This window comes from Triticum aestivum, chromosome 3A (genome assembly GCF_018294505.1).
Source record: "Triticum aestivum cultivar Chinese Spring chromosome 3A, IWGSC CS RefSeq v2.1, whole genome shotgun sequence".
Taxonomy (NCBI): Eukaryota; Viridiplantae; Streptophyta; class Magnoliopsida; order Poales; family Poaceae; genus Triticum; species Triticum aestivum.
This window is the reverse complement of record NC_057800.1, coordinates 601292137-601364225: the sequence shown is the minus strand read 5'-3', so window position 1 is coordinate 601364225 and position 72089 is coordinate 601292137. Positions and strand designations below refer to the sequence as shown.

At 44.6% G+C, this 72089-nt stretch overlaps 3 protein-coding genes across 3 annotated transcripts; 2 read left to right on the top strand and 1 right to left on the bottom strand.

Moving 5' to 3' along the window:
* Positions 1-27698: 27698 nt before the first annotated feature.
* LOC123062506 (40S ribosomal protein S23) lies at positions 27699-29264 on the top strand. The gene is made up of 4 exons (XM_044486050.1): positions 27699-27887; positions 28504-28659; positions 28745-28871; positions 28956-29264. The coding sequence occupies exons 1-4, from the start codon at positions 27883-27885 to the stop codon at positions 29094-29096; spliced, it is 429 nt and encodes a 142-aa protein (XP_044341985.1). The 5' UTR covers positions 27699-27882; the 3' UTR covers positions 29097-29264.
* A 1683-nt stretch (positions 29265-30947) lies between these two features.
* Positions 30948-34105, top strand: LOC123062505 (nuclear transcription factor Y subunit B-2). The gene is made up of 8 exons (XM_044486049.1): positions 30948-31173; positions 31259-31462; positions 31608-31737; positions 31864-31869; positions 32392-32487; positions 32558-32608; positions 32741-32806; positions 33705-34105. Exons 2-7 carry the CDS (start codon positions 31275-31277, stop codon positions 32759-32761), a joined length of 492 nt encoding a protein of 163 aa, XP_044341984.1. The 5' UTR covers positions 30948-31173; positions 31259-31274; the 3' UTR covers positions 32762-32806; positions 33705-34105.
* Positions 34106-35234: 1129 nt separating this feature from the next.
* LOC123062504 (V-type proton ATPase subunit a1) lies at positions 35235-45876 on the bottom strand. The gene is made up of 18 exons (XM_044486048.1): positions 45562-45876; positions 44237-44281; positions 43510-43632; positions 43234-43341; positions 42725-42838; positions 42478-42648; positions 42136-42273; positions 41815-41922; positions 41584-41691; positions 41361-41509; positions 40572-40725; positions 39492-39652; positions 37872-38078; positions 37598-37781; positions 37431-37514; positions 36649-36842; positions 36508-36567; positions 35235-35852 (listed from the first exon to the last, which is right to left on the bottom strand). The coding sequence occupies exons 1-18, from the start codon at positions 45700-45702 to the stop codon at positions 35648-35650; spliced, it is 2454 nt and encodes an 817-aa protein (XP_044341983.1). The 5' UTR covers positions 45703-45876; the 3' UTR covers positions 35235-35647.
* Between the last annotated feature and the right edge of the window lie 26213 nt (positions 45877-72089).

Genomic DNA, 72089 nt, shown 5'->3' with positions numbered 1-72089 from the left:
AAGGTATTGGGTCTAGGTAGAGTTGCAATCTCGAGGGATCAACACATGGATAAAGTAATGCTTGTTGAATCCCTTGGTTTCAACTTAATGTCTGTCTCAATGCTTTGCGATTTAAACATGATTGTGATATTTGGAAAATATCGTTGCCTTGTTCTAATGGAATCTGACAAGTCTCTAGTCTTTGAAGGGTCTCGAAAAGATGATTTGTACGCGGTAGATTTCTCAGCAGGACCACAGCATGCCGTATGTCTTCTAGCAGAATGCTGGCTCTGGCATCGGAGGCTAGGGCATGCTGGCATGAGGAACTTGCATACTCTTGCAAAGAAGAAGCATGTCATAGGCATCGAGGCGTCAAGTTCAAGAAGGATCACTTATGCGGTGCCTGTGAAGCAGGAAAGATGACGAGGGCCAAGCATCCCTCGAAGACAATCATGACAACGACTCAACCCTTTGAACTGATCCACATGGACCTCTTCGGTCCCACTCACTACTCAACTCTTACTACTACTGCTTGTCTCTATGGCTTTGTCATTGTTGATGATTATTCAAGATATACTTTGCTGCATATAATCCTCTACAAGACTGAAGTGCGGGATGTCTTCAGACGCTTCGCCAATCAAGCCATGAACAACTATGGCGTCAAGATCAAGCACATCAGAAGTGACAACGGCACTGAATTCAAGAACACTGGCGTAGACACTTATCTTGATACTTTGGGCATCACTCATGAATTCTCAGCTCCGTACATGCCGCAGCAGAATGGCTCGTGGAACACAAGAATAGAACACTTATTGAGATGGCCCGGACGATGCTCGATGAATACAAGACTCCAAGAAAGTTCTAGCCTGAAGCCATTGATACTGCATGCCATATCATCAACCATGTTTATCTTCACAAGCTTCTGAACAAGACATCATATGAGCTCCTTACTGGCAAGAAGCCAAATGTGAGTTACTTCAGAGTATTTGGTGCCAGGTGCTGGATCAAGGATCCACATCACACTTCAAAATTTGCACCGAAAGCACATGAAGGTTTTATGCTTGGATATGGAAAGGATTCGCACTCCTACATAGTCTTCAAACTCTTTCACTATAAAGTGGTTGAAACTGTGGATGTGCGGTTCGATGATACTAACGGCTCGCAAAGAGAGCACCTGCCAAATGTGCTAGATGAAGCTCCATCCAGTGAAACCATCAAACTCATGGGAACTGGAGAAATCATACCGTATGAAGCTCAGCCTGAAGAGGAACTCATCATCTCTGCACCAGATCAACCTGAAGACAATGCTCAGCCTGACGACAATCCTTCTAACAATGACAATGATCAGCAAGAGCAAAATCTTCGTCTTGTTCATCCTCGTGTTGCAAATGAAGTACAGATTGAGAGAATAATTGATAGTATCAATGCACCAGGTCCATTCACTCGTTCAAGGGCAACACAGCTAGCAAATTTTTGTGGGCACTTCGCATTCGTCTCAATATATGAACCCAAGAAAGTTGATGAAGCATTCATGGAACCTGAATGGATTCAAGCTATGCAAGAAGAGCTTCAACAGTTTGAGTTGAATAATGTATGGGAACTGGTTAAGCGTCCTGATCCTCGTAAACACAATATAATAGGCACTAAATGGATATATCACAACAAGCAAGATGAGCATGGTCAAGTTGTCAGAAACAAAGCCCGTCTCGTTGTTCAAGGATACACTCAAGTTGAAGGAATTGACTTCGATGAAACATTTGCTCCTGTGGCTAGGCTTGAAGCTATAAACATACTGCTGGCCTATGCAAATCATCATAACATTCTTCTGTATCAAATGGATGTGAAGAGCGCTTTTCTCAATGGCAAGATTGAAAAAGAAGTGTATGTTGCACAACCGCCTGGCTTTGAAGATCCAAAACATCGTGACATGGTCTACAAACTCAACAAGGCACTCTATGGCCTTAAACAAGCCCCTCGAGCTTGGTATGACACACTCAAAGACTTCCTGAAGAGCAAAGGCTTCAAACCTGGTTCCCTGGATCACACTCTCTTCACGAAGACATATGATGGTGAACTGTTTGTGTGCCAAATATATGTGGATGACATTATCTTTGGCTGCACTAACCAGAAATACAGTGAAGAGTTTGGATATATGATGCAAGAGCAATATCAGATGTCCATGATGGGTGAGCTGAAGTTATTCCTTGGTCTTCAAATGCGTCAGCAATGCAACGGCATCTTCATATCTCAAGAGAAATACCTCAAAGATTGCATGAAGAAATTTGGAATGCAAGACTGCAAAGGCTACACGACGCCAATGCCAGCCAAACATTATCTGGGTCCCGACGACAATGGTAAAGAGTTCGATCAAAAGGTATACCGCTCCATGATTGGTTCCTTGCTTTATTTATGTGCATCTAGGCCAGATATCATGCTTAGTGTTTGCATGTGTGCCCGGTTCCAAGCAGCACCAAAGGAATCGCATCACTTAGCTGTGAAGCGAATTCTTAGATATTTGGCTCACACCCCAACACTAGGATTATGGTATCCAAAGGGCTCAGAGTTTGATCTAGTTGGATTCTCGGATGCTGATTATGCTGGTGACAAGGTGGATCGCAAGTCTACATCAGGCACATGTCATTTTTTGGGATGATCACTTGTATGTTGGTCTTCAAAGAAGCAGAACGGTGTATCTCTCTCCACTACTGAATCTGAATACATTCCTGCTGGATCTTGCTGCGCTCAGCTTCTATGGATGAAGCAACACTCAAAGACTATGGCATTCATCTGAAGCAAGTGCCACTCTACTGTGACAACGAGAGCGCCATCAAGATTGCCAACAACCCAGTTCAGCACTCGAAGACAAAGCACATTGAAATTCGTCATCACTTTCTCGGAGATCACGTTATGAAGGAAGATATTGATATCATACACGTCAACACTGAAGAGCAATTGGCAGATATCTTCACAAAGCCCTTGGATGAGAAGAGGTTTTGCAAGTTACGGTGTGAGCTAAATATCTTGGAATCCTCAAATGTCTTGTGATCACGCACACTTCCTAACACTTGTGCATGTTGATGACTTAGATGTGCAACACACGAAGTAACATATGTCTTCAATCAATGAAGACTTGCATTCTGAGTGTGAATACATTAACGTGGAATTTGACTTCAAAGCGCCACGAAAGTTGTGCGCCGTGTCTGGGTCTAATACTTCCTATACGGTGGGTAACACCACCACAAAATTCTTCCCTAAGAAGTGTTTCTCACATGGCGTTACATTCGCAAAGTCTTCGCTTTCTGTTTGTCTTCAATGTTAACATGACCTCATGTTTAGCTTCAACGTACTGATTTGGTTTCTGTCCTCTACAGCATTCACTTATAGCTATGGCTTCTTGCTGAATCTTTTGAACTAAGTGAATGTGATCGGACCCTAACCCCTCTATGCTTCTTTCCTAAGTCTATCTATCCAAATCATATGCATTCTATTGACACTGTCAAAATGTCTTCTCTGCATCCTTGTCAGCAAAAGACACAGAGACAAACATTAATCCGTTTTTAATGCTAAATCCTTTCACCTGAAACCCGGAGAAGTGGGAACGACCACCCGACAATTCAGGCGTGCATGGGAACGTGGAACAACCTCTGATATGTTGCATGATAGCCACGTGTCCTTCAGATGTGAACCGCCAGGGGCACCTATGTAATAACATTGTGCCGTCCCTGTCCCTATATATACACGCCTCACCCCAGTCATTATCCTTTCTTCCACTCTTGCACAAACCCTAGTGCCACTGCTAGCCCTCGACGACACCGGCGACGAAGCGCTTAGCTGCCGCGACCTCACCGACGTCGTCTTCACACCGATCGCGGACATCGTCTTCTCCACCGTCGCCGTAGGTGTTCTCCGTCGCCAAGTTAGGGCATGGAAGATCGAACTGCTCGGCCTCCTCTCCCACTCCATCTAGCAGTTCCTCGTGTGGTAAATAAAACCTCCTTTTTACGGTCCCTTTGATCCGATAGATTCATCCTTTTCTACCACAAGCAGTTTCTATTCACACAAGTTGGATCTATTTCATACTACATCTCATAATATGCCTAGTATGTTCACTTATACTTCACAAAGTAGTTAGATTCCTCACTTGTACTTATTCGTGGATTCGTACAAATCTGGAACTAACTCTCTATCTATGAGAGAATGTCTTCGCACTATGAGGTCAATGTCTTCTAAACTGATTTATCTTCAAAATCTTCTGAGAATGCATATGACCTCTTCCCCTTCCCTCCCACCTTAATGCTGTCACAGGTACATGTCCATGGGAGAATCCCTTGGTTCTCATAGTCTGCATTCATTTGCAGAATTCTTACAGCATCATATAAATTCCCGTGAAGCCAGTTCTTGTCTGGCCAGTAGACGAAAGACTTTGACAGTTTTGAAGTCTTTCAGTATAAACTTCATGGCACCAGAAAAATCTGCAAGGAAGGATGGCAGGCAGCGGCGTGGCAACACCTCAAGAGATTTGCCTCCAGACTTCTATGACTTGTACAAGACAGATCCGGAGGAGGCCTACAATCAGCGGAAAACTCGAATCCAATGGATTCGAAGATATTGGGCAGAACAGTGGTTCAAGTACAGGTTCGTGACCCAGGAGTATGCTGAGAAGAATGCCATCAACCGACCGTGGGGAGACATCCTATACAAAAATCTTCAACCCAGGTCCAGAGCTAAAGCCATTGAACAAGGCTTCTATCCTTGCATGGTCCGTGGACCACAGCCTGCAGATGCAGACCCATCGTCATTGCTATTGTGTCGTGACGACAATCTGTTCAAGCGCAACCTTCAGTTTGCCAGGAACTCGGCCAAAGAAAACAAGAAGTCGTGGGGATTAGACTTCAACCCAGGTCCCTCTGCTCCTCGTGTCGATGGCTCACGCGAAGCTGAACCCAATCTTGTTGGGCCCTTCTACAACCTGGAAGGTCTCATCACTCATATTATGGTTCAAGGGGCAGTCGTGGATCAACCTGCAGACGATGCTGAATCTGACGAAGCGTCTGCACCACCGAAGCCAAAGAAACTGAAGAAACCTGAAGCTTCAAAGCCTGCCCCTGCACCAAAGGTCTCACGGGTGAAGCCTCTGGCCACTGCACCTCCTGAACACAGTGTGCATTCTGAAGATCTGTCACGCATCTCCAAGCCCTCCAAAGTGAAGATGCCCATGCTGTTGGGAACGTTGCAGAAAACAAAAAAAATCCTACGGTTTCACCAAGATCCATCTATGAGTTCATCTAGCAACGAGTGATCGGATTGCATCTACATACCTTTGTAGATCACGCGCGGAAGCGTTCAAAGAACGGGGATGAGGAAGTCGTACTCGACGTGATCCAAATCACCGGAGATCCTAGCGCCGAACGGACGGCACCTCCGTGTTCAACACACGTACGGTCAGCGTGACGTCTCCTCCTTCTTGATCCAGCAAGGGGGAAGGAGAGGTTGATGAAGATCCAGCAGCACGACGGCGTGGTGGTGGATGCAGCAGTCACCGCAGCAGGGCTTCACCGTTCTTCTGCGAGAGGGAGAGGTGTAGCAAGGGAGAGGGAGGCACCAAGAGTCAAGGGTGCGGCTGCCCCTCCCCCCCTTTTATATAGGCTCCCCAAGGAGGGGGTGCCGGCCCTAAGAGATGGGATCTCCTAGGGGGGGCGGCGGCCAAGGGTGGAGTGGCCCCCAAGGCAAGTGGGGCGCCCCCCCCCCCACCCTAGGGTTTCCAACCCTAGGCGCAGGGGGTGGGCCAAGGGGGGTGCACCAGCCCACTATGGGCTCGTTCCCCTCCCCACTTCAGCCCATGGGGCCCTCTGGGATGGGTGGTCCCACCCGGTGGACCCCCGGGACCCATCCGGTGGTCCCGGTACAATACCGGTGACCCCCGAAACTCTCCCGATAGCCGAAACTGCACTTCCTATATATAATTCTTCACCTCCGGACCATTCCGGAACTCCTCGTGACGTTCGGGATCTCATCCGGGACTCCGAACAACTTTCGGGTTACTGCATATTCATATCTCTACAACCCTAGCGTCACCGAACCTTAAGTGTGTAGACCCTACGGGTTCGGGAGACATGTAGACATGACCGAGATGGCTCTCCGGTCAATAACCAACAGCGGTATCTGGATACCCATGTTGGCTCCCACATGCTCCTCGATGATCTCATCGAATGAACCACGATGTCGAGGATTCAAGCAACCCCGTATACAATTCCCTTTGTCAATCGGTATGTTACTTGCCCGAGATTCGATCGTCGGTATCCCAATACCTCGTTCAATCTCGTTACCGGCAAGTCACTTTACTCGTACCGTAATGCATGATCCCGTGACCAGATACTTGGTCACTTTGAGCTCATTATGATGATGCATTACCGAGTGGGCCCAGAGATACCTCTCTGTCATACGGAGTGACAAATCCCAGTCTTGATCCGTGTCAACCCAACAGACACGTTCGGAGATACCCGTAGTACCTTTATAGTCACCCAGTTATGTTGTGACATTTGGTACACCCAAAGCACTCCTATGGTATCCGGGAGTTACACGATCTCATGGTCTAAGGAAAAGATACTTGACATTGGAAAAACTCTAGCAAACAAACTATACGATCTTGTACTATGTTTAGGATTGGGTCTTGTCCATCACATCATTCTCCTAATGATGTGATCTCGTTATCAATGACATCCAATGTCCATAGTCAGGAAACCATGACTATCTGTTGATCAACGAGCTAGTCAACTAGAGGCTTACTAGGGACATGTTGGTGTCTATGTATTCACACATGTATTACGATTTCCGGATAACACAATTATAGCATGAATAAAAGACAATTATCATGAACAAGGAAATATAATAACAATCCTTTTATTATTTCCTCTAGGGCATATTTCCAACAGTCTCCCACTTGCACTAGAGTCAATAATCTAGTTACATTGTGATGAATCGAACACCCATGGAATTCTGGTGTTGATCATGTTTTGCTCTAGGGAGAGGTTTAGTCAATGGATCTGCTACATTCAGGTCCGTATGTACTTTACAAATATCTATGTCTCCATCTTGAACATTTTCACGAATGGAGTTGAAGCGATGCTTGATGTGCCTGGTCTTCTTGTGAAACCTGGGCTCCTTGGCAAGTGCAATAGCTCCAGTGTTGTCACAGAAGAGTTTGATCGGCCCCGACGCATTGGGTATGACTCCTAGGTCGGTGATGAACTCCTTCACCCAAATTGCTTCATGCGCTGCCTCCGAGGCTGCCATGTACTCCGCTTCACATGTAGATCCCGCCTCGACGCTCTGCTTGCAACTGCACCAGCTTACTGCCCCACCATTCAAAATATACACGTATCCGGTTTGTGACTTAGAGTCATCCAGATCTATGTCAAAGCTAGTGTCGACGTAACCCTTTACGACGAGCTCTTCGTCACCTCCATAAACGAGAAACATTTCCTTAGTCCTTTTCAGGTACTTCAGGATATTCTTGACCGATGTCTAGTGTTCCTTCCCGGGATTACTTTGGTACCTACCTACCAAACTTTCGGCAAGGTTTACATCAGGTCTGGTACACAGCATGGCATACATAATAGAACCTATGGCTGAGGCATAGGGGATGACACTCATCTCTTCTATATCTTCTGTCGTGGTCAGACATTGAGCTGAGCTCAATTTCACACCTTGCAACACAGGCAAGAACCCCTTCTTAGACTGATCCATATTGAACTTCTTCAATATCTTATCAAGGTATATGCTTTGTGAAAGACCTATGAGGCGTCTTGATCCATCTCTATAGATCTTGATGCCTAATATATAAGCAGATTCTCCAAGGTCCTTCATTGAAAAACTCTTATTCAAGTAGGCCTTAATGCTGTCCAAAAGCTCTATATCATTTCCCATCAAAAGTATGTCATCTACATATAATATGAGAAATGCTACAGAGCTCCCACTCACTTTCTTGTAAACGCAGGCTTCTCCATAAGTCTGCATAAACCCAAACGCTTTGATCATCTCATCAAAGTGAATGTTCCAACTCCGAGATGCTTGCACCAGCCCATAAATCGAGCGTTGGAGCTTGCACACCTTGTCAACATTCTTAGGATCGACAAAACCTTCCGGTTGTATCATATACAATTCTTCCTTAAGGAAACCATTAAGGAATGCTGTTTTGACGTCCATTTGCCATATCTCATAATCATAGAATGCGGCAATTGCTAACATGATTCGGACGGACTTCAGCTTCGCTACCGGTGAGAAAGTCTCATCGTAGTCAACCCCTTGAACTTGTCGATAACCCTTAGTGACAAGCCGAGCTTTATAGATGGTCACATTACCATCCGCGTCTGTCTTCTTCTTAAAGATCCATTTATTTTCTATGGCTCGCCGCTCAACGGGCAAGTCAGTCAAAGTCCATACTTTGTTTTCATACATGGATCCTATCTCGGATTTCATGGCTTCCAGCCATTTGTCGGAATCCGGGCCTGCCATCGCTTCTTCATAGTTCGAAGGTTCACCATTGTCTAACAACATGATTTCCAAGACAGGGTTGACGTACCACTCTGGTGCAGAACGTGTCCTTGTGGACCTACGAAGTTCAGTAGCAACTTGATCTGAAGTTTCATGATCATCATCATTAACTTCCTCTCTAGTCGGTGCAGGCACCTCAGGAACATTTTCTTGAGTTGCGCCATTTTCCGGTTCAAGAGGTAATACTTCATCAAGTTCTACTTTCCTCCCACTTACTTCTTTCGAGAGAAACTCCTTCTCTAGAAAGGATCCATTCTTGGCAACAAAGATCTTGCCTTCGGATCTGAGGTAGAAGGTATACCCAATAGTTTCTTTAGGGTATCCTATGAAGACGCATTTTTCCGACTTGGGTTCGAGCTTTTCAGGTTGAAGTTTCTTGACATAAGCATCGCATCCCCAAACTTTTAGAAACGACAGCTTAGGTTTCTTCCCAAACCATAGTTCATACGGTGTCGTCTCAACGGATTTCGACGGAGCCCTATTTAAAGTGAATGCGGCAGTCTCTAAAGCATAGCCCCAAAATGATAGTGGTAAATCGGTAAGAGACATCATAGATTGCACCATATCTAATAGAGTGTGATTATGACGTTCGGACAAACCATTACGCCGAGGTGTTCCAGGCGGCGTGAGTTGTGAAAGTATTCCACTTTTTCTTAAGTGTGTGCCAAATTCGTGACTCAAGTATTCTCCTCCACGATCTGATTGCAAGAACTTGATTTTCCTGTCACGTTGATTCTCAACCTCACTCTGAAATTCCTTGAACCTTTCAAAGGTCTCAGACTTGTGTTTCATTAAGTAGACATACCCATATCTACTCAAGTCATCAGTGAGGGTGAGAACATAACGATAACCACCGCAAGCCTCAACACTCATTGGACCGCACACATCAGTATGTATGATTTCCAATAAGTTGGTTGCTCACTCCATTGTTCCTGAGAACGGAGTCTTGGTCATTTTACCCATGAGGCATGGTTCACACGTGTCAAATGATTCGTAATCAAGAGACTCTAAAAGTCCATCTGCATGGAGCTTCTTCATGCGTTTGACACCTATGTGACCAAGGTGGCAGTGCCACAAGTATGTGGGACTATCATTATCAACCTTACATCTTTTGGTACTCACACCATGAATATGTGTAGCATTACGCTCGAGATTCATTGAGAATAAACCATTCACCATCGGAGCATGACCATAAAACATATCTCTCATATAAATAGAACAACCATTATTCTCAGATTTAAATGAGTAGCCATCTCGTATTAAACGAGATCCTGATACAATGTTCATGCTCAAACTTGGCACTAAATAACAATTATTGAGGTTCAAAACTAATCCCGTAGGTAAATGTAGAGGTAGCGTGCCGACGGCGATCACATCGACCTTGGAACCATTCCCGACGCGCATCGTCACCTCGTCCTTCGCCAGTCTCCGCTTATTCCGCAGCTCCTGCTTTGAGTTACAAATGTGAGCAACTGCACTGGTATCAAATACCCAGGAGCTACTATGAGTACTGGTAAGGTACACATCAATTACATGTATATCACATATACCTTTCGTTTTGCCGGCCTTCTTGTCCGCTAAGTATTTGGGGCAGTTCCGCTTCCAGTGACCACTTTCCTTGCAATAAAAGCACTCAGTCTTGGGCTTGGGTCCATTCTTTGGCTTCTTCCTGGCAGCTTGCTTGCCGGGCGTGGCAACTCCCTTGCCGTCCTTCTTGAAGTTCTTCTTACCCTTGCCTTTCTTGAACTTAGTGGTTTTATTCACCATCAACACTTGATGTTCCTTTTTGACTTCTACCTCTGCTGATTTCAGCATTGCAAATACTTCAGGAATGGTCTTTTCCATCCCCTGCATATTGAAGTTCATCACAAAGCTCTTGTAGCTCGGTGGAAGCGACTGAAGGATTCTGTCAATGACCGCGTCATCCGGGAGATTAACTCCCAGCTGAGTCAAGCGGTTATGTAACCCTGACATAGTAAGTATGTGCTCACTGACAGAACTATTTTCCTCCATCTTACAGCTGAAGAACTTGTCGGAGACTTCATATCTCTCGACCCGGGCATGAGCTTGAAAAACCATTTTCAGCTCTTCGAACATCTCATATGCTCCGTGTCTCTCAAAACGCTTTTGGAGCCCCGGTTCTAAGCTGTAAAGCATGCCGCACTAAACGAGGGAGTAATCATCAGCACGTGTCTGCCAAGCGTTCATAACGTCTTGTTCCGCAGGGAGAACAGGTGCGTCACCTAGCGGTGCTTCTAGGACATAATCTTTCTTTGCAGCTATGAGGATGATCCTCAGGTTCCGGACCCAGTCCGTATAATTGCTGCCATCGTCTTTCAGCTTGGTTTTCTCTAGGAACGCGTTGAAGTTGAGGACAACGTTGGCCATTTGATCTACAAGACATATTGTAAATATTTTAGACTAAGTTCATAATAATGAAGTTCATCTATTTAATGAACTCCCACTCAGATAGACATCCCTCCAGTCATCTAAGTATAACATGATCCGAGTTAACTAGGCCGTGTCCGATCATCACGTGAGACGGACTAGTCAACATCGGTGAACATCTTCATGTTGATCGTATCTTCTATACGACTCATGCTCGACCTTTCGATCTTCTGTGTTCCGAGGCCATGTCTGTACATGCTAGGCTCGTCAAGTCAACCTAAGTGTTTACATGTGTAAATCTGTCTTACACCCGTTGTATGTGAACGTTGGAATCTATCACACCCGATCATCACGTGGTGCTTCGAAACAACAAACTGTCGCAACGGCGCACAGTTAGGGGGAACACTTTCTTGAAATTATTATGAGGGATCATCTTATTTACTACCATCATTCTAAGTAAACAAGATGCAAAAACATGATAAACATCACATGCAATCAAATAATAATAGTGACATGATATGGCCAGTATCATATAGCTCCTGTGATCTCCGTCTTGGGGCTCCATGATCATCTTGTCACCGGCATGACACCATGATCTCCATCATCATGATCTCCATCATCGTGCCTCCATGAAGTTGCTCGCCAACTATTACTTCTACTACTATGGCTAACACGTTTAGCAATAAAGTAAAGTAATTTACATGGCGTTTCTCAATGACACGCAGGTCATACAAAAAATAAAGACAACTCCTATGGCTCCTGCCGGTTGTCATACTCATCGACATGCAAGTCGTGATTCCTATTACAAGAACATGATCTCATACATCACATATATATCATTCATCATTCATCACAACTTTGGCCATATCACATCACAAAACACTTGCTGCAAAAACAAGTTAGACGTCCTCTAATTGTTGTTGCAAGTTTTACGTGGCTGTAATAGGGTTCTAGCAAGAACGTTTTCTTACCTACGTGAAAGCCACAACGTGATTTGTCAACTTCTATTTACCCTTCATAAGGACCCTTTTCATCGAATCCGCTCCAACTAAAGTGGGAGAGACAGACACCCGCCAGCCACCTTATGCAACTAGTGCATGTCAGTCGGTGGAACCGGTCTCACGTAAGCGTACGTGTAAGGTTGGTCCGGGCCGCTTCATCCCACAATACCGCTGAAGCAAAATAAGACTAGTAGCAGCAAGAAAGTTGACAACATCTACACCCACAACAAATTGTGTTCTACTCATGCAAAGAGAACTACGCATAGACCTAGCTCATGATGCCACTATTGGGGAACGTTGTAGAAAACAAAATTTTTCCTATGGTTTCACCAAGATCCATATATGAGTTCATCTAGCAACGAGTGATCGGATTGCATCTACATACCTTTGTAGATCACGCGCGGAAGCGTTCAAAGAACGGGGATGAGGAAGTCGTACTCGACGTGATCCAAATCACCGGAGATCCTAGCGCCGAACGGACGGCACCTCCATGTTCAACACACGTACGGTCAGCGTGATGTCTCCTCCTTCTTGATCCAGCAAGGGGGAAGGAGAGGTTGATGAAGATCCAGCAGCATGACGGCGTGGTGGTGGATGCAGCAGTCACTGCAGCAGGGCTTCGCCGTTCTTCTGCGAGAGGGAGAGGTGTAGCAGGGGAGAGGAAGGTGCCAAGAGTCAAGGGTGCGGCTGCCCCTCCCTCCCCCCCTTTTATATAGGCTCCCCAAGGGGGGCGCCGTCCCTAGGAGATGGGATCTCCTAGGGGGGTGGCGGCCAAGGGTGGAATGACCCCCAAGGCAAGTGGGGCACCCCCCCCCCCACCCTAGGGTTTCCAACCCTAGGCGCAGGGGGTGGGCCAAGGGGGGCGCACCATCCCACTATGGGCTGGTTCCCCTCCCCACTTCAGCCCATGGGGCCCTCTGGGATGGGTGGTCCCACCCGGTGGACCCCCGAGACCCATCCGGTGGTCCCGGTACAATACCGGTGACCCCCGAAACTCTCCCGATGGCCGAAACTGCACTTCCTATATATAACTCTTCACCTCCGGACCATTCCGGAACTCCTCGTGACGTTCGGGATCTCATTCGGGACTCCGAACAACTTTCGGTTTACTGCATATTCATATCTCTACAACCCTAGCGTCACCGAACCTTAAGTGTGTAGACCCTACGGGTTCGGGAGACATGTAGACATGACCGAGATGGCTCTCCGGTCGATAACCAACAGCGGGATCTGGATACCCATGTTGGCTCCCACATGCTCCTCGATGATCTCATCGGATGAACCACGATGTCGAGGATTCAAGCAACCCCATATACAATTCCCTTTGTCAATCGGTACGTTACTTGCCCGAGATTCGATCGTCGGTATCCCAATACCTCGTTCAATCTCGTTACCGGAAAGTCACTTTACTCATACCGTAATGCATGATCCCGTGACCAGATACTTGGTCACTTTGAGCTCATTATGATGATGCATTACCGAGTGGGCCCAGAGATACCTCTCCGTCATACGGAGTGACAAATCCCAGTCTTGATCCGTGTCAACCCAATAGACACTTTCGGAGATACCCGTAGTACCTTTATAGTCACCCAGTTACGTTGTGACGTTTGGTACACCCAAAGCACTCCTACGGTATCCGGGAGTTACATGATCTCATGGTCTAAGGAAAAGATACTTGACATTGGAAAAACTCTAGCAAACGAACTATACGATCTTGTGCTATGTTTAGGATTGGGTCTTGTCCATCACATCATTCTCCTAATGATGTGATCTCGTTATCAATGACATCCAATGTCCATAGTCAGGAAACCATGACTATCTGTTGATCAACGAGCTAGTCAACTAGAGGCTTACTAGGGACATGTTGGTGTCTATGTATTCAAACATGTATTACGATTTTAGGATAACACAATTATAGCATGAATAAAAGACAATTATCATGAACAAGGAAATATAATAATAATCCTTTTATTATTTCCTCTAGGGCATATTTCCAACACATGCAACCCACCAACCAAGCACTGACCCCTGCTGCTGTTCTGCGCAACGAGGATGACGCCATTGATCTGTCCAGCGACAACGACCTTGGCGATGACGCTCTTGAGCAGTTGATCAAGAGCAAGCAAGAGGCAGAAATCTTCAATGACCTTCCTCTCTTTGATGTTGAAATCATCAACACATTCATTGATGAGTGGCTTGACAGCCCAAATGTTAGCTTTGATGATCTTCAGCTTCCCATTGGCCTCAGCGTCGCCTTCCATGGAGCCATTGCTGCTGAGCTGGCTCTAGCTCAGAAGATTGTTGAGCTGAAGCATAAGATAGATTATGAAAAGGCTTAGTTCAAGAAGCATATGGCCAAGCTCAATGTTGAAGACATTCAGAACTTCCAGACCATGATGCATGAGCTTAAGGAAGCATTCCGAACCAAACGCGAAGAAGCCAAAGGTTCTCGTGAGCGCATGAAGGATCTTGCTGCTAAATGTGTTCAAGGATACAATAAAGCTGAAAAGCGCAAGGCCTTGGGGCGACCAGGCATCGATCCCAGAATGGCGGCCAAGAAGAAGAAGAAGCCACCTGTGGCAGAACCCGAAGCACCAAGGCAGGAAGTACATCCAATTGTCTTCGCAGCCAGTATGATAGGCTCGAAGCCTAAGGTCCCCACAGTGGCTTCAGAACTGAAGAAAACAAGGGCAGCTGAAGCTGAAGCCAGAAAGCGCAAAACCAAGGGCACCACTGATGATGCTCCTTCAACTAAGAAATGCAAAACCAAGAAGAGAGATCGGGCTGCTCCCACAGAGCCCCTTGAGGTCGAGCCAATCTCAGTGGCTCGTCCCGCGTCTGAAAATCAAGAACGCCAAGTGATAGTTCATGAGCCTGCTTCTCCAGAGGCTCCTGAAACTGAAGACAATCTAGTTGTTGACCCCACCACAGCTGAAGACATTGGTCCTCGTGACAATGTTGAAGATGATGAAGTCCTTCCTCAGATCGAGCACCAATTGGTATCATCGCATGTGCTCACGCACAGCGAACTCATCAGCATTGGTCATCCTCTGACGCCAACTGCTCAGGATGCATCATGGGCTGATCACCCACAACGACAAGACACCCCAAGTTCTCCCCAACCGCAAGCTACCTCACCAGTGCAAGATGACGATGACTTTGAGGCCCAGCACACTCCATCTCCGCAAGTGTCGCCAGCATTACGCAGGCTTCGCAAAGGACCAAGGCCTCAAGTCACTCCCACTATGCACGTGTCTGAGTCTAAAACCAAAATGGTTGAAGATATTCCGGCTGCATCAGTCGATGAAGAACAAGAACCAAGAGTTGAAGCAGAAAGAGTTGCTACACCCCTGTCCCACCAAGATGTTGTTCTCGAGGAGAACATGTCCGCCCCTCCAGCTCCTGAAGTGGAGGTTAACAATCCTGAGGCGGCCACCAACATCACCGCTGAAGCCAATGATGTTGCCATGGCTAAAGCTAATGCGGCGCCTGAAGCTACTGCGGTGCCAGAAGTCCAAGCGCCTGAAGCCACTGCAGCACCCGAAGTCAATACTGAAGCACCTGAGGTACAAGCACCTGAAGCCAATGTGGCCCCTGAAGCTCATGTCAACAACAATGCCAATGCTCCTGTTCCCCCTCCAAGACCTCATACAATTGAGCTGGCATTTGATCGTGGTCAGTCTGTTATGGTCCGCTGGCCCATTCTGGTTCCTCCACCTGCTGCGAGTCCACAATTTGAATATCATGCCGAGCACAGACCTCAAGTCCAAAAGCCCAAGCCAAGACTTCCACGATTCCCAGGCACTGCAACTTCACCTGGGGTCTTCAATGTGAATGGCTTCATGGCACATAACACCTTCTTCAACAGCGCCAAGAACCCTTATACCAAACCTCGCATTTCATCATATCGGTTCTGGAGCTATCAGCAGCGTAGCTACTATTCCTGCGTCCTATACAATCAAGGGCACATATTTCCACATATGCGCCTCGATCTGAAGCTATAGCTGGCCTGCCCTGTCTTGAAGAAGCATTGGATTGCTTCAGAGATGTTGGACTGCTGCAGTTTGTCACAGATAAGGAACACTGGAATGAAGAGCTTCTGCTATAGTTCTATGCAACTCTTCACATCCGAGGCTACAACAGGGATCCAAAGACTTGGGTCCTTGAGTGGATGACAGGCAATGTCCATCATGAAGTCAAAGCTCTTGATATCATTGAGCTCATAGGCCTGCCCACTCCCGGTGAATACTATGAACCGGGTTGTCAACAATACCAGAATGCCTTGGAAAACATTTTTCAGAAGGTAGAACCCAACATGAGTTAAATGCTGAGCATGATGAAGCCTTTGCCTCACGACGTCGAATACCCGTCTGAATTCTTTGTTGAAGACCTAGAGTACCTGCCTCGCACCATTTATCATACCATCAGAAAGACTCTATGGCCTTTCAAAGGACATTCATATGCAGCGAAGCTTGAAGGAGCAATGAAGACTTTGGTTTCCTATATCTTCAATGGCATCAGCTTCAATGCTCAAGACTTCTTCATCAGGCAGTTGGCTGCATCTGGCTTCGAAATTTTTGGGTTGAAATTCTATGCTCCATGGGTCATGCGTCTTATCAAGCGTCACTCTGCCTTCAACTATCAGTCGTCTGCGCACAATCATCTTATATTCTTGCCAGAGGTTGATCTGTCAGTTGAAGCTATTTACCCAGAGCCTGCTAAGGATCCCATTTATCTTCACAATGTTGATCACCAAAGCTTCACCCAGCCTATTGAAGGAGTTCCAGCAGTCTCTCGTGTTTATCCCCTTGCTGGCAACACACGTGCCCCTCGCGCTCCAACTGACGCCACTGGTAGCACCATTGTGCAAAGGCCTCGAAGGCGATCTCGTGTCCTAAATGACCGAGAGCTTCTCGTCGCGCTACACCAGAAACAGGACAAACATCACGACTGGATTAAGCATCAGATGCAAAGCCTCTTGGTGGATGTCAACCGCATTCGCAATCTTGCCACCAAGAATGCCTTTGTCACTCATGAAACCTGCCGGAGGTCGTGGAAGAGTTTGACATTACTTAGTGCTGAAGCTGATCTGCAATACGATGGCTTCACCGAACGGTTCAAGTTTGACTCAACTCCTCCCAGGAATGCTCACTTGCATCGGACTCCCTCACTTGAAGACTCTGACTATTCGTCCTCAGCTACGACAGTAAATGCCAGAGTCATTGATGACCAAGATGATGCAACTTCACCTCCTCCAACTTCAGTGTGTGTCGACACTGCACCAAGTTCTTCTGCACCACCGGACCTCAACAACGACCCTACTGCCTCGCCTGCACCTCATGGGAACGAGTAGGCGCTCTATGTCTTCAAACCTTTTTGGTCCTTACTGACAAAAGGGGGAGAAGCATATGAGTTGATAGTCTTCAAGCGGGTCCATATGGGTGGTTGCTCTACCTTTTGCTACTTTTGCCAAGTGCTTACAACTCTTGATTTTCGATACATTTGGTTCTTTGAGTTGTAACACTTAAACTCGATGGTCGTCTGCTACTTATTTGCTATTCTGTGATGCGATGATAAATTCCGCATGTGCGATGATAAATTCCGCACTTAGGTCATTATGCAGACGTCCATTTTTCATTATGCATGTCATTATCTTCGTTACATCATATCATGCATGATGAATTGTCATCATAGGTTGAAGAGGATCTCCACAAGTACAACCTGCCATGTGCATTTGCATTCCAAGAGCAAAGTGCTTATATGCACATCTGCAGGGGGAGCCTTTGCAACTTATGAAGACAATACCCTATCCTTTACAATTTCACATATTTTATTCCCCGTTGAAAACTTCAACTGGTTTGTCATCAATCACCAAAAAGGGGAGATTGTAAGTGCATCTAGTGCCACCCCTAGTTGGTTTTGGAGTATTGACGATAAACCTGGTTGAGGGACTAATTGTTTGTGAGAATTGCAGGATAACACAGGTAGAAGTCCCTCATTGATTCGGTTTTCCTACCAGAGATGACCCCTAAAAATGTATGAAGACATTGAAGTCAAAGGTGGTATGTGAAGACATTCACATTGAAGACTATGACAGCAGAAGACATCGCGTGAAGACTATGGAGCGCGAAGACTTAGTTGTTTCGTCGTTCTTTTTCTTCTTTGTTGAGTCATAGGAACCACCGTACTGTTAAGTGGGGTCCAAGAGAACCAGTCAAAATGACTGAAGTGATGCTTAACCAAAATCTTATGTCTTCGAGCGAAGACTATGAGAGCAAATCTTATTCAGAGTTGGATAAGCCAGCTTTGCTTGTAGCCCAAGTAAAGTTGTCATGTGTGTTTGAAATCTGACCGTTGGAACACGGGATAGTTCCTTAGTGACCCAGGGTCATTTCGGACAAATCAGGTCAGGTTGCCTAGTGGCTATAAATAGCCCACCCCCTACAACCATAAACGGTTGGCTGTTCAGAGTTAGTATACGGCTTTTGTCGTTTGAGAGCAACCCACCTCAAAGCCTTTGAGAGATAATTCCTTGCGAGGATAAAGCCCTAAACACCCAGAGCCAAAGAGTGTTAGGCATCACTTAAGTCTTCATGTCTGTGTGATCTGAAGACTTGTTACACTTGAGGACTGTGAATCCTCCAGCCGGTTAGGCGTCGCGTTCTGAGCATCCAAGAGTCATTGTGGATCGCCGGTGAACGAAGACTGTGAAGGTTTGGAAGTCTGCCTTGAAGACTTACCAGAGTGATTGAGCGAGGACTGGGTGTCCTTAGCTCAAGGGGAATAATGTGAAGACACGGTCTTCTGAGTTGAATCTCAGCCTCCCTAACCAGACGTACAGTTGTCACAGCAACTGGAACTAGTCCAACAAATCATTGTCTTCAACGAGTCACTGGTTTTATCCTTCCCGTCCCTTTACTTATTGTTGGCCCTGGTGAAGTCATTGTATGATTGCATTATCTTTTGTCTTCACTGAGTGACTGCTTGTTCTGATTGGCTTCATACTATCTTCCATCCTGATCAATACTGCCTAGCTGCTATTAGTCTTCGTGCTTTCATTTCATTGAATACTTGACTATGACTTGCTTAGTGTAGTCTACCTTCCGCTGCATGGTAATAGGTTTATTTCTATCATTTGTCTTCGAAACTTCCATGTTTTGAAGACTTTCATAAAAATCACCTATTCACCCCCCTCTAGTCGATCACTAGCACTTTCAGGATCGTTCTGTGTGGACAGCTTCAGGGCACACAACACATTCTTTGACAGTGCCAAGAACTCGTACACCAAGCCAAAGATCTCATCTGATCGCTTCTGGAGCTTTCAATAGCGCAACTATTACTCATGTATCTTATACAATGAAGGGCGGATCTTTCCTCACATGCGTATGGATTGTGAAGCCATTGCTAGACTGCCCTGCTTGGAGGAAGCTCTAGATTTTTTTCAGATATGTTGGACTTCTGCAGTTTGTCACTAATAAAGAGCATTGGAACAAAGAGCTTCTGATGCAGTTCTAGGCTACTCTTCACATTCGTGGCTACAACAGGGATCCAGAGACTTGGGTCCTTGAGTGGATGACAGGTGATGTGCACCATGAAGCCAATGCTCAAGATATCATCGAGCTTACTTCCCTGCCCACTCCAGGTGAATACTATGAACCTGGTTGTCAGCTACACAGGAATGCATTGGAGAGCATCTTTCAGAAGCCTGAGCCAAACATGAGTCAGATGCTCAGCATGATGAAGCTACTGCCACAAGATGCTGAATATCCTAAGGAATTCTTTGTCGGAGACCTTGAGTATCTGCCCCGAACCATTTATCACATTGTAAGGCGAACTCTATGGCCCATCAAAGGACATTCTCCTGCAGCCAAGCTTGAAGGCGCGATGAAGACATTGGTGTTCTATATCCTGAATGCCATCAGTTTTAATGCTCGAGATTTCTTCATCACACAACTTGTTGCATCTGGATCTGATCTATTTGGCCTGAAGTTTTATGCTCCATGGGTGATGCGATTAATCAAGCTTCACTCTTCTATCAACTATCAGCGCTCTGCGCGCAACCAACTTATCTTCTTGCCTGAGGTTGATATGTCTGTCGAAGCCATCTACCCTGAGCCTGCCAAGGAGCCACGTTATCTTCATAACGTTGATCGCCAAAGCTTCAAGCAACCAATTGAAGGAGTCCTTGCTGCTACTCGTGTCTATCCTCTGGCCGGCAATACATGTGCACCTCGTCATGAACCTACTGAAGCCACTGAAAGCACCATTGCTCAAAAGGCCTCAGAAGCGATCTCGTGCGCTCAATGACCGAGAGCTTCTCGTGGCCTTGCATCAGAAACAAGGTAGTCACCATGACTGGCTAAAGCATCAGATGCAGATCATCTTGGTGGACATCAATCACATCAGAAACTTGGCCACCAAGAACTCATTTGTTGCTCATGCAGCCTACAGGAGGTCCTGGAAGAGTCTCACACTTCTCTGCTCTGAAGACGATCTTCGTGAAGATGGCTTCACCGAGGGTTTCAAATTTGACTCCATTCCTCCTTGCAATGCAAGCTGGCGTCGAACTCCAACTATTGAAGATTCTGAGTATTCATCTTCGGCTGCAACTGTTGTTGCAAGAGTTGTCGAAGAAGAAGACGATGCCACTTCACCAGTCCAGGCCTCACTGCATCTCGACACTGCACCAGGCCCCTCTGCACCATCGAACTCCAACGTCGACCCTGCACCTTCATCTACTCCTGATGGAAACGAGTAGATGCTCTATGTCTTCAAACCTTTTTGGTCCTTACTAACAAAAGGGGGAGAAACATATGAGTTGATAGTCTTCAAGCGGGTCCATACGGGGTGGTTGCTATTTTTTGCTAAGTGGTTACAACTCTCGTTTTTGATACATTTGGTTCTTTGGGCTGTAACACTTAAACTTGATGGTCGTCTGCCACTTTGTCTGCCACCTTGTGATGCGATGATAAATTCCGCATGAAGTCATTCCACAGATGTCCATTTCTCATTATGCATGTCATTATCTTTGTTATATCTTTATTTGCATAATGAATTGTCTTCATTAGTTGAAGAGGATCTCCACAATTAAAACCTGCCATGTGCATTTACATTCAAGAGCAAACCACTTATATGCACATCTTCAGGGGGAGCCTTTTGCTACTTATGAAGACAATACCTTTACCCCTACAATTTCACATACTTTTATCCCCGTTGAAAACTTCAACCAGTTTGTCATCAAAAAGGGGGAGATTGTAAGTGCATCTAGTGCCACCCCCAGTTGGTTTTGGAGTATTGACGACAAACTTGGTTGAGGGACTAATGTGTTTGTGAGAATTGCAGGATAACACCGGTAGTAGTCCCTCATTGATTCGGTTTACCTACCAGAGATGACCCCTAAAAATGTGTGAAGACGTTGAAGACAATGGTGGTCTGTCAAGAGATTCACGTTGAAGACTATGACATGAGAAGACATCGCATGAAGACTATGGATTACGAAGACATAGTTGTTTCGTAGTTTCCTTTTCTTCTTTGTTGAGTCATAGAAACCACTGTACTATTAAGTGGGGTCCAAGTGAACAAAGCCAGAGTGACTGAAGTGATGCTCAACCAAATCCTATGTCTTCGAGCGAAGACAATGAGAGCAAATCTTATCCAGAGCTGGATAAGTAAGCTTTACTTGTAGCCCAAGTCAAGTTGTCGCGTGTGATTGAAATCTGACCGTTGGACACGTATCAGTTCCTTAGTGACCCAGGGTCATTTCAGACAAATCAGGTCGGGTTGCCTCCTGGCTATAAATAGCCCACCCCCTACACCATAAATTGGTGGCTGCTCATAGTTAGTGCACGGTTTTTGTCGTTTGAGAGCAACCCACCTCTGAAGCCTTTGTGAGAGAAATCCTTGTGATGACAAAGCCCTAAACACCCAGAGCCAAAGAGTGTTAGGCATCACTGAAGTCTTTCTGTCTGCGTGATCTGAAGACTTGTTACACTTGAGGACTGTGAATCCTCCAGCCAGTTAGGCGTCGCGTTCTAAGCATCCAAGAGTCATTGTGGATCGCCGGTGAATGAAGTCTGTGAAGGTTTGGAGGTCTCCCTTGAAGACTTACCAGAGTGATTGGGCGAGGACTGTGTGTCCTTAGCTCTAGGGGAATAAGGTGAAGACGCGGTCTTCTAAGTTGAATCTCAGCCTCCCTAACCAGACGTACAGTTGTCACAGCAACTGGAACTGGTCCAACAAATCCTTGTCCTCACCAAGCAACTGGTTCTATCCTTTACCTCTTTTTACTTACAGTTTGTCTTCGTGAAGTCATTGCCTGCTTGCATGATCTGATTGACTTAATTGTGTGAAGACTATTGTTGTTTGGCTTCATACTATCTTCCATCCTGATCCATACTACCTAGCTGCTGATAATCTTCGTGCTTTCACTTCATTGCTTACTTGACTATGGCTTGTCTAGTGTAGTCTACCTTCCGCTGCATATCAATAGGTTCATTTCTACTGTTTGTCTTCAAAGCCCCCGTGTTTTGAAGACTTTCATAAAAATCGCCTATTCACCCCCCTATAGTCGATAACTAGCACTTTTAGAACTAAAGAAGACCAGGGCAGCTGAAGCTGATGCTAGGAAGCGCAAGCACAAGAACACCTTTGATGAAACCCCATCCAAGAAGAAGCTGAAGACTTTGTATTCAAAGAAAGAGCATGCTGCGGCCTCTGAGCCCCTTGTGGTTGAGCCCATCTCTGTTGCTCGACCAACCTCCACCAACCAAGAGCGTCACCTAGTGATTCACGAGCCTGCTTTCACAGATGCTCTTGAAAATGAAGAAGTTCCAACTGTTGACCCCACCACATCTGAAGACATTGATCGTGAAGACAATGTTGAAGATGATGAAGTCCTTCCTCAACTCAAGCATCAAGTGGTATCATCGCCTGTTCTTACGAACATCGAACTCATCAGTATTGGTCATCCCCTGACGCCAATCACTCAGGATGATTTGTGGGCCGATCGCCCTCAACAAGACACCCCCATTCATGAAGACACACCCAGAACTCCAACACCTCAAGTCACCACTCTGGTGCTTGATGATGATAACTACATGGTACAAACCTCTCCATCACCACAGGCGTCGCCCGCTTTCTGCAGGCTTCGCAAAAGCCCCAGGCCCCAGGTCACCATGTCGAGCATTCCAGAAGGGGAAGTGCAACAAAGATCAGTAGCACGTCAAGTGTTTCCTGAAGCCACCCCAATTGTGAATGTCTAGGAGTCTGAAGCTAAAGCTGCTAAAGACATTCCGGCTACATCAGCCGATGAAGAAAAAGAAGAACCAAGAGAAGAAGAAAGAGTTGCTACACCCCCTCCTACTGAACCAGTCATTCTCGGGGAGAATGAGTCTGTGCCCGACCCTATTGTTCCAGAACAAGCGGAGGTTGAAACCACTGAGGCGGCCGCAAATAATGATGTTGAAGCCAATGACACTGTCATGGCTGAAGACAATGTGGTGCTTGAAGCTAATGTGGCGCCCGGAGACAATATAGCGCCTGAAGCCACTATGGATACTGAAGCCCCAGTTCCCCCTCCAAGGCCTCACACCATTGAACAGGCCTATAATCATGGTGAACTTGTCACAGTATGATGGCCCGTTATGGTGCCTCCCACTGCTCCCGGACCTCAATATGACTATCATGTGGAGTAGAGACCACAAGTTCAAAAGCCAAAGCCCAGGCTGCCAAGGCTTCCAAGTGCTGCCACGTCCCCAGGATCGTTCAACGTGCATAGCTTCAGGGCACACAATACCTTCTTCGATAGCGCCAAGAATCCCTACTCGAAGCCAAAGATCTCATCTGATCGATTCTGGAGCTATCAGTAGCGCAGCTACTACTCATGCATTCTGTACAATCAGGGGCGAATCTTTCCCCAATGCGCCTTGATTGTGAAGCCATTGTTGGGCTGCTCTGTCTTGAAGAAGCCCTTGACTGTTTCAGGGAGGTTGGTCTTCTCCCATTCATTACTGACAAGGAGCACTGGAATGAAGAGCTTCTGCTGCAGTTCTATGCCACTCTCCACATTCATGGCTACAACAGGGATCCGAAGATATGGGTCCTTGAGTGGATGTTGGGAGATGTTCATCATGAAGCCAAAGCTCAGGACATCATTGAGCTTACTTCCCTGCCCACTCCAGTCGAATTCTATGAGCCTGGTTGTCAGCGTCATCACGATGAACTATAGAGCATCTTCCAGAGGCCTGAACCCAATATGAGCGAGATGCTCAGTATGATGAAGCCACTACCCCAAGATGCTGAATATCCCAAGGAATTCTTCATCAAAAACCTCGAGTACTTGCCACGCACAGTCTATCATATTTTGAGGCGTACTCTATGGCCAATCAAGGGATATACTTCTGAAGCCAAACTTGAAGGAGCCATGAAGACTTTGGTGTTTTACATCGTCAATGGCATCAGATTCAACACCCAAGATTTCTTCATTAGACAACTTGCTGCCTCTGGGATTGATCTGTTTGGCCTGAAGTTTTATGCTCCATGGGTGATGCGCCTGATCAAGCTCCACTCTTCTGTTGATTATTAGCCCTCAGCGCGCAACCATCTTGTCTTTCTTCCTGAGGTTGATTTGTCCGTCGAAGCCATCTACCCATAGCCTGCTAAGGAGCCGCTATATCTTCATAATATTGATCATCAAAGCTTTACACAACCAATAGAAGGCATTCATGTCCCCAATGCTGCAACTCCTGCTTATCCTCTGGCTGGCAATATACGTGTGCCTCACCGTGCCAACACCGAAGCCACTGACAATACAATAGCTCAAAGGCCTTAGAAGCATTCTCGTGTTCTCAATGATCGAGAGCTTCTTGTGGCCTTACATCAGAAGCGGGACAAGCATCATGGCTGGCTCAAGCGTCAAATGCAAAGTATCTTGGTGGATGTCAATCACATCAGAAACTTGGCCACCAAGAACTCGTTCGTTGCCCATGAAGCCTGTCGGTGGTCCTCGAAGAGTCTCACACTACTATGCCCTGAAAAAGATCTCCGCGAAGATGGCTTTGCTGCGGGCTTCAAATTTGATTCCAGACCTCCACGCAATGCAAGCTGGCGCCGCACTCCATCAATAGAAGATTCTGAGTACTCGTCTTCGGCTGCAATTGTTGTTGCGAGAGTCATCGATGAAGAAGACGACGCCACTTCACCAACCATGGCTTCACTGCATCTCGACGCTGCACCAAGACCTTCTGCACCACCGAACTCCAACGTCAACCCTGCACCTACATCTACTCCTGATGGGAACGAGTAGACATTCTATGTCTTCAAACCTTTTTGGTCATTACTGACAAAAGGGGGAGAAGCATATGAGTTTATAGTCTTCAAGCGGGTCCTAATGGGTGGTTGCACTAATTTTGCCAAGTGTTTACAACTCTCATTTTTTTGATACATTTGGTTCTTTGGGTTGTAACACTTAAACTCGATGGTCGTCTGCTACTTTTTCTGCTACTCTGTGATGCAATGATAAATTTTGCATGAAGTCATTCCGCAGACGTCCATTTTTCATTATGCATGTCATTATCTTTGTTATATCTTTATATGCATGATGAATTGTCTCCATAAGTTGAAGAGGATCTCCACAAAGTAAAACAAGCCATGTGCATTTGCATTCAAAAGCAAACTACTTATATGCACATCTTCAGGGGGAGCCTTTCGCTACTTATGAAGACAATGTCGTAATTCTCAACCTTCACATACTTTTATCCCCGTTGAAAACTTCAACCAGTTTGTCATCAATCACCAAAAGGGGAAGATTATAAGTGCATCTAGTGCCACCCCTAGTTGGTTTTGGAGTATTGACGACAAACTTGGTTGAGGGACTAATGTGTTTGTGAGAATTGCAGGATAACACAGGTAGTAGTCTCATACTGATTCGGTTTACCTACCAGAGATGACCCCTAAAAATGTGTGAAGACATTGAAGCTAATGATGGTCTGTGAAGATATTCACATTAAAGACTGTGACATGAGAAGACATCGCATGAAGACTATGGAGTGCGAAGACATAGTTGTTTCGTAGTTTCCTTTTCTTCTTTGTTGAGTCATAGGAACCACTATACTGTTAAGTGGGGTCCAAGTGAACAAAGTCAGAGTGACAGATGTGATGCTCAACCAAATCCTATGGCTTTGAGCGAAGACAATGAGAGAAAATCTTATCCAGAGCTGGATAAGTCATCTTAACTTGTAGCCCAAGTCAAGCTGCCGCGTGTGTTTGAAATCTGACCGTTGGACACGTGTCAGTTCTTAGTGACCCAGGGTCATTTTGGACAAATCAGGTCGGGTTGCCTCCTGGCTATAAATAGCCCACCCCCTACATCATAAATTGGTGGCTGCTTAGAGTTAGTGCATGACTTTTGTCGTTTGAGAGCAACCCCCACCTCCGAAGCTTTTGAAAGAGAGAGATCCTTGCGAGGACAAAGCCCAAAACACCTAGAGCCAACGAGTGTTAGGCATCACTGAAGTCTTTCTGTCTGCGTGACCTGAAGACTTGTTACACTTGAGGACCGTGAATCTTCCGGTCGGTTAGGCGTCGCATTTTGAGCGTCCAAGAATCATTGTGGATCGCCGGTGAACGAAGTCTGTGAAGGTTTGGAAGTCTACCTTGAAGACTTACCAGAGTGATTGGGCGAGGACTGTGTGTCCTTAACTCAAGGGGAATAAGGTGAAGACACGGTCTTCTGAGTTGAATCTCAGCCTTCCTAATCAGACGTACAGTTGTCACAGCAACTGGAACTGGTCTACCAAAGCCTTGTCTTCATCAATCTACTGGTTCTATCCTTCACTTCCCTTTACTTTACAGTTTGTCTTCGTGAAGTCATTGCATGTCTGTATGATCTGATTGACTTCACTAAGTGAAGATTTTTTACAGTTTGGCTTCATACTATCTTCCATCCTGGTCCATATTATCTAGCTGTTGATAGTCTTCGTGTTTTCACTTCATTGCTTACTTGGCTATGGCTTGTCTAGTGTAGTCTACCTTCCGCTGCATATCAATAGGTTCATTTCTATCATTTGTCTCCAAAGCCCCCGTGTTTTGGAGACTTTCACAAAAATCGCCTATTCACCCCCTCTAGTCGACAACTAGCACTTTCAACCGCATTAGAGCTTTTCTTTAGACCTACAAGGAGATTGAAAATGCACACACTCACTTTCAGCTTCAGGAGGATCTCATTGAGCACATTGACAAAGGGCTGGACAGTAACAAACTCATTTTTCTATTCATTTGTATTTGTATTCGGGACAAGTTTTGTATTGCATTATTTAATTTGCTTCGGAGATTTGAATAATTATTTGTGATGTGGATGATTATTGTATTGTGTTGGTATTGAATAATTATTTAGTTTGCTTCCGTGATTTGAAAAATTATTTTATAGTGTGGATGTTTGTTTTATTTTTGTGTTGTGATATTGATATATCGGACCAGCGAGATGCGGGATGCAGCGGTGTAAGAGCAGACCCTGTAAAGCCGACCCATAAAATGGTATATTCCGCAAATATCTTTTATACAAGTCCGTTTAGGGATCTGTCTCTGCGGCCGTCCGCGCCGGCCCGCAAAGCCGTTTTTTCGCGAACTGTAAACACATTTTGCGAGCCGGCAGGATGCGGTGTGTGCTAGAGATGCTCTAAACATCAAGAGGGTTTCCACATGTCCACGTGGCAGACCAGGTCCAGCGTCCGTATCCCTCGCCTCTTCCGCATCAGAACCGTAGCTGCATCGACCATCACGAATCTCAAAGCATCGAGCCCACAAGAAAACCCTAAGCCACCAAAGCGGGCACATATAAATAGCTCCGCCTCCTCGGCCTCATCCCTCACCTCTATTGCCGCCGCCGCCGCTCCCAGCTCGCGCTCCCTCGCCCAGCCGCCGCCGCCGCCTCCTCGTCGGAGTTCTTCCCACCCCTTTCGCCAACATGGGGTAAGCTCGCCGTCACATACTTCCGGTTGATTTTCCATGGTTGCTTCTTGGCTAGGATTAGCGATCTGGAATGGATAGTCGTCTGCCTTCTGTACCGCGTGATTTAGGGGCATGGCGTGAGCTTTTGGTTAGATTAGACCGGCCAGATTGTCACTGCGCGTCGAGCTTATGGACGGTCAAGTGCTGATCAGATTATACAACGTCAGCACTAAACATATTCATAAGCGATATTAATTCGTTGCTGCCGTGTAGTCATATTTTCTTGGCCCAGAACTTGGATCTGGGAGGTTATGCTGGTAGCATACACTTCGATAAGAAATCATCCTGATTTGGTAGTAAATCTGTTTCTTTTAACCATGTTTTTTGAGTAATTACTTCCAACATGTACTAGGAGATTTTGTTCTACTACTCCTAAATGATATGAAAGTCTGCATAACTAAGCATTTTAGACTGTTTCTCTTTGAATCGTTAGCGACCGTACACTTGCGCTGTAGGGTGGTCCTTATTTTCTAGATATAGCCTTCTGATTTTAAATGAATCCAATGTCCGACTGTTGTGATGCAGACCAGGAGTCTGTTGCTTTTGCTGTGTTAACCGTGAATTATTTGCATTGCAGTAAGACACGTGGTATGGGAGCTGGGCGCAAGCTCAAGACCCACCGCAGGAACCAGAGGTGGGCTGACAAGGCATACAAGAAGAGCCACTTGGGTAACGAGTGGAAGAAACCCTTCGCCGGGTCATCTCATGCCAAGGGCATTGTTTTGGAGAAGATGTATGTTGAAATGGGCAATATGTTTTTCTTCTCACCCTTGTTTTTATGGGGTGAAGCTAATATATGATGGCTATTGCTATTGCAGTGGTATTGAGGCCAAGCAGCCTAACTCTGCCATCCGTAAGTGTGCTCGTGTGCAGCTTGTGAAGAACGGAAAGAAGATCGCTGCCTTCGTTCCCAATGATGGTTGCCTGAACTTCATCGAGGAGAATGTATGTTCTCCATCTTGGTACTTTTCACATGTATGTTCTTCTTCCTGCTGTAGGTATTAAGTTTGTCTTTCACCTGTTGTCCAGGACGAGGTGCTGATTGCTGGATTCGGTCGTAAGGGACATGCTGTGGGAGATATTCCCGGTGTTCGGTTCAAGGTCGTCAAGGTGTCTGGTGTGTCTCTGCTTGCCCTCTTCAAGGAAAAGAAGGAGAAGCCCAGGTCTTAGATTGCCGTTGCATGGAATAGACAGTATGTCGGGCCTTTAGATGTTGAAGGAGGATGGTTCCTTTGTGTTTACAGCACTTTTAAGTTGATAACTTATGATCGTGTTGGTGAAAACTTTGCCTTGTCACATTTTGCTCCTGTTAAGGGAAAGTGCTACTGTTATGAGTTTTGTTCCCCAGTTTGAGATGAATATGGTTCCCTTATCCTAAAATTGCCGTGGGAGTTGGTGATGTATGTAGAATATGGTGGTGTTTCAGCTTTAGGAAGCAGGTTCGCAGCTGAATCTGAAGCAAACAGTTATTTTGAATCAGCTCTGAATAATCAGCCAAAATCTGATTTGGGTTTGCCATGTCAGCACGGTGAATCCGCAGCTGATTCTGTCGAAGCTGAAGCCCAAACAAACAATCCCATGCACCAAATCTAATCTGGGGAAAGTGGCTGTGTATTTCGCTGTGTTTGATCTGTGCTCTCGTGTAGGTGGCTTGTGTCCCTGATGAAAATTTATATTCTGCTCGTTGCGGCATTTGCTACTGGAGCCAGTTTCTCCAAAACAAAAAGATTGAAAGCAGCCTAACGAAGATAGAATGCAGGTGCGTGCTCCTTTGTTCTGAGGGCATGGCCAACGTGCTGCCCCGCAGGTCCAGCTCGGCTCGGAGCCTGGAACTCAGGTTCGGGTGATGCTCTGCACAGGAACCGGTCTCCTGCAGAGGAGGTAGGTGCTCCATGAGAAAAGCTAGAGAAAGAGGAAAAAGGGGGAGAGAGAAGGTGAAGAACCAAGGAGGAAGAAATAGATGGGCGAGAAAAGAATTGAGATGGGTCCACTATGATGACATCTGCATATGGCTGCCTCGGTTGGGTGAAGATAAGTGTAAATGGTCGTTTTAATACTTTATGTCTAAACAAATGGATGGAGCAGCATGAAGGTGATGCTTCCATTGCTCATGCCCTGAAGCTGCCATCGCTGACCCGATTGTTTGAACTTACATGCATGCTTGGATGAAAAACTTTGGAATGACGCCGTTCCAGTTAACATTTCCCTTTATGCACTCTAATGCCCAGCGAACCTTCCCAAAGAAGGGATGACATTTAAGAACGTTTTCACTAGTAGTTTCCCTTATTAAGGATGACATTTTCTTTAGAAGAGGATGACGGTTTATGGTATACTCCCTTCGTTCCTAAATATTTGTCTTTCTAGACATTTCAAATGACTACTACATACGGATGTATGTAGACATATTTTAGAGTGTAGGTTCACTCATTTTGCTCCGTATGTAGTCACTTGTTGAAATGCCTAGAAAGACAAGTATTTAAGAACGGAGGGAGTAGAAGACAATTTTTTTCCAGAAAACTATCACCGCCTGATTTACGATTTCCCAGTTAACATTTCCCTTAAAGTATGGATTTGGTGATGGCAATTGTGAGCAGCAATTTAGGCAGACTCTGTAGATTTGATGATGGCGATTCCAAACATCCAGTTCAAGCATTGCCAAAGCAGTGAATGAAATAATTGGTTTTGCTATGATTGTAAATCCCCTTGTAATTAAAAAACACTTGTGGATGATGTATGCATCATTTGATGATTAACAGTGAAAACGAAGATAGATCCTACAAAAATTTTAGAAATATTATGTTTTTTGCGAATGATTTTTTTTAGATTAGATTTTTTGAGGGGTGATTGTTTTCTAGATTAGAGGGAAATTTATGATGTAGCCCAAGCAGCCTTTCCTGTTTCGAGAACAGAGCCCAAAAGAGGCCCTCCGAATGTTTCATCCCTCAACGAAAGAAGCCCATATAACATGTTGGTAGAAGAAGCCCACCATAGCACTTTTCAATCCCCGGGGGGTCCACCGGCAGGGCGAGGCCCCACCCGCAGCCTCCTCTCTTCTCTCTCTTCCCGACCGACGAACGGCCCGGATCCGTCGTCTTCCCCATCGCACCGGCCCGGGCCGTCTCCCCTTCTCCAGCGTCGGATCTCCCATTCCCCACCCCTCCTCGCAGCGCCAACCACCGTCCTCCTCCTCCCCCCTTCCTTCTCTCCCCTCCGCTCCTCCCCGCGCGCGCGCGCGCGTTTTTATAAGGTGCGTTCGATTTCGATCCCTCCCCTCCCGATCGCGCGCCCTGACGAATCCATGGCCTGACCCGATTTGCTCGCGATGGATCTAGGGTTTCGGGGCGCCGGATGGCGGACGACGACAGCGGGAGCCCCCGGGGCGGCGGCGGGGTCAGGGAGCAGGACCGCTTCCTCCCCATCGCCAACATCAGCCGCATCATGAAGAAGGCCGTGCCGGCCAACGGCAAGATCGCCAAGGACGCCAAGGAGACCCTCCAGGAGTGCGTCTCCGAGTTCATCTCCTTCGTCACCAGCGAGTGAGTTGCCCGCCGCTAGCTGCTCGCTGCCACCGTCATCATGCCACCTGGCTTTCGAACCTCGACCTTGAACGAACTCGGCCGGGTTGGTTTTGTCTTGGGCCGGAGTTGTGACTTTTCGCTGTGGTTTGGTTTGGTTTGGCAGGGCCAGCGACAAGTGCCAGAAGGAGAAGCGCAAGACCATCAACGGGGACGATCTGCTCTGGGCCATGGCCACGCTCGGATTCGAGGAGTACGTAGACCCCCTCAAGATCTACCTGCAAAAGTACAGAGATGTAATCATGGCTCTTGCTCGCTGCTGTTAGTACAAATGACAATAATTTTCTTGTTTTGTATCTCCATCTCACCTCGCTTCTTCTCTGTCTTCCTTGCAATTTTCTGGACGGGCGCGGTGATTGCAGATGGAGGTATGTGATCTTGTAATCAATTCTTTTGTAATACCATCGGCATGCTATTGATTCACTGAAATTTTTCATACAATGCAAAACAAAATGTAGTTTCCTCTTAGTCCTAGTTTAAACATAGCCACAAAAGTACCCCTGGCTGCTTAGGCCGCATAATTTGAGCTATGGCCCTTTAATCAGGTATATAGTTGTCACTTGATATGAAATACACATGACCTATGTACTTTGAAGCATGCAAGTTCCTCGCGTGACCACCTGAATAAAACCCACATTCTTTCCAGTTTCATATACCATGAAAGAAACATAGTTGCATTCATGAAGGCCATTCCAGCTTTCAAGCAATAAGTTCTAACATCTAAGCAAGGTTGCATGAATCCTCTCTAATACTTAAGTTGGTACATACGTCCCACTCATTTTGTTGGACTGCATTATGGCCTTGCAAGCTTCTGTTTCTATCTTGTGTGTTTTATGTGAACAGTATGTACTGAATATTAACCGACTCTCTTGTCTATTACTTTCCTGTAGGGTGATAGTAAATTGACCTCAAAATCTGGTGAAGGATCCGTGAAGAAAGATATAATTGGTGCTCATAGTGGTGCGACTAGCTCAAACGCCCAAGCGGTTAGTATTTGCAACTTGGGTTCCTTTGCTCCTAATGTTGCTTGAAACTGACTTGCTCATATTCTTTTAGATGGTTCAGCATGGAGGTTACGCCCAAGGGATGGGTTATATGCAACCCCAGGTAACCTATCATGCCATCACCTGCCATTACAACTCTATACTTTGATTTTGAAGCTAAACATGATACAGTTCTGTATTGCAATCTTCAATCATCATATTCTTTTCCTGACGCTCTTCCCCTTTACATCATCAGTACCATAATGGGGACACCTGAAACTGAAGATCAGGCAATTTTCGGCAATGGGTATTGCTCCATGAGGTAATTTTGTTGTACTGACAAGCATCCTATATGTGAGGCAAATTCAGAGACAGCCCTAAAAATTAGTACCCCTTCTCTTCTTCTTTTCAGTGGTTTGTAGTCTTTTTCATGAATCTTCTGCCCTTTTAACAAGTGAATTAAAAATACGTACCTGTGCTGAATCATAGCAGATTCTCTTGATGCTGTATGCATGTTTCATGCTTCCTGTTTCTTTAGTAAATTTCACAAAACTGTCAGTATTTTGAACAAATTCATCACATATTTAAGATAGTCATTCTTTGACATAAAAACAGTTGAATACACTGTTGTATCTCGAATCTCTTGAATTAAGGGCTGACTCTTATGGTACGTGCAATCACTAGAATCTCTAGAATGTGTTTCTTTGATGGATCGAATTGTATGAGAATCCCTAGCTACTATACTTGAGAAACATGGCCCGCCTGTCTTGCACCTAGCTATTTGAGACTTCACCAAGGCTGTGGGTTTCAGTATGGTTACGTGAAATTGTTCAACCTACATTGGAGTTTTTACAATAGTGGGCTTCTTAAATCTGCAACTCTGAAATACTCCCTCCGTTTCTTTTTAGTCTGCATATAAGGTTTGGTCAAAGTCAAGCTTTGTAAAGTTTGACTAACTTTATATTAAAAAATATGAACATTGACAATATGAAATCAATATTATCAGATGCACCACAAAATGTATTTTCATACTATATAGTTTTAATATTGTAGATGTTCATATTTTTTTATATAAATTTAGTCAAACTTTGTGTAGTTTGACTTTGACCAAATCTTATATGCGGAGTAAAAAGAAACGGAGGGAGTACTCTATAATAGTTTGCACAAAACGCAACTCTACTCTCTTTCATCTGACACAACACTTGTTTTGCTTGCTGCAGTGGTTATCTATCTGTTAAGGAAGCCGCCCCAACATTAGGTTCATGATGATCATTGGCTGGAAACAGTTGGTTGTGATGGCTGCCTCCAAGATGTAAATTGCTTCCGAGAGAATAGATTCACCTATTATGGTTTAGTGCTTGTTTTTATCTGTACATTCAGAATAATTCAGCCGTTGGTAGTTTGGCAATCTTTTGTTTTCAGATATTTGTATTAGGAAGCATAAATATATTGCAACTGGGTGTTAACTTATAGTGGTGCGTTGTTTCCTGTGCCCTCTCCGGGGTGCAAGGCTCGCCAGACAGACATCCACCTGTGCTTAAGACTTGTGATGCAACGTGCAAGCCAACTGAGTTGTAAAATTGCATTTGACATGTGTGAAAGGGGAGCTGATTGCGTCCAATCAACTTTGTTTAGCTGATTGCTGTCGTTCCTTGGCTGATATGGATAGTTTTTACCTTTCTGCAAAATAATGTCGCACTCATCTTATGCAACGAGTGGTTAAAGTGCAGGCCAAAGCGCTCAGTTCATCAGTTGGGCCATAGATGTGAACTCACAGCTAATACATTAAGTGAAACATAGGAGATAGAGTGATTGGCCCTTAAAATCTATCTACAGTTATTCCATAAAATAACAAGGGAATTATTTTGATTTGGGTCAGTCGATTTGGCCTGGTTCAGTTTGAAGCGTTAGATGCAAAACGAACAGCCGAGATTATGTCTTCTTCCTTCAAAAGCTTTTTAGATTGCGCTGCAGCGGCCCATCTTATTCCTCCCCCCGCCACCTGCTGCCACTGCCTCGCCGCACCACCCTCCCCTCAACCTACCGCCACCGCCGGTCTTGCCACTGCACTCGGCCATCCCTTTAACCCAGGGCCTCGCCAGTTTTTTCTTCGGCAAGCGGCCCAGCCGGTGGCACTCCTGCGACCGCCTCGCCGCACCACCCTCCTCTCAACCTTCCCCTACCGCCGGTCTTGCCGCTGCCCCTGGCCATCCCTCTAGCCCCGGGCCTCACTGGTTTTTTCTCCAGCGAACTTGCACCACCGCCGTGCTGCCGCCCCCCACCACCACCAAGTTGCCTCCACCCCTCACCCTAAGATAGATGATGGGGTAGCCTGCCAGCGAGCTTAATGAGATAGGAAATTGTTCGCTCCAAACGAATTGCCAGATTGTGCCACAGAAATACTGGACGAGTCGGCATTCTGAGAAGGGCAGCACAAAGATAAGAAATAGTAATAAACATACTTACATACACACAGAGATCCCGTATCTTCACCTCATTTTGGAAACACATTCTAAAACGTATACGATAAAATTATACACATAGAACATAGCCTGTGTGAGTGCCAAAGAAATGATACAAAAGCACGACCACTGATGAACTATAAAAAATGCATGCATGTGTTCTTTTCTACAGCATATGAATTGCACAACGAGGTGCACATGCAAGCCATGAATTTGAGCCATCAAAGTAACACATTAATCATACCATGACCAGCCGATCTTAATAGTAGAAGTAGATAGACAACGATCGGCACAAGAATACTGATACTATTATTTAAATAAATGGACAGATATTATATTTAGTAAATGTCATGCATTACAGTCTGGACAGTAATGATAAAGTGGGGTTTTCTCATTTCTAGCAAGTGACAAAATGTGACAGCTAAAGGTAGACGGATCAAATCTACATTTTCTATCTTCTTTGTTAGCTACTATAATCTGCCTCTCCACAGGAGGCACTGTACGACAAGCCCGCCCTCTACAATATTGCTGTAAAAATTACAAAATCTCCTTCCCCTGCGCGCCGTTAGGAAGAAGTCCCGCGGCCTGACAAAATGATGTGTATTCGGAAAAACCCATCTGTCTCATGAAATTCCACACCTGTGCTCCAAAAATTTCAAGAGACAAGTTTAATCTCTTCAACGTGCCCGATTTTGTATGCATCATTCTTCGTCGTCTGCTAGCAGAGCAAATGAGAATGGTTTGAATTTGTAGCCATCCCCATGATAGAACTTGTTCATGAACTCAACCCAGTGTAGACGCAATGCATGAAGAAAGGCGCTCAGTGATTCCATCCCGAGCAATATGAAGGCAGTAGCAAAAGCAAACACTATAAGCCCCACTACCTTGAAGATAAGGCTATCATACCTGCCAATAATACAGTAAATAGTCCAAGTAAGAAATTGCAATAGATGATATCATATCTGAGACCATGCATTTCATGGCAGTCAAATGTGAAGCAGTGTTCAAGAAAGCGTTTTTAAGCGACGCTTAAGCGCTGAGCGATGGCAAAACGCTTCACTTTTGCCCTAAGGGGTAGATTAAGCGGGGTTTTTTTTTAATTTGGCCAGAATTTGGCTGTTTATGAACTACTTCTACTTCTCTGCTTGCGCATTAATAGCAATATGCCATTTATCTTACTATTAGTCTCTGTTCGGGAACTACTTCCTTCATATTCTGGCCACATGATCTCTATTAGGTTATGTCTATTTGAATTGAACTGCATTTTAGTTGTTATTTTACTTGCTGTGTGAACTTGATGTGTATTTTCTATGGTGTGAACTGTATTTTAGATGCTATTTCAATTACCCATGTGCCATGTTTCCTACTTTCCTGTGTATATTATTCAAAATCTGTCAAATTCTAGCCAATTTCAAAAAACGCTTAAGCGCCCATTGCTCTAAGCTGTGGCCTTCCGCTTTGCCTACGCTTTCCGCTATTTTGAACATTGATGAAAAGACAAACACTGTCGTATGAATAAAAAAGTTACACCCAGAGATAAGGAAAAAAGGACGAGGTTTACCCCCATGCAAATAGCAGCAACTTCTCGTAGAAAACTGTTGATAGCTCAGAATGTGCCAAGCTGAAGTAAAAGAACAGTACATCAAGTCATGGAAAGAACCAACAGATGATATTTCGCAACAAAAAATCACAGGAGGCAAACCTCAAGGCCCAAAGTCGAAGGTATGATGCAGTATTTGAGACAGCCCCGAGAACAAACTCGATGGAGTGTATCATTTGATGAACAAAAACTTCACCAAAATTGAAATCATCATGACGTGAACGGGCAGAGTCGGGTTCAGAATCTGGATCCATTTCAGATGTCCCAAGGAAGCGATAGCTGTGACCTTGAAATCTCTAGATCCAGGAACAAAGATTTAGCAGTCCACTAGATATAGCAAACATAATCTAGGATTTTTGCTTACTCACCCATAGCCTAAACTTATTAACCTAACAACACTGGTGCCATATACTCCCCTCTGTTCCTAAATGTAAGTCTTTTTAGAGATTCCAATATGGACTACATACGGAGCAAAATGAATGAATCTACACTCTAAAATATGTCTATATACATCCGTATGTAGTCCATATTGAAATCTCTAAAAAGGCTTATATTTAGGAACGGAGGGAGTAGAAAACAAAGATCTCCAGGATGCAGCATAGAAACTAGTGACAACAAGAACCAAGTTAGCAATATAACTTAAAGAGGCACCTCTTCTAGGTTTTACTATCTGAAATTTACCAATGGTACTCTTAACTCTTGCACTACTGGATTTAACTATACAAGCACAACATGTCAATAAAGAACATAAGGCTGCAGAGACTATGGATTAAGCTTGTGGTCGTTACTTTAAGCATTAGGACACACCAACACAGCACCAAAAGTCTATCTCAAATAAAAGTGCAATTGTTTTTCTTCATGAGTCGAGTTTATTCATAACATACCTCCTTATGAAGTTTCTTTAGAATGAAAGGCTTTGGGAAGAGCATCCATGGAACAGCTACAAGGGCCAGAAGCAACAAAAGTATCTGGAAGAGGGAAACTGGTAAATAGGCATGAAAAAGAACATACAATGAAGCTTTAATTTGTTTTTATTTGAAGGTTACAGAACCTGGAGTTCCTTCTGTCCCCAAAAAAGTTGATTCTCTCCAAGATCTCCAGCAGGGTCAAGGAACATATATATCATCACGTGATACAGATCGGCTTTAGACCCCGTGCACCACTTAATGAGAATCAGGAGTGATAAGTAACCAAAGAGGCTATTCAGGAAAATCAGCTGCGGTATGAATTGGTACCTGAGGAACCCACATTGTTAAATATATTGCTTGCATCCTATGGTTTGCATGCATCCAAAGAAGAAAAGACGCGACAAAAATATACAATACCTAATGTCTAGGGCATTTTTATGAAACTTTGCATCAAAATAACTCAATAAAATTCCCAAGTTCATCTGGGAGACACCCATCAGTATTGACATCTTCATCTTCAAAGAATTTAGAAAGGGTAGCTCAGATCGACTTCCACGCCAACTTGGGTCCACTCCAAAAGGGTAGGGATCACGAACTTTTACGAGGCCAGCAGTATATGCATCACTGAAACAAACAGGCTGGGTGTTAAATCTTCAGAGATGGACTTGCTATCTGGTGACCAACAAGAACTAAAGAGGGTCCAGTGTTTCATGAAGTAATAATCAATAAGAAAACAACAACAACAACAACAACAACAACAACAAAGCCTTGGGCTAGTTTGGTTACTGCCCTGGACACCATGCCTGGAGAATTTGGCTGCCTGTACTCTGCCTGGGAATTTGCTTTTTCGTGCCTGGTCAGGCAAGCCGGACGGAGATGTGTTTGGTTCCTGCCTGGACTAGTGTACGCGTATTAAGAAACAAACGACAGCACAAAAACTAAAGAAAGAGTCCTATTGGCTGGCACAAGTCCCCGTACTAGCATTAGAGGCCAGGCAGCTATTAGCCTGTGCCCAGGCGTAGGAATTCGGAAGCCTGGCAGGCTAACGAAGATGCCTGGCTATCCAGGCCAGGGCACTACTATCTTTTCCAGGAACTGAACCAAACGCCTCCCAGGCAGACCACAGGCACGCTCCAGGCCAGGCTTGAAACAATGAGGACGCAAACCAAACTGACCCTAGTCCCAAACAAGTTGGGGTAGGCTAGAGGTGAAACCCATAAGATCTCGTGACCAACTCATGGAACCAATAAGAAGACAGAAATAACCAAATCGATAGTCATCTCCCATATGCACCCCTTGACAAAAATAACTATAACGTACTCCCTCTGTTCCGATTTACTCGTTGTGGTTTTAGTTCAAATTTGAACTAAAACCACGACGAGTAAATCGGAACGGAGGGAGTAGTACCTTGCATGCCCAGAACCACAAGAAGGCGTTTTAACCAGTCTAGATAAATTGTGAAGGTAAATCATTTGTTATGGACGCATATTACCTCAAGAAATAGAGATCCTTGTATCAAGAGGGAACAGCTGCGCGTACTTATAGTTGCATATAGCCCCGTTGTGTCAAAAATAAATCTGTGCATACTCTCAGGTCTTACGTACTCCTTATTTTATGTACATTGCACATACTCAGAAATAGCTACTTTAAATGGTAAGGGGAGATAGAGCTACTCTCTGCCCAAAATGCCTAGACACATGGAATCTACTCAAGAAATTTGCTAACTACTCCCTCCTTTCCTAAATATAAGTCTTTTTAGAGATTCCAATATGGACTATATACGGAGCAAAATGAGTGAATCTACACTCTAAAATACGTCTATATACATCCGTATGTAGTCCATATTGAAATCTCTAAAAAGACTTATATTTAGGAACAGAGGGAGTAGCAAATTAAATAGAAGTCGCGGCATGCTCAAAGCAGAATGAACTAGTGAAAAGAACTTGAGTTCGATTCAGATATTTTACTAGAGTTACAATTTAAGTTCCCCAGCATAACAGCACACTCAGATAACTATCGAAATGGTAAAGTCAATACCTGCAGGAATTTTCTCGACACGCATATGCTGATTTGCCAAATATATGGAATGGAACAGAGAAGAATTCGTTGTATATGAGCCCACAGTATATTGAGAACAACGCCATCAGAAGAATCACATAACGCCCACCAAATGCCATCTCCGTAAAGCTATCAAGCTTCTGCGATAATCAATGGACCACAGCTTAGGAGAACAGCTTGAATTCAGTGCAGGCAATTTGCAGAAGGAAAAACTGATAAACTGCAAAGTTATAAGTACTCCCTCTGTCCCAAAATATAAGAACGTTTTTGACACTAGTGTAGTGTTAAAAACGTTCTTATATTTTGGGACGGAGGGAGTAACTAATAATACCTTCCCAGCAACATATTTGTAGGAAAATACTCACAAGAACATCATTTGATAATGGTTTAAGACAGTAGGCATGAGTGGGACAGAAACAATTTTCAATGTGGTCCTAGATACAGAGATATTGGATTCCATCTAGATTGAGGGATTTTATGGATACCTATGCAAATATGCCATAACTAAATGACTTCTCCACAATTTTTGCAAATGTACTCCTACAGACACCATAGGTTCCACGCACCTCTACCTCCATCCAGGTTGATATTGATGCTAAAAAAAGAACTAATTTCTTTGAGGTGATCAAACCTTGTCCTAGAGATGTTGGGGTACAGCCTATTTGGATTTTACTAATAGAAGTTAAGCATTTTTCATACACAAGATATAACATTTTTTTGTACAATTCACTCATATCCAGCTAAGTCATGAAATAACTATACATGTTTTCCTTAGCATATGCATTCAAATATTGCCATAGAGAACAGTGAACCAAAACCTGACAGTAAGGAGCAAAAATAGAAAAAAAGAACAAAAAAAGGTACAACAATATGCTAGAAGAGTAGAACTAGGTGCGCACCAACAGCCAAGTTATAACTGCACTGTCTAAAGCAGTAGAAAGTAACATATGTGCAATCTATGAACTGCGCTCAGTAAAATCACACTTCAAAGATTGCATGCAATGGCTATTACCAAAAAAAAAGGAAGGAAATAGAAGGTCCAAGTTGAGCTCAGAGTACCTGAGAGGAAAGTTTCTTTTCACGAAGTATAAGAATCAAAGCTCCAATTAACAGACATATTCCATGACCCCAATCTCCAAACATAACAGCAAAAAGAAATGGGAACGTGATAACAGAATATACAGCTGGATTAATTTCTTCATATCGACCAACACTGCAACAATACAGATTCATGATCAATTCATGGCAAAAATATTACTCCCTCCGACCAAAATAAGTGTCATGGTTTTAGCTCAAAATATAACCACGACACTTATTTTGGATCAGAGAGAGTACAATATGGGGTTCTCTTTGATCAGAGAATACTAAACAATAATTTAGTAAAACAAAACATTCCAAGACAAAGCAATCACATCAAGTTTAGATTCCAATAATCTCCAAGGTCTTATGAAGCAATCAATATTGCATGGCCGCAGTCAACAACAACAACAACAACAACAACAAACAGGTGCTGCGAGCATTAAACAAGCAAACCTAATCCAACTCCTGAACAAACTCCTCTTAGGTCTTGGAATTAAATCAACTGTCACCTAACAATGTAACATGCTCTTGCTCACCATCCCTTGGATCTCAAATCACAAACCCTTGAAAAATTATAGCAGAATAATTGCTGGATCGAGTAACTAAGCACATGATCTCTCCAACTACTTTGCCTCTACACATAGGATAGAAATCTCATTTAAAACATAGTATTCCATATTTACTTGGTTTTTCCACGACTTCCCAAAGGGCATAAGTGTAACAAATAAAACCATTTATTCAGGTTAATGTTTGCATCAAGGTACATACCCATATGCATCAACAATCTCCTGGAAAGCATTCGTAAATTTATCAGTTCGGAAGTATGTAGGTGGCGAATCAATAGTGTCCATCTCATGAAATATTATTCCAACTTGTGAGTTGCTGTGAAGAGTTGCACGCTGCAAAACATCCTCGATCTGAAGCACAACTTAGAAGTAAGATGACTATCCTAAATTTGAAAAATGAGCACAAAAAGAGTTGCATTTCTGACCTGAGATTTAGCGAATATTGGGCACCATCCTTCTCCAACAAGGCATTTCTTTGTCACATCAAAGTTCAACATGTTCAGTGTATCATAAACAGCTTTCTCTTTTTTTACCTAAAAAGAATACACAGGTTAGAAACAATAATAATAAAACTAGGTACTATCACAAATGTGGAACACAATTTTTTTAAGGTAGCAATTTCAAGACAAAATGAGAAATTGCTATTACTTGATTACCATGAGTATCCACCTCCATAATTGGGACCCAACTGACTCAAGTGCTTTGTTTCTGTGCTGGATTCCAGCATCCAAGGTGACTTCTAGATCACCCAGGCGTGATGATACCTGCCACAAATATTATAGAAGTCAGTACTTCAAATACTAAAGTACAGAGTATTACAGCGTTACATCAGGATGGCACTCGTGTACTTCAACAGAAAACAAAATGACAGGCAGGCTGCTAAAAACTGAACAACTTATACTCACAGACAACTACATGTACAGAAGAATGGAGGGATTAATTGTTGCTACTAGAAAAGGTGGCTTCTCCAAAAATACCTCACGAAGAATTTGTCTCTGCTTGACAGTCTCCTCAGGAACAGGGTAGCAATTTGCTCCAAATGAAGCACAAATCCTCAATATTATTGCTTTAGCCTGCTCGCCCGAAAAGAAAACTACAAAAACAGTCTTCTCTACCTGTCGGAGTGCAACTTATGTGTTAAAATAGTGTTGAAAACCTTTCGAGGTTTCAGGGTTCATTTCAGTATTACACCACATAAATTAGGGCTATAAACCTGGTTGGAGATAGAAAACAAAGAGAAGCTATCACAACCAGTCAATAATTTATGGCAGCTACTAGATATACCCAAGAATTAGGAACAGCAAGCCACAATGACAGACCTCTTCACCAGAACTGGGATCCATAACAGGTTCCCCTGCAGATGCCTGATTGAAAAACAAATTTCCCCTTGTAGTTCGGAAAAGCATCCTCTCAAAAGCCAATGCCTTGGACTTCAGTATTATCCCACTAACAAACCTAACACCAGATTCCGAGGCCCCTTGCTGTATTCCCTGAGAACATTTCGTGTTACAATTTAATGGAAGAACAGAACAGTATTAACTTCAAGAATAAGAACAAAGACAACACCTGTTCAAGCAAATAGCCATTTCCTTCATCCACTTCCTTGTCATATATATGTTCATCTAGCTCATGGTCAGCTGGAGTTGCATGATTTTGAGAAGCAGCAAGGATGCTACCTGCCTGCAAGAAGTTATTTGAGAAAGCATGGAAAACAACAGCAAAAGGAATAGATATGTTACTTAAAGCATGAGAGAACAGTAGCGATTTGACAACAGAAAAAGGAAAAGATATTTGACCAAGATGTATAATAATTACAGTAGGGATTTATGATTAACAACCAATGTTACACTACATAGTTAATAAACTGGACCAAGTGCCCCAGTCATCAGCTACAGAGAATGAGAGAACATATTTCTTCACAAATTTCCATATTTTCAAGAAGTACACCAGCATATCAATAGAAGGTGTTGCAAGTACACTAATGACTAATGTATATCTTTTATCTCACACCTTATTAGTTACAAGTAAACACATGGAACAGTGAATTCAATGTTTCACAAGAATCGAGATACAACCTTTGACAAGACCAGTTTGAATTCAAGAAGTTCATTGTATGTCTGCCGTAGTGTCCCACTATTAGTATTCATCTCAAGCAGCTCATGCTCATGCTCACCCAATTTTGCCTGCAGAAATAGCGAGAGAAATTATTGATACTCCCTAAGAGCAAACTAAGCATTTCCTCTCAAAATGACTTCTTGTTGCATAAATAATAGAAATCCAAGAGGATTAATTATATAGCTATGATAAAATGACAGTGCTAATGCAGCTCCAGCTCCAACTAAAAGAAGTACCTCTAGCTCCTCCAAATCAATTTCTGGTTGTAGTGCAGGACGGACAGAAGACTTAACACCTGCCTTGTTGATCTGATCACTGAAAAACTTCAGCTTACGAGTCATCTCTGCACATCGCTTTACCTGCAGAAGAGTTGCGACAGGCTTATCATACGGGGTGGGGTGGGCTGGTGTGCATCCACTGCCACACAGTAAGGAAAGCAACAGTCCGATGAAGTTCCATACCATGATCAGCGCATGGTACGTTGCAAGCATATAAAAGCAAGCATTTGGGAGGTTCCCTACCGTTTTTTACCAGAAATGATATATTGTGCCACTGCCCACTGACATAGTTCATTAGGTAACTTGGTTGAAAATCAAATACTTACGGTATCAAATACCAAATGCAACAAATATATTCAATCCATCTACCGAAAAGAGTCCCAATGTATCCATTTTATCATATTCTTGTTGTTCAGGTATCTTTCTTTTCCAATATTTTTTCGAAAAACCATGGCAAACAGAAACAAATAGAATATGAATTTAACATGTCAGATTAAATTCAGCTTGGCTCGGCTTCATAGGCTCGTTTTTCACATAAAACAAGAATAAGTAGACGATATAATGACACTGAAATAATCCATACTTTATACTAGCATTGGCATTTGCATAGTAGAATAGAACAGATGTGTGCAATACGGTGTGATCAACATAAATATCAGATGGAGAATAACATAATTTAGATCACCTGGTTGACAAATATACGCTGAAAAGGACTCTTATCCTCATTCAACTGCAAAAGAAGGGGTAGAAAAATAAAAAGGTCAGCAGTTGAACAATTGTAGATTCTGGCAGATAGAACAAACAAAAACTAATATCTGAAAGTAAACAGTTAACAAAGTTTTCTACGAAGTCCAAACTATAGCCTTGCATTCGTCATATGTAGTCGAATATACTTTTATGCCGTTTTTATTATTTCTGAAGCCTATTTTTCTTCTCATTCCTTTTCCACAAATGTCATTTTAACATACACAATGTGATGATTGGTCGTATGAAGATCACACATCTAATCATATTTTGGTGTGATATTAATCAACCTACTTTGGTTATTTCCACCATGCGCATGATAATAAAAAACAAAAAGGAGGTGCTGAGGGACTAAGACACCAAATGCATAACGCAAGCCTCTCTTGTCCATATTTCCTCACTGACAGACAGCCATGGAATGCAGCACCCGGTAGGGCGATATGTATCATCATCAACGTGCATATGGTGGCATGGTGATTCATGGGTGAAAACAGGAACCTATCAGACCGCATGATCACATTAGCAGGAAAATCCACTATCTTAATCAGGAATTTGAATAACAAGCAGCGATCAGTTTGCCTAATGTTCCTAGGAGCATCTCTATGATTAAGTTATTAGTGAAGCCCAAACTTCAACTCATTCTCATGTCCTCAGAAAGGGTGCATTGTGCAGCTAAACTAAGCATTACAAAAGTGCTCCAATATGCCAAGCTAATCAATAAAAACTTGATAAATTGCAACACACATATATTATCCATGAATGGTACAACAAACAAACAGTAAATCACCCTCCTTAACGATCTGTTTGTATAAATTGGCTTATGATGAAGAATGGCTATTGCTTAGGTAATTTTTACTCAACGACAGCATAGATGCCAAGTAGGATCAAAGCAAGCTAAAAACACACCAAAAACATATTCGTATAATACGAATTTCCTCTACCACATTCATCCACGCTTATCATCGAAGTCTAAGCCCTGTGAAGCCTGTGCCCCCTGGTCGAGAACAACACCTTACACCCAGTAACCAAGGAAGGCAGTTGGTCCAAAGCAGCTCAAACGAGACGCGCGCTAAGCCTCGAGGTCCAATGACACCCGGATCAAAAACTAGCTATCCGTCCCGAGCACAGGCGAGAGCTAGATCCGAGGGCGCGGAGAGTGCGACGCACGCGAGCGAGCGGGTCAGAGATCACGACGCGCGAGGCTGGATCAGGCAGATCCGCGAGGGGGGAGGCTGGAGGGGGGAGACGAGGTAGAGAGGCACTCACGTCCTTGAACTGGAGGAGGCCGAGCTCGCCGAGGTAGGTGACGGCGAGGCGCGCGCTCTCGGCGGGGAAAATGAGCTGCACGAGGCACATCTTCTCGGAGCGGAGGTGGTCCATGGGGGGCAGGCGGTCGAAGAGCCCCATCGCCCCGGAGCGGCCCCCTCCCGGAGCTTCCAGGAGGAGGTTTCGCCAGCGTGAGGGAGGGGCGGGGCGGGGACGAGGGGGGAGGAGGCCGGTGGCGGTGTGGTGTGTCTCAGATCTGAGGGGGGTGGTTCCGTTCGGTCCAATTCTACTAGTCGGCACTGTATTCTTTGCGAGGCGCAGCGCAGGTGCGCAACTGCTGCCATGACCCGGGTCCCGACCCATGGGAAAGTGTGGGAGGAGGGTGGGCGAGGAAGCGTCTTGGAAAGCGGCTGCTGTGGCTGGCCCGTGGGCCATGCGCGCCTGCGTTGGGTGGGCGCGGACCGGTCGAAGTTCGTGTCGCGCGCGACTCCCTCGGGTTTCGACGAGTTTTACGCGACCGACAGGGTCGGTTCCGCGTTGCGGGAATCGAAAAAAAAAGGAAGAGAGCCTCCTTCTGGGAAGGAATGGGCCTGCTTGGTTTAGGTCGGCTTCCGAGTTCCGGGATCGGGCCGGGCCATGTGGCGCCGCGTTACTGGGCCAGCCCAGTATTGTAGCTGCAGCGCGAGTTTTTTTGTTTTTCAAATTGTTTTGCATCTGTTTTTTTTTAACTGGAATCATATTTTTATTCCATTAACCAAAGAGCTCAGCAGCATCGCTGGCTACCAAGTTTTGCACAAAATCAGGGGCACCATTTGGCGCATCTGTTTTCTTAGGAAAGGTTAGATTGGATGCTAAAGCTTTTTAGTTATGAAAAGATATGGGAGTCACACGAGGGGTTTGGATCGGTGATTGAGCAGCCATGGGGTAGCTCAAGGGCTACTAGCATGAAGGGCATGAACGATAAATTAAAAAGCATAGCAGAGGACTTGCAAAAGTGGAGCCGAAAAGAGTTCGGCAGTGTTACCAAGGAGATCAACAAACTTAAAGGCTTGTTGGATCCTTTGAGAGATGAGCCAAGAAGAAGCGGTCATAACCGTGAAGAAACAAAAAATCTTGACCGATTGGCTGAATTATACCATCGAGAGGAGATCATGTGCCGGCAACGTTCGAGAATTCAGTGGCTTAAAGAGGGGGACCGAAACACTGAATTTTTCATCGGAAGGCCACTTTGCGCAAGCAAAAGAATAAGATCACACGACTCACAAAAACGGATGGTACCGTTACATAGGATAGAAGGGAGATGGTCGGCATGGTTAATAATTTTTTGAAAGACCTTTATACCTCCCAAGGGGTCAATGACGTTGATATGTTGTTGCAGCATGTCCCATGCAAGGTCACTGGTGCTATGAATGAGGAACTTGTGAAACCATATACGGCTGAGGAAACTAAGAATGCATTGTTCCAGATGTTCCCGACAAAAGCACCGGGGCCATATGGCTTCCCGATGCATTTCTTTCAAAAACACTGGGGTTTGTGTGGTGAGGAGATAACACAGTTGGTGCTTAGAGTGTTGAAGGCGGGTGATACTATAGAGGTAATCAACAATACTTTCATTGTGCTTATTCCAAAGGTATCAAATCCGGCCAAATCAACAACACTCAGTTCAGACCCATTATCCTTTATAACGCGATTTATAAAGTGGTGTCAAAAGGGTGTTGCCGAACAGACTTAAGGTAATCCTCCCCAAGATTATTTCCTTCGAGCGGTCAGCTTTTGTGCCTGGACAGTTGATTACAGATAATATAATCTCTGCCTTTGAAAGTCCGCACTTTATGAAAACTAATAAGGGCTAAAAAAGAATAGGAGTTGCGCTCTAAAGATTGATATGATGAAAGCATACAATAGAGTCGAGTGGGATTACTCGGAAGCTATTATGGGAAAGTTGGGGTTTAGCCGTGTATGGATTTCGAGCTTCCGTGTTCCGGGGAAGGAATGGGGCCTGCTTGGTTTAGGTCGGGCTCCTCGCCGGGATCGAGCCCGGGCATGTGGCGCTGCTTTACTGGGCCAGCCCAGTATTATAGTTGCAGCGCGAGTTTTTTGTTTTTTGTTTTTCAAATTGTTTTGCATCTGTTTTCTTAGGAAAGGTTAGATTGGATGCCAAAGCTTTTTAGTTATGAAAAGATGTGGGAGTCACATGAGGGGTTTGGATCAATGATTGAACAACGATGGGGTAGCTCAAGGGCTACTAGCATGAAGGGCATGAATGACAAATTAAAAAGCATAGTAGAGGACTTGCAAAAATGGAGCCGGGAAGAGTTTGGCAGTGTTACCAAGGAGATCAACAAACTTAAAGGCTTGTTGGCCCGTTTGAGAGCTGAGCCAAGAAGAAGCGGTCCTAGCCATGAAGAAACAAAAATTCTTGACCGGTTAGCTGAATTATACCATCGAGAGGAGATCATGTGCCGACAACGTTCGAGAATTTGGTGTCTTAAAGAGGGGGACCCAAACACTGATTTTTTTCATCGGAAGGCCACTTTGCGCAAGAAGAAGAATAAGATCACATGACTCACAAAAATGGATGGGACCGTTACAGAGGATAGAGGGAGATGGCCGACATGATTAATAATTTTTTTAAAGACCTTTATACCTCCCAGGTGGTCAATGACGTTGACATGTTGCTGCAGCATGTCCCATGCAAGGTCGCTGGTGCTATGAATGAGGAACTTGTGAAACCATATATGGCTGAGGAAATTAAGAATACATTGTTCCAAATGTTCCCGACAAAAGCACCGGGGTCATATGGCTTCCTGACGCATTTCTTTCAAAAACACTGGGGTTTGTGTGGTGAGGAGATAACACACTTGGTGCTTAGAGTGTTGAAGGCGGGTGATTCTATGGAGGTAATCAACAATACTTTCATTGTGCTTATTCCAAAGGTATCAAATCCAGCCAAATCAACAACACTCAGTTTAGACCCATTAGCCTTTATAACGCGATTTACTAAAGTGGTGTCAAAAGGGTGTTGCCAAACAGACTTAAGGTAATCCTCCCAAAGATTATTTCCTTTGAGCAGTCAGCTTTTGTGCCTGGATAGTTGATTACAGATAATATAATCTCTGCCTTTGAAAGCCCGCACTTTATGAAAACTAATAAGGCTACAAAAGAATAGGAGTTGCGCTCTAAAGATTGATATGATGAAAGCATACGATAGAGTCGAGTGGGATTACTTGGAAGCTATTATGGGAAAGTTGGGGGTTAGCCGTGTATGGATTTCGAGCTTCCGTGTTCCGGGGAAGGAATGGGGCCTGCTTGGTTTAGGTCGGGCTCCTCGCCGGGATCGAGCCCGGCCATGTGGCGCCGCGTTACTGGGCCACCCCAGTATTGTAGTTGCAGTGTGAGTTTTTTGTTTTTTGTTTTTCAAATCGTTTTGCATCTGTTTTCTTAGGAAAGGTTAGATTGGATGCCAAAGCTTTTTAGTTATGAAAAGATGTGGGAGTCACATGAGGGGTTTGGATCAATGATTGAGCAGCGATGGGGTAGCTCAAGGGCTACTAGCATGAAGGGCATGAATGACAAATTAAAAAGCATAGTAGAGGACTTGCAAAAGTGGAGCCAGGAAGAGTTTGGCAGTGTTACCAAGGAGATCAACAAACTTAAAGGCTTGTTGGCCCATTTGAGAGCTAAGCCAAGAAGAAGTGGTCCTAGCCGTGAAGAAACAGAAATTCTTGACCGGTTAGCTGAATTATACCATCGAGAGGAGATCATGTGCCGACAACGTTCAAGAATTTGGTGGCTTAAAGAGGGGGACCCAAACACAGATTTTTTTCATCGGAAGGCCACTTTGCGTAAGAAGAAGAATAAGATCACACGACTCACAAAAATGGATGGGACCGTTACAGAGGATAGAGGGGAGATGGCTGACATGATTAATATTTTTTTAAAGACCTTTATACCTCCGAGGTGGTCAATGACGTTGACATGTTGCTGCAGCATGTCCCATGCAAGGTCGTTGGTGCTATGAATGAGGAACTTGTGAAACCATATACAGCTGAGGAAATTAAGAATGCATTGTTCCAAATGTTCCCGACAAAAGCACCGGGGCCATATGGCTTCCCGGCATATTTCTTTCAGAAACACTGGGTTTTGTGTGGTGAGGAGATAACACAGATGGTGCTTAGAGTGTTGAAGGCGGGTGATACTATGGAGGTAATCAACAACACTTTCATTGTGCTTATTCCAAAGGTATTAAATCCGGCCCTTCTAACTCAGTTCAGACACATTAGCCTTTATAACGTGATTTATAAAGATGGTGTCAAAAGGGTGTTGGCGAACAGACTTAAGGTAATCCTCCCAGAGATTATTTCCTTTGAGCAGTCAACTTTTGTGCCTGGATAGTTGATTATAGATAATACAATCTCTGCCTTTGAAAGTCTGCACTTTATGAAAACTGATAAGGCGAAAAAGAATAGGAGTTGCGCTCTAAAGATTGATATGATGGAAGCATACGACAAAGTCGAGTGGGATTACTTGGAAGCTATTATGGGAAAGTTGGGGTTTAGCCCTGTACGGATTCCGTCGGTGATGTCCTTTGTCCGAACTATCTCATTTTTAGTTATGTCCAATGGCAATCAGCTGGAGAATTTTAAATTGAACAGAGGAATACGTCAGGGTGACCAAATGTCTCCTTATTTTTTTGTGTTAGCAATAGAGGGACTTTCTTGCTTACTAAATGAAAGAGTGGGAAGTTCATAGTTGATTGGGTTGAAGGTTGCTCCGAGTGCACCAAAAGTAAGTCATTTACTATTTTGGAAATGATAGTTTTTTTATGAAAGCAAATGTAAAAGCAGCTTAGGAGGTTGTAGCCGCACTTGATCTTTACTATCGTGCATCTGGGCAGAGAATTATTTTGGATAAGTCATTTGTATATTTTAGCAGGGGTGTCCGAGTGACCTCGGAGAAGAAGTAAAGCAAGCTTTGAATGTTTCTGTTGAAGCATTGTCTGATAGATATCTTGGCATGCCAATTGAAGTGGGAAAAATAAAAAATGGGGTATTCTAATACCTTAAAGATAGAGTATGGAAACATATTCAAGGTTGGATTGAGCAAATTCTATCAATTGGTGGTAAAGAGGTCCTCATAAAATCTATAGCTCAAGCCCTACCAACTTATGCAATGGGGTGTTTTAAATTGCCAAGAGAACTTTGTGAACACATTGACGGGATGATTAGAAAATTCTGGTGGGGGTGCAAAGGAAGGACAACGGAAAGTTCCTTGGGTGTCTTGCAATGATATGACCCAGCCGAAATATATGGGAGGAATGGACTTCTGTATAAAATGGAACTTTTCAACATTGCATTACTAGCAAAGCAAGCATGGAGGCTTGTGCAGAAACCAGAGACTTTAAGTGCAAAAATACTTAAGACTGTGAACTATCCCAATGGAGAGTTTTTGACAGAATACTTGGGTCAAAACCGTCGCGAATTTGGCGTTCCATTATAGATGGGCGAGATGTGGTTAAGTAGGGGTGATCAAGAGGATAGGCAACGGCATGAAAACTCATATATGGAACAAAAACTAGCTACCGAGACAGTGGTTGATGCGTCTAGTAGCATCGATAAGAGAGGACATGCCTTTTCTGATAGGAGAGTTGATTGATCATCAGAACAAGAGATGGAACAAGGATGCTCTAATTGAACATTTGTTGCTGATGGATGTTGAAGTGGAGCTTAATATACCCATACCAATTGTTGATATGAATGATTTTTGGGGATGGACTAAGGAGAATAATGGGGTTTTGTCTGTACGATCTTCATACCGTATGTTAACCGATACTAAAAATCATAGAGAAGCATGGCTGGAGGGACATGCAAGAGCATCAAATGCAACTGGTACTACAAAGGCGTGGACTAAACTGTGGAAGTATGAGCTACCGTCTAAGGTCAAGATTTTTGCTTGGCGTTTAGCCAAACAGAGTCTACCTACAAACAGATGTTGCGCATCACCGAAACATGGCCACAACCAACGGTTGCATTGTATGTGGTGGCCAAATAGATTCATGGAGGCATAGTCTAATGGAATGCAAAATGGCTCGGTATGTGTGTGGGTTTTAGTTGATGAAGAGATGTATGATTGTATGACAAATTGCGGGGAGCCGAGGGCAAAGCAATGGTTGTTTGAAATGGAAGAACAATTGGATGAAGCCTCATATGTGCAGATGATTGTGACTGTCTGGGCGTTATGGAAGGCAAAGCGGGATGTTCTCCATGAAAATAAATTTCAAAGTCCCTTTGAGACTTGCCATTTTGTCACACAGTTTTTACATGAAATTTAGGTTTTGGAGGAAGTTGGAAGAGGCCCGGTCAAAACGACAGTGCCTGTACAAGGTTACTAGATACCTCCGCCTATTGGAATGTCGAAAGGAAATGTGGATGCGGTGATCTCACAATCAAGGAAGAAAACTGCAGCATCCATGATTTTTAGAACAGAAGATGGGAGGTTCTTGGGTGCGTCAGCTCTGGTCATTGATGGAGCTCTAGAGCCATCACGTGTGGAGGCCAATGCATGCCGGGAAGCTCTGTGACTTCGACAAGATCTCAACCTAAGAGGGACGATCATTGCTTCAGATTGTGCAGTAGTAGTCAAAGCCCTGGAAGATGGGATCAAAGGAGAAAATGATGCAATCATCAAGGAGATCAAGGTGCAACAGAACGAGACTAGAAAATTATTTTTTGTCATGAGAGTAGAGTAGCTAATGTAGATGCTCATAACATAGCAAACTTCTCTCTTGCTTTAGATCCAGGACGCCATGTCTGGCTCATCGATCCGCTGGAATTTGTAAAACTTATTATTGAGACCTTGTGACGCCCGGATAATTAAACTACAGTAATCCCGGGCTAATGGTGCCACGTCACCACGGTTACTGTTGTTAACCTTGCAATGATTCGAAACTGTTTCAAAATTCAAATTCAAATTAATGTCAATAATAAAAGTTTTCAAAAATTAAAATAAAAATGTTCGGATTGTACTAAATATTACATAGATAATTATGGTGTAGAAGGCACAGTTTTATAAAATACATAAATATTTTAAATTGAATTAAAACAGAAGAGAAAATAAGAAAAGGAATCAAAACTAAAACAGAAAAAAAGGAGAACCCCCCCCTCTGGGCCGTGGCCCAACTGGGCCAACCCCCAGGCCCAGCCGGCCCACCCCTCCCCTCCATAACCCCCCACCAGGGGAGAAATCCTAGCCGGTCCACCCATCCCCCCCCCCACGCGCACGATCCCCACTCTCCTCCCTCTCCCCCCCGATCTGAATCAGGGGCTGGAACCAGAGGAGGCCCCGACGCCGTACGCCGCCGCCTGGTGCCGCCTCGACCCCGCCCCGCCTCTCCATCGCCGGACGCCTCGCCTTCCTCCACTTCCCCCCCACCCTTCTCCTCTCGGTCCCATCTGGATCGGGGAGAGGCCCGACCCCGTCGCCCCCGGATCCCGTCGGCCGGAACGCCGCCTCGCCGCCGTCCTCCTCAACGGACCTCGCCGCCGGACTGCCTCCCCGTCGCGCGCCGTCTCCGTCCTCCTCCTCACGCCCCGCTGCCACGAACCCTACGCCCCACCGTGAGCTGCCGCTTTTCCCTCCTCCTCTCCCCGCGTCGGCTTCCCCGGCTCGCCTCGACACCGTGCACCCTGGTCCCCACCCTCGTGCGCGCCCGCGCCATCTCTGGCCGCGCCCGATGCGCGCTCACCGCACCTGATGCGCGCTCACCGCGCCCCCATCCACGCACACAGGTCCCTGGACCGCCCTCTGCTACGCCTGCTTGCGGGTGGCCGCACGCACTGCGCTCCCTTGGCCGAAGCGCCCTTGCACCCCGCCTCAGCGTCGTCCATCGCTGGATCTGCCGGGCCTTCCCCCGCTGCTGGCTGCATGTCCCGCGTCGTGCGCCTCGCCTTGCCGCTCCCCTGCCTGTGCCGCTTCCTCGCCGCCCCGGCCGCCTGGGCGGCGCTGTGGCCACCGGCCTCCCCTGCTCCGGCGCCCTGCTGGCTCCGCCCACCCCTGGGCGTGCGCCCGAACGGGTGCGGGGCACCCGTTGCGCCCGAACCCGCTAACACCGACGCCCGCTAAGGTCCCTAGGGCCTATGACAAACGGGGCCTAGCCCCAGAACGTTGTTATAAAAAAAAGAATTAGAAAAATATTAATGAATTAATTAATTAATTCGAAATTAATTAACTTAATTGGATCTGTTAATTAACTTGATTAACTCTGATTAGATAAACTAATGATTAATTAACTAGTTAATTAGGTTTAGTTAAAATGTGACTATGACAGGTGGACCCACGTGTAGGTTTGACTAAGTCAACAGGACTGTTGACTGCTGACTGGGCCTGCTGACCGTGCTGTTGACCCAGTCAATGGCCCCATCTGTCAGGTTGACCAGTCAACTCTGTTGACTGCTGACATCAGCATGACATCATGCTGATGTCATAAATCCATTTTCGAATTAAATTAAGTAATTAATTAAATTCTAGAAATTAATAAAATCTTTAGAAACTCATATCTTTTAAACCGTAACTCGGATTAAATTATTTTCAACATGAGAGTTGCTCAGAACGACGAGACGAATCCAGAAACGCGGCCCGTTCGTCCGCCACACATCCCTAACCTATCGGACTCGCAACTTTTCCCCCTCCGGCTCCTCTGCCCGGAAGCACGAAACACCGGGGATACTTCTCAGATGTTTCCCCCCTTCACCGGCATCACCTCATACCGCGTTAGGGCACGCCTAGCTTCACGTTTTGCTTTGTCATGCATCGTCATGCATCTGTTTGCATTGTATTCATTGTTTCTTCCCCCTCTTCTTCCGCTAGACACCGAGACCGACGCTGCTGCTACCCAGTACGACTACGGAGTTGACAACCCCTCTCTCTTGCCAGAGCAACCAGGCAAGCCCCCCCCCTTGATCACCAGATATCGCCTATTCTCCTCTATACTGCTTGCATTAGAGTAGTGTAGCATGTTACTGCTTTCCGTTAATCCTATTCTGATGCATAGCCTGACATTGTTGCTACATCTGTTGATACCTTACCTGCAATCCTAAATACTTAGTATAGGATGCTAGTTTATCATCATTGGCCCTACATTCTTGTCAGTCTGCCTTGCTATACTATTGGGCCGTGATCGCTCGGGAGGTGATCACGGGTATATACTATACATACATACATACATACATACTATACAGATGGTGACTAAAGTCGGGTCAGCTCGATGAGTACCCGCAAGTGATTCTGATGAGGGGGCTGAAAGGACAGGTGACTCCATCCCGGTAGAGGTGGGCCTGGGTTCCCGACGGCCCCCGACTGTTACTTTGTGGCGGAGCGACAAGGCAGGTTGAGACCACCTAGGAGACAGGTGGGCCTGGCCCTGTTCGGCGTTCGCGGATATTTAACACGCTTAACGAGATCTTGGTATTTGATCTGAGTTGGCTACGAGCCTATACGCACTAACCATCTACGCGGGAGTAGTTATGGGTATCCCGACGTCGTGGTATCAGCCGAAGCACTTCGTGACGTCAGCGACTGAGCGGCGCGCGCCGGGTTGGACTGTGTTAACGCAACTTCCTTTGTAATGGAGGTTGCTAGGTCTGCTCACCGGCCGCGTACGCAACGTGCAGGTGTGCTCAGGGCGATGGGCCCAGACCCCTGCGTGCTTAGGTTTAGACCAGCGTGCTGGCCTCTCTGTTGAGCCTAGGTGGGGCTGCGACGTGTTGATCTTTCGCGGCCGGGCATGACCCAGGAAAGTGTGTCCGGCCAAATGGGATCAAGCGTGCTGGGTAAGTTGGTGCACCCCTGCAGGGAAGTTAATCTATTCGAATAGCCGTGATCTTCGGTAACAGGACGACTTGGAGTTGTACCTTGACCTTATGACAACTAGAACCGGATACTTAATAAAACACACCCTTCCAAGTTCCACAGACAACCCGGTGATCGCTCTCTAACAGGGCGACGAGGAGAGGATCGCCGGGTAGGATTATGCTATGCGATGCTACTGGAGATGTTACTTGGAGATGCTACTTGGAGATGCTACTAGAGATGTTACTTGGAGATGCTACTTGGAGATGCTACTTGGAGGACTTCAGTCTACTCTCTTCTACATGCTGCAAGACGGAGGCTGCCAGAAGCGTAGTCTTCGAAAGGACTAGCTATCCCCCTCTTATTCCGGCATTCTGTAGTTCAGTCCACAAATGATAGCCTTATTCCAGTTGATACCAATGCATACATATGTAGTATAGCTCCTTGCTTGCGAGTACTTTGGATGAGTACTCACGGTTGCTTTCTCCCCTTTTTCCCCTTTCCTTTCTTCCTGGTTGTCGCAACCAGATGCTGGAGTCCAGGAGCCAGACGCCACCGTCGACGACGACTCCTACTACACCGGAGGTGCCTACTACTACGTGCAGCCCGCTGACGACGACCAGGAGTAGTTAGGAGGATCCCAGGCAGGAGGCCTGCGCCTCTTTCGATCTGTATCCCAGTTTGTGCTAGCCTTCTTAAGGCAAACTTGTTTAACTTATGTCTGTACTCAGATATTGTTGCTTCCGCTGACTCGTCTATGATCGAGCACTTGTATTCGAGCCCTCGAGGCCCCTGGCTTGTATTATGATGCTTGTATGACTTATTTTATTTGTAGAGTTGTGTTGTGATATCTTCCCGTGAGTCCCTGATCTTGATCGTACACATTTGCGTGCATGATTAGTGTACGATTGAATCGGGGGCGTCACAAGTTGGTATCAGAGCCGACTGCCTGTAGGAATCCCCCTTCCACACTCCTTGGCCGAAGTCGAGTCTAGACATTGCAAAACTTTTACTAACTTGGCTGTGTGGCCTTATGGGCCCACGTCGCCATTGGGTGGTACTAGGATCTTTTACTCCTTGACCTTTACTCTGGGACTCTGAGCTCTCTTCTATTCGGGTTAAATGATTTTGCTATAAACAAAACTAACTTTAGGTTCTCGCAAGTACCTTCTCCCGGGGAGCCACTTGTTACCGATGACCGCCTGCTGCACCAGAAGATTCCGAAGATACTCTACGATGTGCTCTCGAGACTATGTGCCATCGCTTTTGCAATTCACTTCCATCGATAAATCCCTCTGGATAACTACTTACACCTATCGTTCATATTGTCATCCCCAGTTGCTCTTGTTATTACAAGATGTCCTGAAATACTCTTCGATATTCCGAGAATTCTTTACGCTTACTGCCCTGCAGTTCCTTGCTGCATGAATACCCCTACGAATAATTACTCGCGCTTGCCGAGTATCCGCTCATCCCTAGTTGTTCATGTGTTTCACAAAAGTCTTCAAAATAATATTCGATCTTCCGAAAATCCTCTGGAGCCTTTGGCTCTTGAAATTCTTGCTTGCTTGCATTATGGTTAATCCCATAAGTCTCGTAGTCTTAATGACATTCCTTGTCATTATCATTTTGAGTCTGTTGACTCAATATGTTTGCGAATACACGCAATCATCATTGATCCTTATAAATTACTTTTTCGGCTAAGCTGCCATTCTTTTAACTGGAACTGGTTCTCGACCAATCCAATTGTCCTTGATTGTACCCTAAGGCTATTCAACTTATCCACCCCTAATCAGAGCATTGCTTCTGACCCCTTGATTTGGAAATCATAATTCCTTGCATTTGACAATTGAGTTAGTCAGTTGTTTCTATAATCTGCTTCCTCTAGTTGAGTACCAATGCTCACACCAGATCCCTTATGGACCACCAGATCCTTTGTTGGATTTATCTGACAACGCCCTTCATATTCAATAACCTTGTGAGCCTTTCCTCGGATACATAATGCCTTTGGTAAATTGTATCCTCTGCTTTTCTCAACCATGCTCTGCCATCGAGTTTGAGTTTATTACTCCTAAAGATTGTGGTATATGTTTCTAAGAAGCCCCTATGGGTTGAACATATGCTTTCTCTAAACCGTGTGAACCCGAAAGTTTTCACGATTAATACTCTTCTGGTGCTTCGCCAGATAAAATTTCAGCACTGCAACTTCATCGAACGCGAGAAGTGAATGAAAGGGTATTCATTGGAGAAGTGGGAGTCGACCTTGAACTTTGTGTTCATGCCCATGGACGCGATGTATATCCTATCATGGAAGCTTCTTGTAACAATAACTATTTCCTTGATAACTAACATATGGTATCTGTGAATTGATCCCTTGCAACCGTGGTTCCGACCATGATTGTTCTTCTTTGATCTCATTTCTCGGACAAGTTAAAACAATTGTCTCCTATGGATCAATACACCAGTCCAACCTTTACTTTGATCTTGTGTCGAGTATTACCCCCCTGGTATCTCGAGATTATCATGGAACTGCATAACTTTTTATGAGTTCATCAAGTACTACCTTCCCACTGATTCCATTTTTTTTCACGGGCTCTGAGTTATTAAACACTCAAAGACACCGATAACTGAACCGAGTCCGCACTACGGTTCAACAACTCTTCAGTAAGCTTCTATAACTACGAGTTTGTACCCGATCACGCCATTCCTAGCCTGTTTGGCTATATCATTGTCGTGACGATTCTACCTGTGCTACCTGGTCCTTATTCTCGGAGCACCAATTTGCGACGATAGCTAAGCTTACGTCGATTTTCCTCGTCATACCCTTTCACCTTAAACAACCAGCTTGAGTTCGAGTTTGTGTCGTAACTGTGGTTCCAATAACCTCTTGCTTCATCATTCCTCTGACTTGATGTCATCGCTGGTTGATTACATCTGCATGAAATCTCTCGACAAATGTGTCGTGATCATCATCAACCTTATGAGCTCTTCCAGGAATTCAATTGAATTCATGATGGGTAATACCATCCTTGCCCCTCGATGATTCCTGTTCTCATCGACCACTTTATTGCCTTCCGTTCAACACAACTTGTTCGTGTTTGGTGTAAACCTTGAGATCCCTGCTACCCAGCAGTTGATCTTCCTTACCTCGGAAGTATTACCATCTCCTTTTGTCAAGAATGTGGTGAGAATTTCACCACCTCTTAAGAATTCTTGATATCATAATACTTCTTGCCATCTTCGTTCATTCCTTGGTCCCCGTATTGTTTTCAACCGGAATACCGACAATTGAGCTATGACGTGTGAATTCAAAACTTCTAGCAACCCTATTGCTTTGAAGTGAATGGGCGATAGTTCATTCTAAGTCCTTCGCTAATTGAATCACCATCTGACATTGGTCGTGCAACCCAACCCATATTTCGGGCGCACCTTTCAACCAATGTTTAATTGTGTATGTTTTCCTCGAGCATACTTCCTTATATCATTTGATCTGACAAATGTTATCTCCTTGTTCACTTAATGGTGGAAATCCATCTTTTGGGAATCTCGGTGAATTGCCGTTGAGTTCACCAGACACCTCCTTGTCCTCTCCTTGGGTTAATGATGGACTCTTGTTAACGGAAATCACTTCATAGTTCATTTCCCCGAGAATCTTACAATGTCATCTCGTCAATTTGCGTTGCACCTTTTCTTCTCAGGTATCCTAAGTCTGAGGTATCCTGACACCAATCGGATCTGAATCTCGGTCAGATATGATGGTTGGGACAACTTTCCAAGAGTCATGATGTTGATCCTTTGATGACCCGGTAACATGATGTCATGCCTAGCACCCCCCCCCCCGGCTGGAGGACCTATCATTATAGATTCCTTTTCAGCAAGGTTATCCATTCATCCATGAGGAAATTGTAAGACTTATTCTACAAGTTATTCCTGATGGATCCTTCGTGTTTCCAAAGTCTGATCTTCACCTGAAGACCTTGTCAATGCTATCTCGAAGCATGTCAATGGTACTCCGATTTTCAACAGGAACATTTGAAGCACGATGCTAGATTTTATTTATCATTTATCCTAACACCGTGGTATGGGTAATATCATGAGATTCCTCCCCCTTACCTAAATGGTTTTCTACTTTATATCCTGCCATGGATATCTTGCTCTGCTTGTCCTTGGGAAGGATATACCCTTGAAATATGTGTTTAAACATATTTTCCTTTCCATTGTTCTGTTTAATCTGATGATCATATTTTCCTTCCATTGGTTTGTTTAAACCTTTTCTATGATCTATATGATATAAGCAGTAATAATCCACTGCTTGTGCAAACACCTCGATGTACAACTCTGTCGGTAAGACCTTGTTACTATTGTTGATGACATTCCGGTAACCATCGATGGACGGGAACCTTGCCTATTGGTCCGCCTCGTTTCAACGAGCAGAAAAATGGTTCTCTTCGTCCCTCGCCCTTGGTACCTATGTTGTTGCCGACATGACCCACAAACTCTCCTCTGGCATGCCTTGCTTACATGATTGTGCAAGACGTCACCGCCTTTCCTACTTTTAACCCACATGGCGGGCCCATAACCCACAGTTCCACAGGATCGAAACCTGACTCTCCTGTACACCTTGTTGTCAAAGTTATTCCTTGAGCTTGACTTCGTATGTAATTCATGGGCCACATGCCTAGTAATCTATTCTGGTATCAGACACAATACCTACCCTCGCCTTTTTGAACCCCTTTCTCACTCTGGTTCAGACTTCGAGCAACTATCTATCTGCTGGGAACCTCTTATTCTATCTTCGTACCTTACTCTCGATGTATTTTATATGTTCAACTCGAGAGATAATCTTATGCTCATTCATGGGTTAACCCAGATTGTTTTCCCTCATAAGCATTCTGTCGTAGCCAAGCTGCCCCTTACCTATTAGAAAGTACGTTGGAGATCCCGAAGAAAGGATGACGACTTAATCATGGTGACTTGAAGCAGAGAAATGGAGACATCAACGTAATGGATCGACCTCTTCGAGGAGAGCAACCAAGACCGAGAAGATCCGTTAGAATTTCGCAACCACAACTTCCCCCCTTACTCCACCGCTTAAATCTCGGGACGAGATTTCTTGTAGTGGAGGAGAATTGTGACACCCGGATAATTAAGCAACAGTAATCCCGGGCTAATGGTGCCACATCACCACGGTTACTGTTGTTAACCTTGCGATGATTCGAAACCGTTTCAAAATTCAAATTCAAATTAATGTCAATAATAAAAGTTTTCAAAAATTAAAATAAAAATGTTCGGATTGTACTAAATATTACATAGATAATTATGGTGTAGAAGGCACAGTTTTATAAAATACATAAATATTTTAAATTGAATTAAAACAGAAGAGAAAATAAGAAAAGGAATCAAAACTAAAACAGAAAAAAAGGAGAACCCCCCCCCTCTGGGCCGTGGCCCAACTGGGCCAACCACCAGGCCCAGCCGGCCCACCCCTCCCCTCCATAACCCCCCACCAGGGGAGAAACCCTAGCCGGTCCACCCATCCCCCCCCCCCCGCGCGCACGATCCCCACTCTCGTCCCTCTCCCCCCCGATCTGAATCAGGGGCTGGAACCAGAGGAGGCCCCGACGCCGTACGCCGCCGCCTGGTGCCGCCTCGACCCCGCCCCGCCTCTCCATCGCCGGACGCCTCGCCTTCCTCCACTCCCCCCCCTCTCCTCTCGGTCCCATCTGGATCGGGGAGAGGCCCGACCCCGTCGCCCCCGGATCCCGTCGGCCGGAACGCCGCCTCGCCGCCGTCCTCCTCAACGGACCTCGCCGCCGGACTGCCTCCCCGTCGCGCGCCGTCTCCGTCCTCCTCCTCACGCCCCGCTGCCACGAACCCTACGCCCCACCGTGAGCTGCCGCTTTTCCCTCCTCCTCTCCCCGCATCGGCTTCCCCAGCTCGCCTCGACACCGTGCACCCTGGTCCCCACCCTCGTGCGCGCCCGCGCCATCTCTGGCCGCGCCCGATGCGCGCTCACCGCACCTGATGCGCGCTCACCGCGCCCCCATCCGCGCACACAGGTCCCTGGACCGCCCTCTGCTACGCCTGCTTGCGGGTGGCCGCACGCACCGCGCTCCCTTGGCCGAAGCGCCCTTGCACCCCGCCTCAGCGTCGTCCATCGCTGGATCTGCCGGGCCTTCCCCCGCTGCTGGCTGCACGTCCCGCGTCGTGCGCCTCGCCTTGCCGCTCCCCTGCCTGTGCCGCTTCCTCGCCGCCCCGGCCGCCTGGCCGGCGCTGTGGCCACCGGCCTCCCCTGCTCCGGCGCCCTGCTGGCTCCGCCCACCCCTGGGCGTGCGCCCGAACGGGTGCGGGGCACCCGTTGCGCCCGAACCCGCTAACACCGGCGCCCGCTAAGGTCCCTAGGGCCTATGACAAACGGGGCCCAGCCCCAGAACGTTGTTATTAAAAAAAAGAATTAGAAAAATATCAATTAATTAATTAATTAATTCGAAATTAATTAACTTAATTGGATTTGTTAATTAACCTGATTAACTCTGATTAGATAAACTAATGATTAATTAACTTGTTAATTAGGTTTAGTTAAAATGTGACTATGACAAGTGGACCCACGTGTAGGTTTGACTAAGTCAACAGGACTGTTGACTGCTGACTGGGCCTGCTGACCGTGCTATTGACCCAGTCAATGGCCCTATCTGTCAGGTTGACCAGTCAACTCTGTTGACTGCTGACATCAGCATGACATCATGCTGATGTCATAAATCCATTTTCGAATTAAATTAAGTAATTAATTAAATTCTAGAAATTAATAAAATCTTTAGAAAATCATATCTTTTAAATCGTAACTCGGATTAAATTATTTTCAACATGAGAGTTGCTCAGAACGACGAGACGAATCCAGAAACGCGGCCCGTTCGTCCGCCACACATCCCTAACCTATCGGACTCGCAACTTTCCCCCTCCGGCTCCTCTGCCCGGAAGCACGAAACACCGGGGATACTTCTCAGATGTTTCCCCCCTTCACCGGCATCACCTCATACCGCGTTAGGGCACGCCTAGCTTCACGTTTTGCTTTGTCATGCATCGTCATGCATCTGTTTGCATTGTATTCATTGTTTCTTCCCCCTCTTCTTCCGCTAGACACCGAGACCGACGCCGCTGCTACCCAGTACGACTACGGAGTTGACAACCCCTCTCTCTTGCCAGAGCAACCAGGCAAGCCCCCCCCCCCCTTGATCACCAGATATCGCCTATTCTCCTCTATACTGCTTGCATTAGAGTAGTGTAGCATGTTACTGCTTTCCGTTAATCCTATTCTGATGCATAGCCTGACATTGTTGCTACATCTGTTGATATCTTACCTGCAATCCTAAATACTTAGTATAGGATGCTAGTTTATCATCATTGGCCCTACATTCTTGTCAGTCTGCCTTGCTATACTATTGGGCCGTGATCGCTCGGGAGGTGATCACGGGTATATACTATACATACATACATACTATACAGATGGTGACTAAAGTCGGGTCAGCTCGATGAGTACCCGCAAGTGATTTTGATGAGGGGGCTGAAAGGACAGGTGGCTCCATCCCGGTAGGGGTGGGCCTGGGTTCCCGACGGCCCCCGACTGTTACTTTGTGGCGGAGCGACAGGGCAGGTTGAGACCACCTAGGAGACAGGTGGGCCTGGCCCTGTTCGGCGTTCGCGGATATTTAACACGCTTAACGAGATCTTGGTATTTGATCTGAGTTGGCTACGAGCCTATACGCACTAACCATCTACGCGGGAGTAGTTATGGGTATCCCGACGTCGTGGTATCAGCCGAAGCACTTCGTGACGTCAGCGACTGAGCGGCGCGCGCCGGGTTGGACTGCGTTAACGCAACTTCCTTTGTAATGGAGGTTGCTAGGTCTGCTCACCGGCCGCGTACGCAACGTGCAGGTGTGCTCAGGGCGATGGGCCCAGACCCCTGCGCGCTTAGGTTTAGACTGGCGTGCTGGCCTCTCTGTTGAGCCTAGGTGGGGCTGCGACATGTTGATCTTTCGCGGCCGGGCATGACCCAGGAAAGTGTGTCCGGCCAAATGGGATCAAGCGTGCTGGGTAAGTTGGTGCACCCCTGCAGGGAAGTTAATCTATTCGAATAGCCGTGATCTTCGGTAACAGGACGACTGGAGTTGTACCTTGACCTTATGACAACTAGAACCGGATACTTAATAAAACACACCCTTCCAAGTTCCACAGACAACCCGGTGATCGCTCTCTAACAGGGCGACGAGGAGAGGATCGCCGGGTAGGATTATGCTATGCGATGCTACTGGAGATGTTACTTGGAGATGCTACTTGGAGATGCTACTAGAGATGTTACTTGGAGATGCTACTTGGAGATGCTACATGGAGATGCTACTTGGAGGACTTAAGTCTACTCTCTTCTACATGCTGCAAGACGGAGGCTGCCAGAAGAGTAGTCTTCGAAAGGACTAGCTATCCCCCTCTTATTCCGGCATTCTGCAGTTCAGTCCACAAATGATAGCCTTATTCCAGTTGATACCAATGCATACATATGTAGTGTCGCTCCTTGCTTGCGAGTACTTTGGATGAGTACTCATGGTTGCTTTCTCCCTCTTTTCCCCCTATCCCTTCTACCTGGTTGTCGCAACCAGATGCTGGAGCCCAGGAGCCAGACGCCACCGTCGACGATGACTCCTACTACACCGGAGGTGCCTACTACTACGTGCTGCCCGCTGACGATGACCAGGAGTAGTTATGAGGATCCCAGGCAAGAGGCCTGCGCCTCTTTCGATCTGTATCCCAGTTTGTGCTAGCCTTCTTAAGGCAAACTTGTTTAACTTATGTCTGTACTCAGATATTGTTGCTTCCGCTGACTCGTCTATGATCGAGCACTTGTATTCGAGCCCTCGAGGCCCCTGGCTTGTATTATGATGCTTGTATGACTTATTTTATTTGTAGAATTGTGTTGTGATATCTTCTCGTGAGTCCCTGATCTTGATCGTACACATTTGCGTGCATGATTAGTGTATGATTGAATCGGGGGCGTCACAGACCTAATAAAGCTGGGTGTGTTGGAAATATGCCCTAGAGGCAATAATAAATTAGTTATTATTATATCATATTTCATTGTTCATGATAATCGTTTATTATCCATGCTAGAATTGTATTGATAGGAAACTCAGATACATGTGTGGATACATAGACAACACCATGTCCCTAGTAAGCCTCTAGTTGACTAGCTCGTTGATCAATAGATGGTTACGGTTTCCTAACCATGGACATTGGATGTCGTTGATAACGGGATCACATCATTAGGAGAATGATGTGATGGACAAGACCCAATCCTAAGCCTAGCACAAAGATCGTGTAGTTCGTATGCTAAAGCTTTTCTAATGTCAAGTATCATTTTCTTAGACCATGAGATTGTGCAACTCCCGGATACCGTAGGAGTGCTTTGGGTATGCCAAACGTCACAACGTAACTGGGTGGCTATAAAGGTACACTACGGGTATCTCCGAAAGTGTCTGTTGGGTTGGCACGAATCGAGACTGGGATTTGTCACTCCTTGTAAACGGAGAGGTATCTCTGGGCCCACTCGGTAGGACATCATCATAATGTGCACAATGTGATCATGTGTTACGGAACGAGTAAAGAGACTTGCCGGTAACGAGATTGAACAAGGTATCGGGATACCAACGATCGAATCTCGGGCAAGTATCGTACCGATAGACAAAGGGAATTGTATACGGGATTGATTGAATCCTTGACATCGTGGTTCATCCGATGAGATCATCGTGGAGCATGTGGGAACCAACATGGGTATCCAGATCCCGCTGTTGGTTATTGACCGAAGAGTTGTCTCGGCCATGTCTACATGACTCCCGAGCCCGTAGGGTCTACACACTTAAGGTTCGATGACGCTAGGGTTATAGGGAAAGTATGTACGCGGTTACCGAATGTTGTTCGGAGTCCCGGATGAGATCTCGAACGTCACGAAGAGTTCCGAAATGGTCCGGAAGTAAAGATTGATATATAAGAAGTATGGTTTTGGCCACCGGAAGTGTTCCGGGCATCACCAGTAGTGTACCGGGACCACTGGAGGGGTCCGGGGGTCCACCGGGAGGGGCCACGGGCCCCGGAGGCCTACATGGGCCAATAGTGGGAAGGGACCAGCCCCTAGGTGGGCTGGGGAGCCTCCCACCAAGGCCCAAGGCGCCTCCTAGAGGGGAGGGGGCAAACCCTAGGGCAGATGGGCCCTAAGGCCCACCCCAGGTGCGCCTCCCCCTCTCCCTCTTGTGGCCGCCACCCTAGATGGGATCTAGGGCTGCCGCACCCCTTGGGGTGGGAACCCTAGGTGGGGGCGCATCCCTCCCTCTCCCCCTATATATAGTGGAGGCAAAGGGGCAGCCCAACACATGAAGTTCTTTCCCTGTTAGCGCAGCCCTACCTCTCTCCCTCCTCGTCTCTCGTAGTGCTTGGCGAAGCCCTGCTGGAGTTCCGCGCTCCTCCACCACCACCACGCCGTCGTGCTGCTGCTGGACGGAGTCTTCCCCAACCTCTCCTTCTCCATTTGCTGGATCAAGGCGTAGGAGACGTCACCGGGCTGCACGTGTGTTGAACGCGGAGGCGCCGTTGTTCGGCGCTTAGATCGGAATCAACCGCGATCTGAATTGCTGCGAGTACGACTCCTTCATCCGTGTTCTTGCAACGCTTCCGCTTAGCGATCTACAAGGGTATGTAGATGCACTCTCCTTTCCCTCGTTGCTAGATTACTCCATAGATTGATCTTGGTGATGCGTAGAAAATTTTAAATTTCTGCTACGATCCCCAACAGGGTGATCACCCCACAAAAAAATAAAATAAATAAAGCTGGGTGGTCCTCATTTTTTTTTGTTTTCTTAGGTTTATTTAGTTTTTATTTTCTCCTTTTCATTCTCTCTTCAGTTTTCTCTGTTTTTTTCTTTATTACTTTTCTTTAACACATGTGTAACTTTTTTATTAGCATTTTACATTTTTCCTATACATCAGAGACATTCTTTTTATACACATCTCACATTTTTTAAATACATGATTTCAGTTCAAATATATGTTTTGATGTCTACCTTTTTTTACACACATTGCATATTTTTTTACACATCTATTTTTATAGAAGTTTGAAACCTTCAAATACATGATTAACATTCTTCGAAATACATGTTTGAACATTTTTTGAATATGTGTTAAATATTTTAAAAATACTTGCAAGACATTTTTCTGAAATATGTGAAAAATATTAAAATCATGTAAATATTCTAAAATGTGTCACAAATATATATTTGAAACACGTGAACATTTTTCTAAATGTAGCGTACATTTTGGAATGGTACAAAACAATTTTTTAATTACAAGAACAATTAACAGTTGTATAAGCTTTACCATTTTTTCAAATGGGTGAAAATTTTCTAAATGACAAACACATTTATTTTAATGGTAGAATTATTTTCTAAAAGTTGAGCAAACGTTTTTTTACACTGCATACACATTTTTGTAATGTGTGATGAAAACTTTAAAAATAATATTTTTCGTAACATATGTATTTATAATAGTTCAAAATATAAACATAAGCACAGTTTTCAACATAAAAAAACGAACGTTTTTCTTTTAAGGCAAATAAAAAATTGTATGTGACACGTAAGTAACGAGTCCACATGGCTACTCGACCAACACACTACCGGCCCCCCGTAGGCCAACTGAACAACTGCCTCGTATAAAGCGAGACATACTTGCGCCCTTGAATGTGTGTGCCCAACGTGGCGCCAACATCGAATTCATGTTAAACAACCTGGGCACAACCTACTATAAGGAAAATAGCTGTTTTTCCACGAGTTTCCTGGTTTTTTTATATATTTTCCTTTTCTTTCCTTCTGTTTATTCTGTTTTCTTCATGTTATTTTCATTTTTTTCATTTTTCTTCTTTTTTCTAATCCATTTTATCGTTCTTTTTTCAATTATTCCTTCAGTTTTATTTTTCATTTTCTTTATTCTTTTGATTTATTTTGTTTCTTTTTCAATTTCAGTTTTTTGGATTTCTTTTTTTGCTTTTTCTTTTCATTCTACATTGTTTCATATGTCAACTAATACATGCTTAACATTTTTTAATACAAATTTAACATTTTTTCAATACATACTCAACATTATGTCTATGCACATTTATCACATTTTCCAAAGATTGATTAACATTTTTTAAATACAAGATTAACAGTTTTTTGAATACATGGTCAACATTTTTCCTATGCACATTTATAAACTTTTTCAAATGCTTGATTAACATTTTCGAATACATAGTTAACATTTTTTTCTATGCAGATTTAAAAAAAATCAGATGCTTGATTAACATTTTCTAAATGCAATCTTAACATTTTTTAACTCATGATTAACATTTTTTCTAAACACATTTAATATTTTTCAAATGCTTTATTAACATGTATATATGATAAATGAAAAAATTATCATTTTTTATTACATGGTCAACATTTTTTCTACACAGATTTAGCATTTTCCAAATACTTGTCCAACAATTTTTTCAAATGCTTGATTAACATTTTTATAATACATAGTCAACATTATTTCTATACACATTTAACATTTTTCAAATAGTTTTTCAATAACTTTTTTAAATGCTTGATTAACATTTTTATATGCGTGAGCAAATTAATTTCATAATTTTAATAATACATGGTCAACATTTTTTTTACACATTTTACATTTTCAAATGCTTGCTTAACATATTTCAAGAACTTTTTCAACATTCTTTGAAATGATTGGTTAATATTTTAAAATATATATTTATTTTTTCATACACATTTTATCTTTTTGTATACATTTTTTGTAAAAGTGATAAATTTTTTCTCTATATGCATTTGACATTTTTGTAATGGTTGGTCAACATTTTTCAAATGACTTAATGTAGAGTGATTTTGGTAATATATTTATTTTAAATGTTTGGAAGTATTTAAAAAGAAACAAAAAAATAAAAGCGTGATAAAAAGGAAATGGGGCTGTTGTTTCCCTCGCGCCTCGGTCGGCCCAAGTGGTGTCTCCCTTCAGCGAGACATAGGGGTACCCTCAAATGATCGTGTGTTGCACAGGCGCACCTTGGCTGGGCCGGCCCATTACTAACTCAACCTTGACACTGTAGCAATTGACGGACCAAGGCTACCTCAAAAAGAAAAATTGACGGACCAAGGGTTGTTGAAAGACCAAAGGCACATTCACCTGCGAATCAACCTGTGGTTGAGTTGGTTAGGTGGACAGTGGTATCCCCAACCCACCAGGGTTCAAATCCTGGTGCTCGCATTATTCCTGGATTTATTTCAGGATTTCCGTCGATACGGTGACTTCGTAAATATCAAAATGATATGCCGACTCAGTCTCTCGGAGGTGCTCATAGGGTAGGGTGTGTGTGTGTGCATTCATGGGGTGAGTGTATGCGCGTGTATATGAGCGCTTGTGTCTGTACTGATGCTCAAAAAAAAAAGGCACCTTCACCAGGATATGCAAAGATCCATGTAAATTCCAGTCTCGCACGCAATGGCTAAGTAGGTTCTGCAACAGCAGTGTGTTGAGACACTAATGGCCTTTTCCTCGGCAACTAGGCCCTGGTCATTCATGGAGTTAATGAGGTAGCAGGGTTGGAGGCAATAGCCTGTCTTGAAGCCCTGTGTCTCGCTGAAGGGAGACACCACTTTCCTGTGTCTTGCTGCTTCAGAATTTCATTGTTGCATCAGATTTGAAGCAGGTAAGTGGAGATATTGAGAAGGGTACTAACATTAGCTATGGACACATTATCAGAGAAATAAAGCACCGATCGATAAACTTTAACTGCAAATTCAATTTTGAAGGCCGAGCTGTGAACATAGAGGCAGATAGTTTAGCTAAATTTGTTAGTTTTTTGGATGAGGGGCGCCATGTTTGGTTCACCTCCATGATCCTACTTGTATCCCTTTCCATCTTACATTTGATCAATAAAATTTAGCCCCCCTAAAAAATATTGACGGACTGTAGCAACCTGACATGGCGTGTACTATAGTGACTTGACCGGTACTCTAGCAATCTTAAAAAAAATGTGACCAGTTTTCGAAAATGCGAATATTTATAAAATTTTCTTTTTTTTTCAAAAGACAAATTTGTGAAGAAGCGCAAACATTTTCTGGAAAAGGTGAATATTTTTTAAAACATGGACATGTTTTGAAAATTCATACCAAGATATTTTGAAAACTCATTTTCTTTTTCAATTTAGAATATTTTTTGATAGCATCAACATTGTTTTGTAATTCAGTTTTTTTGAAAACATTATTTTTTGTAAAACACAAATATTTTCAATTTTGTGAACATTTTTCCAAAAAGGTAAAACACCATTTTTTCCAAATTTGTAAACTTCTTTTAAAAAAGATGAACAGTTTTACAAATTTACAAAAAAAAATCGAATTTGTGCAGTTTTTTTTGAGAAGTTGTGTTACCCTAAAAATGGGCCGACCAATTAGCCGTTCGTTTCTTCTCCCCTCGCGTTTCAGTGACTCATTGCCGAGAGCAACTAGTTAACGAGCGCTTCTTCGGGAGCCTCGCAACGATCAACGGCACTTGGCGCGCTCTCAGCTATTCACCACGTGTCGCGCTCTAGGTGTTCCCTTCAAATTTTCTTTTTATTTTTTTCCGCATGTGTTTTCGGCTTTTTAAACAGTTTTTTCCGGGGTTTTTCGACGTTTTGGTTTTTCACCGGTCTTCCTTAGCTTTTCAATAAAAAAATTGCGCAAAAAAATGCATTTTTTTCTTTCATGAGAGTCATGGTTTTGCTTTCACGAGAGACACGGTTTTGCTTTCGCGAGAGTCACGGCCATGCCTCTCGAAAACAGAAAAAACATATTTTCTGTTTTTTTTCTTTCGCGAGAGTCACGGTTTTACTTTCGCGAGACGCACGGGTGTGCTTTCGCGAGAGTCACGGCTGTGCCTCTCGGAAACGAAAAAAACGCGTTTTCTATTTCTTTTTCTTTCGCGAGAGTCACGGTTTTGCTTCCGCGAGAAGATTGTGCTTTCACGAGAGTCACGGCCGTGCCTCTCGGAAAGGAACAAAACACATTTTTTCTTTTTTTCCTTTTGCGAGAGTCACGGTTTTGCTTCCGCAAGAGTCACGGTTGTGCTTTCACGAGAGTCACGGCCGTGCCTCCTCAGAAACGAAAATGTGTTTTTTTTTCATTCACGAGAGTCACGGTTTTGCTTCCGCGAGAGGCACGGTTGTGATTTCGTGAGAGGCACGGGCGTGCCTCTTTCGGAAAGGGAAAAAATTCGTGCTCCCGGTTCGGTTTTTTCATAAAAAAAAGTTCGTCAAAACCTATCAACATGGGATCTAGTTTTGAAGATCTCGACGCGAGGAATCCAATGATGAAAGCGGTTCAAGATTTGGACAAACAATTTGAGAGATAAAACATTTTGAATAAACGGATCTATGAAGAAAGTGAAAACTTTCAGGTTGCGACAAGTGACGCGCTGCACGTGGGCCACTTGTCGCAACTAGGGGAATTAGAGTGATCTTTGCAACGAGTACTCCTTAATTAGTGATTTCGCTTATTGCCGCAATGAGCGCAAATAGGGATTTACTGGTTATGTGACCCAAATGGTTGGGCTAGTTCTGGTCCATGGTGTGATGTGGGCTGACTGTGGCTATATGGTCAGAACATACGGGCCAAATTTGGAGTGTGAACCGGCCCACTTGAAGTTCTTGTTCTCGGTCTTTTTCACGTAATCAAGTTTTTCCTATACAAAGATCACCTTCAAACTTCCCGGTGACAACAAGCGGCATGAGAGTTTTGGTAGGTATTTATCCACTGATTGATGGATGGTGGTTGATTGTACGTCCTTTTTTTTGTGAGATTCAATGTCAAAATGAATTCTCTTAAATCAAACTGCAAATTTTATCACCGTTGTGTTCCTCGAGATCTTCAAATTAGATCCTATGTTGAAAGATTTTGACAAGTTTATATGCAATTTGTTTTTTAGTATACTAGTAAATGCGCACATGCAATGCACGTTAGTATTTTAGGCAATATATTAATTGCATGCGTTGCATGTTAATATTTAGGCAATATATTAATTGCACGTGGATATTATGTATTCTATTATTTGTGCGTTAATTCTGTAATTAGTGCAATATTTGGTATAATATTAGTTGCACGTTAAACACGTTGAACGCTCGCCATTGGAGCAGTCTTGGTCGTTGGATTCACTTAGTTTGATGGCCGAGATCAATTGGATCTGTCTCTTTGGGTCTTTTTATATTGGTATAGATATAGACTTGTACTGCCAGATATGGTGTACTTGTACCTTATACGTAATGTACTTGAACTCCGGCGTCAATGTGTGCCCCGTGTTTAGTGTATATGTACGTCTCGTGCAACACATTTGTACTTTATGTGGTAGTGTACTCTGTGTACTCTGATGTAGTATATGTGCACTTTATCTATACTAATATAAAAAGACTCAAATGAGCAGATCCAAACCATCTGAACCGTCAAATCATGTTATCTAGCGGTTCAAATCGCTTTAATATTGAGCACCAAACGCGTTTATTGCTCTAATTACTCACCACTGCCATTGTTGGTTATAAAAACACCATCCATTGAAATCTGCCATGTAATTAATATCCT

Bases quoted from the DNA above. Each gene is read 5' to 3' on its own strand.
- LOC123062506 (XM_044486050.1), top strand. The intron at 28,660-28,744 runs GTATGTTGAAAT...TTGCTATTGCAG, and splicing joins GGCATTGTTTTGGAGAAGAT to TGGTATTGAGGCCAAGCAGC. The intron at 28,872-28,955 runs GTATGTTCTCCA...CCTGTTGTCCAG, and splicing joins TGAACTTCATCGAGGAGAAT to GACGAGGTGCTGATTGCTGG.
- LOC123062505 (XM_044486049.1), top strand. From the start codon at position 31,275: ATGGCGGACGACGACAGCGGGAGCCCCCGGGGCGGCGGCGGGGTCAGG. The intron at 31,463-31,607 runs GTGAGTTGCCCG...TTGGTTTGGCAG, and splicing joins ATCTCCTTCGTCACCAGCGA to GGCCAGCGACAAGTGCCAGA. The intron at 32,488-32,557 runs GTTAGTATTTGC...ATATTCTTTTAG, and splicing joins CTAGCTCAAACGCCCAAGCG to ATGGTTCAGCATGGAGGTTA.
- LOC123062504 (XM_044486048.1), bottom strand. From the start codon at position 45,702: ATGGGGCTCTTCGACCGCCTGCCCCCCATGGACCACCTCCGCTCCGAG. The intron at 40,726-41,360 runs GTATGTACCTTG...GTATTGTTGCAG, and splicing joins GAGATTGTTGATGCATATGG to TGTTGGTCGATATGAAGAAA. The intron at 37,782-37,871 runs GTATTGTATATT...TGGGTTCCTCAG, and splicing joins AAAAATGCCCTAGACATTAG to GTACCAATTCATACCGCAGC.